Source organism: Cydia fagiglandana, chromosome 2 (genome assembly GCF_963556715.1).
Source record: "Cydia fagiglandana chromosome 2, ilCydFagi1.1, whole genome shotgun sequence".
NCBI classification, from domain to species: Eukaryota; Metazoa; Arthropoda; class Insecta; order Lepidoptera; family Tortricidae; genus Cydia; species Cydia fagiglandana.
This window is the reverse complement of record NC_085933.1, coordinates 27778198-27850286: the sequence shown is the minus strand read 5'-3', so window position 1 is coordinate 27850286 and position 72089 is coordinate 27778198. Positions and strand designations below refer to the sequence as shown.

Sequence of the window (72089 nt, the reverse complement as noted above, 5' to 3'; positions counted from 1 at the left end):
GGAAACTAGTAGCAAACAGGGAGATGCCCGAGGACAACAAAGAGGCCACAAATAACTTGGCCGTGGCAGACACCGACACCTTCCTGTTAAAACTGGAAGAGCAAACCAGGCTCATCAAAGAAAACAATAGTAAAATGGATGAGCTGAAGGCCTCGGTGAAGACTCAACAGGAGACCCTCGAAAGGATGGTGACAACGGCGACATATGCCGGCGTGACAGCGGGACCGCCCAGTGCGGTCCCTAAAGTCAGACCGGAAGTAAGAGGCACCTTACACACCGTTGTCATCACCTCCAAAAACGAAACTGAAACAGGTGAGGAGGTCCTGGACAGAGTAAGAAAAGCGGCTGACGCCAAGGAGGGATGGATAAAGGTGGAAAGGGTAAGAAAGGCGAAGGACAGAAAGGTACTTATGGGATTCGGGACCAAAGGAGAGAGGGACAAATTCCGAGAAAGGATGGAGAGCCAGGGAGTCGACCTCAACGTCGAGGAAGTGAAAAACAAAAACCCGCTTCTGATAATGAGAGACGTGCTACAGATAAATAGCGACGAAGACATAATAGCCTGATAAACCCATGGTGGAATACCTTGAACACCTCAAAAAAGTGCATAAGGAGATGGGTCAGGTAAAGATCATCGCTGGAGGCGATTTCAATGCCAAAAGTACCTGGTGGGGAAGCCAAATCGAAGATGAGAGAGGGAAAGAGCTGAGTGGACTGCTAGAGGAACTAGAACTCCAGATCCTGAATACAGGTACAACTCCAACATTTGATACAATAAGAGGTGGAAAAAGGTACAGCAGCTATGTGGACGTAACATTTTGCTCTGTTGATACGCTCGAATTAGTCGAAAACTGGCAAGTGAACGAAGGCCTTACAAGTTCAGACCACAACGGTATTACTTTTAAAATAAACCTAAAACCATCGAAAGGAACTAACATACACAGAACAACACGCATTTATAACACAAGAAAAGCAAACTGGGAGCAGTTTCATGGGAAACTGACCCAAGCTTTGCAAGACACTCTACTCACTACACAACACCTGGAAAATGTACACAACACAGAACAAATAGACGAAATATTAAACAATTACACACAAGCCATTACGAACACATGTAAAAGTACTATACCAAACAAAAAGAACGCAAACACACTCACCTTGCCATGGTGGTCCCAGGAACTTGCAGAGAAGAAAAGAAGCGTAGCCACCAAAAAGCGCAGAATTCGCAATGCCGCGCCCATCCGGAGAGCAATGGTGATCGACCTCTACCTGAAAGAAAAAGAAGAATATGAGAATGCTGTACGAATTGCACAGACGGAGAGTTGGAAGGAGTTTTGCTGTAAGCAGGATCGGGAGGGAGTGTGGGAGGGGATATATAGGGTGATGGGAAGAATTACTAAGCGAGAGGAAGACCAGCTGTTACAGAACGAGGGAAAAACGTTGGATGAACGAGGATCGGTGGAGTTACTAGCCAGAACCTTTTATCCCGATGACAGCGAAAAAGAGGATACGATGAACCATCGTCGCATCAGAGACTTAGCGCAAAAAGTAAACGTGAGGCATCATGATGAAAAACATGACCCCCCGTTTACGCAGAGCGAGCTTAATGCGACGATGAGGTCATTTAATCCAAAAAAGGCACCAGGATCCGACGGCTTCACCGCCGACATATGCGTCCAAGCCATAAAATGTAGTCCCGACTTCTTCCTGGCACTATTAAATAAGTGCCTTGAACACTATTACTTTCCAAAGATATGGAAAGAGGCCACAGTAGTAGTACTCAAAAAACCCGGTAAGGAGTCCTATACTTTGCCCAAATCTTACAGGCCGATTGGGCTTTTGCCTGTCTTGGGCAAGATATATGAGAAGATGTTGGTGGCCCGCCTCAAGCACCATATACTACCAAAAATCAGTCCTAAGCAGTACGGTTTTATGCCCCAAAGAAGCACCGAAGACTCCCTCTATGACCTGATGCAGCACATACAAGGTAAATTAAAAGCAAGAAAGCTGCTTACCATGATATCACTGGATATAGAGGGAGCCTTCGACAGCGCATGGTGGCCTGCCATAAAAACGAGACTGTCAGAAGAAGACTGCCCGATGAACTTGAGACGGACCATCGACAGCTATCTAGAAAATAGGAAAGTAACAGTGAGATACGCTGGACAAGAATATAACAAAGGCACAAACAAGGGGTGTGTCCAGGGATCCATAGGGGGACCCATTCTGTGGAATCTCCTCCTGGACCCTCTGCTGAGAAAACTGGAGCAGAACGGAGTCTTCTGCCAGGCGTTCGCGGATGATGTGGTGTTGATTTTCGATGGCGACACGGCCCTAGACATAGAAACGCAGGCAAATGCGACCCTCGAACATGTTCGGACGTGGGGCATCGACCACAAACTGAAATTTGCTCCACACAAAACATGCGCAATGGTAATTACCAGAAAACTAAAATTCGATGCACCACGCCTGAGCATGGGCGGGGTGAACATAGCCATGTCAAACGAAATAAAAATACTGGGCCTCACCATCGACCACAAGCTAACATTCAACCAGCATGTGGCGGGCGTCTGTAGGAAGGCTCTTAATATGTATAAAAAGTTGGCCCGGACGGCCCGTGTAAGCTGGGGGTTGCACCCGGAGGTCATCCGCACTATTTACACGGCGGCAGTGGAGCCGGTCGTTCTATATGCCGCAAGCGCGTGGGCACCCGCCGCCAAAAAACTGGGAGTGATAAAACAGCTTAACACCGTACAAAGAGGTTTTGCCCAAAAGATATGCAAGGCATATAGAACAGTCTCATTAAACTCAGCACTGCTGCTCGCTGGGATGCTCCCATTAGACCTCAGAGTTCAAGAGGCGGCTTCTTTGTACGAGGCAAAGAAAGGAGTGCCCCAGTCGGCACTGCTGGATCGGGAGGTAGAACGGATGTCTTCGGCCATGGAAGCACCCCACCCGGCTGAGCACAGCGACCTGGAAGTCATAAGTCTGGTAGACCAACAACAAGTAGACAGCTACAGTAATTACCAAGTTCGCATCTTTACGGATGGGAGCAAGATTGGGGGCAAGGTTGGGGCCGCGTTATCCATATGGAAAGGCGAAACTGAGATCAAAGCCCACAAACTTGCTCTCTCCGAACAATGCACAGTCTACCAGGCTGAGCTCTTGGCGCTGTGCAAAGCTACGAGAGAGATCACAGCGAGCAGGGAAAAGACATTTGGAATCTACAGTGACTCAATGGCGGCCCTCCAAACAATCCAAAATCGAAAATGTTTCCACCCTCTAGCAGTAGAAGCCAGGGATAACCTTCGAACCTCATCCCGGCAGGGCAAAATGGTAACCTTGCACTGGATAAAGGCTCACGCCGGACTGGAAGGGAACGAGAGAGCGGATGTGTTGGCAAAGGAGGCCGCCGTTGGGTCAAAGCGAAAACCAAATTACGACATGTGTCCGGTTTCATTCGTAAAGCGAGCCATTCGAACGGCAACGATTGAGGAATGGAACCGGAGATATGTCGAAAGCGACACCGCCTCTGGAACAAAATTATTTTTCCCGGACGCAGTAAATGCCTACAAAATGGTACGGAAAATACAGCCAACAGGTATAAGAACCCAACTGATGACGGGCCACGGCGGGTTCTCGGAATACCTACATCGATTTAAATGTAAAGAGAGCCCGTCGTGCATATGTGACCCCGCAGTCAGGGAGACGGTGCCGCATATCTTGCTGGAGTGTCCTGTCCATGACCAAATGCGGTTTGACCTGGAAATGAAATTAAACTTAAACTTAAAACTAGCAAATATGAAAGAGTTAATAACATCAGCTAACAGAGAGGAATTCTTAAACTATTGTGAAAAAATTTGTAAACAAGTAGCAAAACGAAACGAGAGCTCATAAATTATGTTTACATAATATAATGATTATATTAATGTTAAGCATAAAATTTTATATAATGCAATAAAAAAAATAGTACTAAGAACATGTAATAAATATAGTTTAAGGGAAATAGATGTAAGAAATGTGACAAAACTGAAAAACAATAAAAGATATGTGTTGAAATTGATTCACCCACCCATCCCGAATCTCATGAGAAATGAAAATAAATAAATAAATAGAATATATATAGTATAGATAGAGATAGAGATATAGGTGGGAATCCCACCCACAAAAAAGTACGAAAGATGATGAATGCAAGAAAGAATTGTATGTAGAATGAAAGTGCGAGAAGCAAATAAGCGAGAACTGGCATGAAAGAGAAACCAGAAAATACAGGCTCCGATCATGTTGGAGGTAGAAGCATAGGAAAAAAAAAAAAAAAAAAAAAACCTAACCTAACCTAACCTAACCTAACCTAACCTAACCTAACCTAACCTAACCTAACCTAACCTAACCTAACCTAACCTAACCTAACCTAACCTAACCTAACCTAACCTAACCTAACCTAACCTAACCTAACCTAACCTAACCTAACCTAACCTAACCTAACCTAACCTAACCTAACCTAACCTAACCTAACCTAACCTAACCTAACCTAACCTAACCTAACCTAACCTAACCTTAACTTGTAATGTAGTTTATAAAACTTTTTTATTTTTTTCTGTACTCATTTCCATTACTTTAGTAACCGACTAACCACCTGATAAAAATCAGCACAATTCGTACTTCATCGTCCTCCAGAGATGAGTAGAGAAATAAAAGCATAACCTATTAACCACTTAGCAAACAATATACACGACCAAAACCGCAATTGTTGTAACTTGTAATCTAGGTTATAAAACTTTTTTATTTTTTTCTTTACTGAAGTAGTATTTGTACTGTCGCTGGATCGAATGTTCGCTGGGTCGAAAAGCGTAGAATTTTTTTTAAAATGATTCAAAATAAATGTAATGTTTAGAAATGGGACCTTATGGCGGTATGACTTATCTGACAAAAAATAAGCTGTCAAACACATGTTGGGCCATGCCAGACGAGACGATGAGCTTTACAACAATACATACATACAATTCTAGATTACGATTTTTCGATTATGCATAATTCGGCCACAAGTATTTCGACCCAGCGAACATTCGATCCAGCGACAGTCGAATCAACGAACATTCGACAGCAGGATACTCCGAGAGTACGTGTCCGAAACTATGATATACACTCCATTAAATTTTACATGTCAAAATAAAATGCATTCACAAAATTCATAGAAAGTAACCGACTGGATACTATAGGTAGTGCCAACTATCGTTATTTAGGCTCGTTGTCTGACACTTGTTTGTTTTTCTACTCGTCGCTGGAGGGCGCTGTACGGGTCGTCGTGGGTTGTTTTAACCTCCACTTAACATAGTTCTGTCTATCATGACGATAATCTAACGAGTATTCCCCTCGTACTTGTCCGAACATACACGCGCGGGCGAGACGCTCGATAGCAAATAAATATCTTATTGACGTCAGTGCATGTTCGAACTTTCAGTTAATGTTTTGTTTTCTTTCGTAAATTTCTGTTTTGGAGAACGTGTCCAAGAACTTTCCCGCTATATTTTCTCGTTTGCGAACGGTCTCGAGAACGGTACATCAGATCTGTATATCTGTCTGCAGTACTTCTTACGCTATCTTTTGCTGTAACTCGTCTAAGTTAACTTATTAAAACCTAATATTATCAAAATTAAGGAAACACAATGCACGTTTAGACACCAAAAGACAAAAAAAAAAGAATCGAAAAAAAGGAGTTAAAAAAAGGGCCTTAAGTAAGTAAAAAATTAAGTCTTTTCAAGTCTTCGAAACCTCAACAAATCTAAATAAAAGTCTTTATTAGTTTAAAAGTTTAGTTTAGTGTGTAGGTATTAGTTTAGTTTTTAAGTGTTTTTTAGTATAATAGTCTTTGTTAAATTGGGTACTCTAATACGATAACAAAGTTACTTGTCAACAGATGGCACTAGTAGTACATTCTCTCTCTCCCTCTGCCTCTCTCTCTCTCTCTCTCTCTCCCCAACTTTAAGAGGTGACCCGATTTAGATCAAATTTGAGTTTTAGTGATAGTTTAAGAGCAGGATAAGGGCATAGGATAGGATTTTCATCGATCATAATCATCATTCCACGTACAGCCACGTACAGTTTCAAATCAATTTATCTAAGAGAACGGGACGACACTACAGTGTTGCCGCTTTTTAATTTCTATTCTGTTTTGCCAGGCTGTAAACGAAATCGCGGACACAAGCTAGGACACTATAAATCTCAACTCCTTGCAATCGAAAAGTCAGACAGGCTGTCATTATTTTGAAACATTTTTAGCATCGGGAGGATGGGAGGGTTACCGTGCGCCAACTGGCGACACCTTTCGGCATTAACAAACTGTTGTGCGAGTTGGTCTTTCTCCGCCGTCCATTGCGCGCTTTTTGTTAATCTGCCCGAATTACTACTAGATGTCGCATTTAGTTGATAACCCTACCCTGGCTGGCTACCAAAGGGAATAGAGTATAATAGAGTGTATATATCTGTGTAAAATTGTATCAGTTTTTAATATGATAGCCACCCAATAATGGCGCCAGCCATATCCACCAAGTTTCTTAGTTTTGCCTGAACTAGGTTTCCCTGTGTTTCAGGCGTGAAATATGGAAAACATTGTTCATGCAAATAAATTTTCGCTAACAAAATACACAGTATAAATTAGCAACTTAATACTAAATATACTACATTTATCGAAATAATTGTCTTATTTATCCTGTTGTAAATCCAACCATATTGCTTACAATTATTTTACAACTATTAAGTATGTACCTAGTAGATTTTCTGTGTCTTCGTACGTCATATTTTGAAGGGATTTTTCGGAGAGTTTTTGTACACTTTTTGTAGCTGAATGTATATAAATTTAAATCTGCGTTGAGCCTGTTGTATAGAAAAGGGCCCAAAACAATGAAAAATCTCATAGAAAAAATAAATTAATTAAAAAATTAAAAACACGACTGCTGATTTTTAAAGCGAACTGAAAAGCTAAAAATAATGTTAATATGTTAGTTACATAAGGGGTCATGCACATTTATGACCGTGACTGTAGGTACGCTGGGTTTTAAAAGTTTTAAAACATTGTTTTGTTAAACTGCTTAAAATAGATAATTGTCTAACAGTGAGTACTCCGAAGGACTTGTAAAATAAAAAATAAATATTTTTTCTAGACTCAGGTTGAACATAAGCAGAGCATGGATATTGTTTTTTTTTGTGTAACGTTTTTTGCAAGTGGAAAGCAATTTTTAACTGTCTTATTGCCTCTGATTATGTTCACTTGTCAAGTTATGGTTTTGAATTTTGAAGATCTCTTTGGTTATTTTTACATGTCTTTAAGAATAACATAAGTATTACGATAATTGTTTTACAAAATTGGTAATAGAAAATAACACAGCCATTATTTTCTTACAAATAATTCGTTAAACATGTAACTTTAGGTTCGGCTTCCCATTCTTCACAACACTCGTATGGAGTGGCGCGGCGCGGCAGACCACTCGCCGCAAATGTTGTTCATTGTGACATTAGAGGGCTCGAGTGGGTAAGTGGGCGATTTCCTTTAAATCGAACCGTTTACGGGAAATGGATGCGGGCTGTGAAACAATAAGGCGCATTAACCTCTCGGGCGGTAATGCACTGCTCCTCCCCCCCCTGCTCCAGAGGGCACAGCCCCACCCCCGCCCCCTCACGGATCAAACGCTCTCGAAGGCGCCACTCCAGTAATTGTTCGTCGATGGGAGCGCGATTGGCGGCACACCGAGAGCCGAATGAAGATTTCATATGCATGTTAATATTTACTGATTGAAATGAGTTGTATTGTAAGTTCTACAGCCGAATTTTTATGGTCTATCGCTTTGAAACAAAAACAAAATAACGCGAGACCGGGAATGATGCGTGAGTGGCGTGACATGATAGACAATAAAACTGACACGAAAGAAAAATCTTTCTTATTAGAAACATTAACCAGATATTAAAAAAAACCGGGCAAGTGCGAGTCGGACTCGCGCACGAAGGGTTCCGTACCATAATGCAAAAAAAACAAAAAAAGCAAAAAAAAAAAACGGTCACCCATCCAAGTACTGACCACTCCCGACGTTGCTTAACTTTGGTCAAAAATCACGTTTGTTGTATGGGAGCCCCATTTAAATCTTTATTTTATTCTGTTTTTAGTATTTGTTGTTATAGCGGCAACAGAAATACATCATCTGTGAAAATTTCAACTATCTAGCTATCACGGTTCGTGAGATACAGCCTGGTGACAGACGGACGGACGGACGGACGGACAGCGAAGTCTTAGTAATAGGGTCCCGTTTTACCCTTTGGGTACGGAACCCTAATAATAGGGTCCCGTTTTACCCTTTGGGTACGGAACCCTAAAAATAGAATTTTGCCAATTTATCCCGAACCAGTGGCAACTAGTGATCCAAAAGACTCGAGCCCTGTTAGCTCTTTTTTAGGGCTCGCCTCATTTCTTGACGCTTAAAGCCTATTTTACTAATTAAATAGAAAAGGCTAAAAGCCTATTTTACTAATTAAATAGAAAAGGCTTTTAGCCTTTTAGGCGTCAAGAGATGAGGCGAGCCCTAAAAAAAGAGCTCGACAGGGCTCGAATCTTTTGGATCACTAGTGGCAACTGGCAACCATAGGCCGAACGAGATCATCGACTATTAATTGTAGGGGATTATAGACAACCTACTTTTTCCAGGTTTAGAAACAACTCCTCTGTCGGAACTCAGTGTACTCTTTCTAGTTCTTTCGTATATTCGATAAGCAAAGATGTTAGCGGTGGGCTCTCGCAGTCGGTCGCGGGTACCGGGCGCAAGTCGCTAAGCGGATAACGCGCGGCGTAATGGCGACCCATTAGCGACGCGGCGCTTTCCGGCTACGACACTGTGCGGCCGCGACGCCGTCGTGTGAAGGTGACATTCGGATGGCAGCATGCAGCTGCAATACTGCTGCGGCCTTGACGCAGGCACTGAATCTGTCAATCTGTTTCCATGTTAAAATGAGTTACTAATTGCATATTGAATATCGACGCTGCTGACTACAGCAGGTACTAACCTAGTGTCGTAACAGAAGATGATGCAGCTGCGGTTGGCCTATTTCCCTAATACTAATTTCCTTATACATCACGGTCTCACTTGCTCAAAAGACGTTAATGCACCGTTAAAGAAGTAACGTGGCTCATTTAACGCATACTGTCAAAATCCAAACATTTAGGTACAAGTAGGCCTCACTAGTCACTATAGGCTCTTTCTGTTCACTGCATTAATGTCTTTTGAGCAAACCTTAACTTAAATATTCCATTGCTCTGAGCAACGCGCGACACAGTGCAGCCGAGCGGGGTCGGTAGGTATGACACGCTGCGACGCCACGCGACACGCACGACATATCGAGAGCGCGACACAAGAGAGTAATCTCTTCGGTGTTGGGACCACTCGAGACCTAAACAATACGGGGATCGATCAAGTATGGCGAAATCCTTTTTTTGCGCGTTGAGTTCCTGATATAAGGTTTTAATAGGTAGGTACAGTCACCTGCAATAGTATGTTACACAACGAACGCAGCAAAAATATCTGACACGATCTTATTTCTAGAGCCATAGGAGCGCGTCGCATATTTTTGCGGCCTACGAAGAGTAACATATTATTGCAGGTGACTGTACGAGTAGGGTGCAACGGAGTTCGTCTCAATACAAACCAGCCCAACCAGGGTGTTGCATCTCTTGCACTAGGTAGGTAAGGTACCTACAGAGTTTAGGCTAAATAGATGACATATTTTCGATTCTGGTTTTTTATACTTAATCAATTAATGTGTTTATGGGATCAAAATACATTTAAAGCGATAAAAAGTCTGACAATCGTACTCAGGAAGTTAAAACAGTCTTTAGGTGTTATCATTTTATAATTTCTTAATTCAGCATTAACTTGGAGAACTTGGCCTATCCATCAACAAGTCAAAAACCAAAGTCATGGTAATAGACAAAACAAAGCAGCTAGAACACAGTGGGACACTCGATCTTCAATATGTTGACAGCTTTGTACCTATACCTGGGCTCTACCATATCTGATTCGGTCAAGTTGTGTTCTAATGTATGGGGACGACAAACAAATTATAGCCAGCATTCAATGAATGTAGTATGATACCTTTGGGTATGGTGCTTTACGTACACTAGTGTCCCATGCCCGCCCCCTGACGCAACCTTCCCCTCTTCCCCCTTTTTTGCATGAAATATGTCCCGGTGACGGTTTTTTAAATTTTTTGGGGAAAGTATACAGAATAGGAAGTTTCAAAAAACACGATTTGACCGAATCAGAAAACGGATTGGTATGGAAAAAAGCGCAATGACTCGACTAAACTGGATTTGGTTAGACCGAGCCATCTCCAAAAAAACCAAGATTGGACTGTGTTAGTGCACAAAATAATTCGTGGAGACCACGACCCTCAGCAATGAGGAATACGACACAAGGAGGAGGAATTCAGCATTAAAATGTAGTAGCTATAGATAGTTGGAGTATATAAGTAGGTAGGTAAGTATGTTATAAAAGTGAACGCGTGCCATCATTCCTATTCCTTATCCGATTGTTTCAGTCGCCGCGTGGCTGGCTGGAGGAGGGAGGAGTGAGCCGCCGCTCAAAGCGTCGCTAACGGCCGCAAACAATTACGAGGGAGCGCCGAGAGAGCTCTAATTTGGCGGCTTCCTTCCTTCCGGGCCTCCCCGGAAGCGAGCTGATCTGATCGCGACTTTCCTGCGTCTGTACCGCTACAGCAAAGTTACTGTAATTAACCATTGAAATAGGGATACTTATGGAAGAAATCTAGTGACATTTGAACTGAGAAACCGACTTCTACTTACTGGGCTCGCCCCATAATAAGCATATTATGCTTCGTCGCTATTGAATAAGCTTCCTTTAACGACAACTCACGCTAAAACGGTCCGGGTCCAGGCCCCGAAGTTCGACACTTTATTTGAATAAAAAAAATATTTCATTAGCAAACGGTTTTGAAGAGTAAGCAGATAAGCGATTATTTACACTCTAAAAAATGAAGACCAACTAAGAGCAGTTTTCTCTTAGTTGCCGTTAAGTTAATTACAACAATAACGATCTTATATAAATCAAAGAAAGCTGATTACTTAAAACAATAAGTGTGTCTGTGATTGAAATAATAAAGTAGGTATGTTATTAATCCTAACAATGGTATACTTTGCATCTATTATTAACTTGTTGGCATAATTATGTAACGTAGGTTAATTCAATCCTTAACAAATTAATAAGAACAGATAAATATGTTAATAGTTATGAATATTTTAATAGTTCATTGGATTATTTTGTCTTTGTTGATTTACATAAGATTTGGTAGTTCAATCAACTAAACATATAATATTTAGAACAACGAAGATAAAACATTCAATCCTATTATGATCAAGTTATTGTATTAATTACGAAACTAATATTCCATTCTACTAAGAATTATTTGTTAAATTAATTTTCTTAATAATTAAATTAAATAATCCGTTAATCCGATCAATCAAGAGATAAGTAAGTACCCGCTCTTCGCCCCGCCCGCGCTCCTCTCAGGGCGCATGCGACCGTGCGACAGTCAGTCTCAGTAGCATGCAGTTGAGTTAAGCTCATTCAATTAATTGTTCCTCTGGAAAAACCTGGTGTATACAAAGTTGAGTGCAGTTGTGGTAGTTCGCACATTGGGCAGACTAAACGCACTATTGCCTGTAGAATTAAAGAACATATCGCTGCGGTCAAGAACAATAACGCAAGCCAGCTATTGCTCAGCGTCTCCTTGGGTCGGGTACACTGCTGGATCGAGTTGCATAGTCCCAAGGTCATTTCGACAGAACGCCACTATATACCAAGATTGGTAAGAGAAGCCATTAAAATTCACAAAAACAAAAAATTTAACTGTGAAGATGGGTTTTTAAACTGTAAAATGTGTGGAATACTGTGATTTGTTTGTCTAAAAAATAACCAGTGATATCTGAACCAAACTCGCGTAGTGATACTGTGAGTGTAGTGTGCTTGGATAGACCAACAAGTGTGAACGCGATTGGACCAACGAGTGTGAATGCGTCCAGTGGTAACGCTGAAAGGGAACTGTTTATATGAATAAATAACGTCTTATCTTATTGTAATATTTTTTTGTTTTATTCATTTACCCCCTTTTTATAAAACTTTACGGGCCTGATTTTGTTTAATTATGTTTTATCTCTTTCTTTGTTGTTATATTTTATTAACTACTTATTGAATTAAATGAGACAAAGTAAGTACAAATTGAACAAGAATGGTATTGTACTAAACAAGCTTCATAGTTGAAATGATTAAACAATTAAGATTCAAATTGAACAATATCTTAGTTCAGGCTACTAAGATGCATAAGTCGGTGTAATCATGTTCTTAGTTGAACTTATTTGGGTCAAATAGTTAATACAGTAATTCTTAATGTTAACATTTATTTACATCTTAGTTGAAATGATTAAACAATTAAGATTCAAATTGACCAATATATTAGTTCAGGCTAATAAGGTGCATAAGTCGGTGTAATCATGTTCTTAGTAGAACTTATTTGGGTCAAATAGTTAATACAGTAATTCTTCATGTTAACATTGATTTACATCTTAGTTAAAGTAACTTGTTTGTTTTAATTGGTACAGTTAAGTATCATGATAATAATTATCAAGCCCTTAGTTGATCTTGCTAAGATCAATTAGTTAGCATAATTATTTTTCGTGTAAATATTGAACAACATCTTAATTGGTTCAGTTACATAATAATAGTAATAGCAATCAGAATTACCTTGTTTGATGTATCTAAGTTCTTGTTAGGCTCGTATGGAATCAAGATGCTTGATTACGAACATCAAGATATTGATAGGGTCAACCAAATTTTTTTTAGAGTGTAGTAGGTATTTTACAGTTTTTGATGATATTTGTAATTCAGATGATTTTAGAGAAATCATTTTGAAATAAGAGCGGTCGAACTACATAGTTAGCGCCTAATATTATATGCGCCTAATATGCCTTATACCAACGAGTCGTTTTGTAAGAACCAGAACTTAGATTATAATCATTCCGCGTGCCAAGTAAAAGTAAGATGTAACCGGGGCCCTCGGCCAACAATTCCTCCAAGTGCGAGACGCTCGGTAATCGCACAGATAATGACCACTTTGATGTCAGTCGCGGGCGCGGGGGCGTCGTCGCACAACACGTCACTTCATTTCCGCCGATTAGGGAGCTCTGGGAGCAGAGGGGGGGGGGGGGGGGGGATAATGGCCGCTATTATTTTACGTTCCGGAGGGAGTTGCGGATACAATTGGCTTAATTCCCGCGAAGAGCGACAATGGAGCGCCGCGATCGAGTTAATTGGCTGGAAGAAGCGAGGCGGCAGCGGCCGTTGGCGCTGATCAACGAACAGATACCTACCTATCGATACTTTTTTCTGTGAAGTAAATATTAAAGTAAACTAACATGGTGCACCTAACTTTTTATTCAATTTACATACTTACTCATAATCGTGACCTTCATGGCTAAGTAAGCCGTGCTTAATAACATCTATTTATTTGGTGCCTGTTTACTATTAGTGTTAATTTGCAAATCTCTAAAGGCCATTTGCACCATTCACTAACCCGGGGTTAACCGGTTAATCCTGGGGTTACCTTAGTTACCAGTACAATTAGATTGTATAATGGCTTAGCACCTTAACCCCGGATTAGTGGAATGATGCAAGTGGCCCTAACTCTCTATCAAACTAGGGCTTAAATAGGTACTCGTAACGGTGCAATGAAGGTTATTATCTAATCACATATGCACATGTCGATATGTCGAAAATAAGCAATATCGGCAGGAGATTAACGAGCCAGCGAAAGAAAGATTTAGATAACTCCGCAAGCAAACAGCCTCATGATACACCTCTCAACTAAAAATGTTTAAACAACAAAAACCAAAATTGTTTTAATGCAATCATTAAATAAAGGAACAAAATCGTTTTGTTAGACAGATTTAGCACTACGAGTAGATCGAGGGGACTTAGATATTGCAAATCTTTAGTCAAACGTTAAACAATCACTTCTGGAACTTGTTTTAAAAGCTTCTTAACTTTTTTCCTGCACAATGGGTAAACCGGAATATGATTGTTTACGTTAGCGTCATGCGGCGTTATCATCTGATACCTTCCTACCTACTTCTATACATGGCTACCTCATTATAGGTACTGTTTCCAGAACTTAGTCGAACTACACCTATGATAAGGTTTATGCGGTAGGTGGTTCGAATCATCAGGCTGCCATTGACACAATGGTGCCTTAGTTTTATTTAGGTACGCAGGTGTAAATTACACACATTCTCATGCCTTAAGTAATTTCAAATGCATCGATTGATTTTAATGCATCGTAGTCAATCATAACTTCTAACATAACATCTTGAGCAGTAGGCCAGTACCTATAATGAAATTCGGGAAAGCTTGTTATTTTAACCCATCATAATGTACTATTTACCGGCTATATTTTTTATCAAAAATGCAAATGCATACATAAGTCATATTATAATTAATTATTAGTCCAATGACTTGATCAATAAATAGGCACAGTAAAGTAGGAAATGATCTCATAGGTAGGTTGGTATCTGGTGAGTGATAAGTATGTCTTCAAATGTAGTCATTCGCAAAATCCCTGTTGCTATAGGTAGGACTGTTAAGAGAGGAATGTCATAAAAAAACATAATAATGAGTTTAGAAAGTTTTGTTCAATAAAGAATCACTTATCATAGTCGTTTCAAGCGTTTTAACTTGAGTGGATACAATGGGCAGCTCGTAATGCAACGATCACAAAGGGATTAAACAGAGTTGTCAGGATTGTGAAGGATAAGAAGTGAGAGGTGGGAAACAATGGGATTGATGAAGGAGCAGGCACCGCTGGCGCGGGTTGGTAAGGTTCAACAATGTCGTAAGAATTAGTGAAGGATGAGTGAGTGAGTGGGACTTGGGAAGCCACGACGACCAGTGATCAGGCCCCTTGAGGGTACACTGGGGATGCCCGGATATGAGAGGCGGGCAGGGATCTATACAGTTCATATGGATAAATAGAAAAACATATTATGCATTATTTAAGTTCTTTCGACACTTTCAATTATTTAACATTTTTGCACGTATGTAGGTAGACCATTTCTGTAAGCAGAAGGTTGATAGAGCAGAAGGAGCGAAGCTCTTCTTTTCTAATTGTGTCTGAGCGACGTACCTGTACGTATTACCTGTCGTATTAACGATAATTTATGTATTAAGGTCAAGTGGAAAAGACCTATAACATTTTTGGATGGAATTGGAAAGACCGTCATACTGCAAGAACTTACGTATATTTGCAGGTAGGTATTAGTAATACCTACCTGACCAATATTTATTTGTCATTAAATTTTTTTTTGATGCAAAGACTTAAATCTTCAAATTATCAAGAGGGAAAAATATGTTTCGGTCAAATACCGGAAGCCTATACCTAATATAGTTCTATCTTGCTACGATAAAAGTGAATTGCACCAAAATCATACATCACGATGCCAGAAAAATATGAGTATATTTTTAGTATTTTTACACGGTTTCTTGTACACTTGCGAAACTAGTAGGTTAAGATTAGCAAATTAAGGATTGACCGATGGCCGACTTCAAAAAGTTTAGTAAGTTCAAAATAAGTTGTTTTTGCTAGTTTGCGAGCTGGCCGTAGGCTGTAACGGGTCTAGCGCGACAACGCGGCGGGGATAAGAATCCCTCGCTCCGCTCGCGCTCTCTAGCGCTCCAATCAAACGCTAGGGGCGGCGATAAGAGTAGGACAGGCAATGAGTGGCTTTAAGTGCGAGGGGGATGGGTGTGAAGGCGGGCGCGCTGTCACCACGCCGTCGTCATCAGTCAGTGACAGTTGTGTGGCGCGCGGCGTAGCCTGCGAGTGACGGTGAACGAATGGTTAAGTGTTGTCGCGAGTGAGTGAGTGTCGCCTTCGACATGTCGTCGCCGCGGCGGGCCGTCTACAGCATCGACCACATCCTGGGCCGGCGGCCGCGCGGTACCTATCGAGTGACATGACACACACCCTATACCACTTGACACTGTGGAGTGGATTATAGTAATGCCTAAGTCGTGACGAGTGGAGCCTTCAACACCAGGAGTCAATGTCACCTTAAGAGAAAAGGAGGCTAGGGATACTAACATTACACTTCTGTAATGTTCTGTAACTCTTCAGTTAGGAGCGTAAAATAGATTCCATTCAAACGAAGGGGCATACCTATTTATGATTATACATACAATCAAACGTGTAAACATATTTTCTATGGCATCAAGTCAATAGAGAAAAATGGGGATTACGTTTGTATGAAGAAGCGGTCGTCCCCTGTTAGGTATCTGAATGCTTGCAAGAAAGGCTTACCTATAATATACCCACCTGTTGGCCTTCGTGTGCCCATGATCTAGGCGTGTAAGTACCTAACGGTTTTTTATAGGTACCTAGCAGGAAGATTATGATGAGGTTGTTGAGCTTACTATGTCCAAATTTACTATCGACAGCTCATAAATAGCAGGTGTATTTCGTTATAGGTGCATACCTAAAAGGTACTGAACCTAAGTGTTTAGCATTCAAGCAATGATCTATTAAATTACATGTTATTCATAATGCATTCAGTTATTAACTGATAAAAACGTATTGTAGTGTAGGTAGGTAGGTAGTGGGGCGGAGGATGGATCAAGGAGTAGCTTCCAATATAAACGCCGCGTATACATTTTATTGTTATAAATAATGGCCTGGGTGTCGAAACCTCCAAGGCAACTGACTCTGTGCAATAATCTAATATCTTAAAACGAGCAATTCTTGTTGATTTATATATTTCGGGGATCTCGGAAACGGCTCTAACGATTTCGATGAAATTTGCTATATGGGGATAAATTGATCTACCTATGTCTGATCTCTGTGAAAATGCGCATTTTTGAGTTTTTATATGTTTTCTGAGCAAAGCTCTCCGAGATATTATTAATAAACTACTCACACGTACATACATACATACATAGGTACGAAGTCACAGGTACCTAATGAAAGGTATTGTTTTTTTAGTGGCTAGGTAATTGTCCGCTTTTTTTACACACATATAGAATTTAGTATAGAGGCGGATTGTCAAAGTACTTTTTGTAGCCACAGTAAATTTACTGTCATCTTCCGACACATGATTAAAACTTTTAGAACGCCATTTGACTTTGATCCTTGTTCTGTTTGTTCAATGTCAAAAAATGTCACCATCTACACAAGCATAGGCCAAAGTTATGGCTAAGGTACCCATATCTTTAAATGGCGCCAAGACAAATCCTGAACTCTAGTTACATCCCAAGTGAACTAGTCAGTCAATCAGTGCGGAATATTCCGATTTTTAGATGTTTGTGTCTTAATAACTGGTTGAGCTATTCACTATGTGCACTACCTAAATACTGTCATACCTATTAGATTTTTTCTCGAAATGAATTCCCAGCAAGCTTGAAATCGGTCTAAATTAGTGTAATCCGAGTTTGCTCCAGTTGTTGTGAAAGGAGTTGTGATAAAATTTTTGCTCTTTTTCAGTTTTTGTAATTCAAAAACGGTACGCACGACGGAAAACTCTCGTTGTTTCAAACATGATTAAAATTGATATCTGAGGATCCGAAAGGTACCTTAAATATGAATTCGTAGTCAAAGAGTGTAAAAAATGGCCACCACTTCGAATTTCTTTTATTTGGTTAAATCGTGTTAACGTCCGAATTTTTTTTTGTACTAGTGTCTGATCCACAACAACCTTGCTGGTAGTGACATTGATTTTTACTGTGTGTTCCTTCTACATCGCGTGGTTTTATCAATCCAAGGTAAAATGTATCTCCCAAGGCTCCCAAAATTTACCTTCTGGATCTGGAGCAAAGTCGAATTATACGCATTTAGGTCCAAATGAAGATATTAAAATGATTTCCATCTTGCTAGGAATTAATTCCTCAAAACGCTTTTTTTTATAAAATATTTTATTTACATACAATACAATACACCGTGAAATTTTAGTGGTTGTTTTCCCGCAACGAAATGATTCTGCTATCGATATACAGTCGATGTGTAATCTTTTTTTTAAATAATGTTAAGAAATGCCAGATTTATAAATGTGTCGAACGAAACTCGAAAGTGACCTTACACCAGTGGTAGCACTGCAGTAGTACCTACCTAATTCTTTTGAGTGAATGAAACAAAATAACCTAAAAAGTAGTTCCATTTATTTTTCCTTCACACATTTTACGTGCAGTTAGTTTGCAGATCCTTAAAAGTAAACATAACAAGTTAAGATCAAGCTTTTAATGATCAAAAACTTAAACAAACACTTAAACTTCCCGATACCGCAATAATTGTTCGAACTGCAATCCGCCACGTTCAACGTACGACGTACACAATTACCTCTGCCCTGTGCATGTGCTGGCGTTTGAAACTGCCCGTGGTTAAGCAGCCGCTGTGTTGCGGCGACAACTTTATTGTTCGTCCGTGTGGAACTTGGGGGTTTAAAATCCCCCGAAGACGCAGCGACTGTAAATGGTCCGGTTCCGCGTAAAGTCGCCGGGCGGCGTGGGAGTCGTAGTTAGCCCTAGCGTACAGCTGCACCATCGCGACGTACTCTAAATTAGAATATTCGTAATGTCGATCCATTTTACTACAAATAGCAGTGATGACATTGACAGGATCTGTTATCACATTAGTTTAATAAGCGAAGAGGATGTAATTATTCGATTTACCAAAGTTGACACAACGTAATGGCAATCATCAAACTAATAAAAAGGTTTTATTTCAACTGTTAATCGTGAAGGAAGAGTCTAAGTAAATTTTAATTTCAGTTGTCAAACAGTAAAGCACTCTAGCCTGTTACATAGTTTAAAAAAGTAACATGTGCTTGTTTATTTGTTTATCTGTTTACAATATCGGGAACTGTCGTCGACTTGCAGTTTTAGTGTGTTACTATTGTTTTTCGCTTGTTCGAGTTTAGGTTATTTTTTTGTATTTTTTTTTTTTGGAAAACAGTTTATTTATAAGTTTGTCTATCATAATTCGGAAGTACTACCGATAGCAAATCGCCCTGCCGCGGGAAAACAACCACTAAAATTTCACGGTGTATACAGTGGTACTACTAAACGAAATTAATAAACGCTTTTTTGGATCTAATTTGACTGGCCTATTACGCAACCTAGCATCCGCAAGGGGAAAACGTCAATTCATTACGTCTTATAAAACTACTCCAAAACTCAAAAACTACTAAACGGATATACACATGATTTTCATCTATCAATAGAGTCATTCTTGAGGAAGGTTTAGGTGTTATAACTTGTTAAGGTTTTGTTTAAATTGATTGTTATATAACGATGTTGTCGGTTAAATCACGCTGGGTAGGAGCTATAATCGAAAACGCTGCCGAATCCGTTTGAGCTATAGCAACACAATGTCTCTCTTTCATGGCTCTACAAAAAAGTCCGCGATGGTGAATGTCTATCTTTTAAACTTACTATAACCATTCTTAACTTCTAGAAAAACATCACATAATCTATGGGATATGCAAAGCTATTTATATACGGATACAGTATAAATAATTATCAAATTAAATATGTTAGTTGTATTTATTTAAGCATTTCATACAGATACAGATTACATGGTCCCTTAATATCTCAGGAGTAATCGTAAATTAAAGTTATATTTCGAGCCATATATATAACTTGTACGAAATGTTAAAGACGCTATCCTTCGTTAGTTCCCATTTTCACCACCGCAAGCTCTGCGATCGCTTTACTTACCCCCACCATTCACTTCAACGGTAGTCAATTTTATGTTTAATCGATTTTGAGTTACGTAGGGATCAAATGTGGCTCCAAATGGTTCGTGCAATAGAATAGTGTTCGCTGCATCGCCAGTTCTGTTCTTTTGTTTTGAACTTGGTTCGACACGCTGCCGTGCGTCTAGAATAGGCAGTTTTTCGTGACTTTGTCCACCTTGTTTCCAAACTTTGACCTTTTATTTTTTGTTACTTTTAAGGCCTAATTAATTTCCGGCATTTGCAGATTATAATACTACTTGTGTGCGAAAAGTCATCAAAATTTGTTTAAGTAATGTCATGCGTGATTATGTGACAAATACTTATTCAAATCTGTTTTATAATGACATAGTAATTAAGTATATTTAAATGAGAACTTACTGAATAAGCTTTACCTTGGCGCCCAACGCGGGGCCACGCGGCTACTTAGAGGTATTACATCGCTACAACAAGTGCCCATCATTGTAACTGTGAAACCAAATTACCTAATTGCATTCTGAGTGCTCTTGATATATTATTCAAGTTATGTCACACAAAGCGCTCTTTTAAAAACTTTCAAATTTGAACAACAGTAGTAGTCGTAGTAGTTTTGATTTACTCCGCATTTCCTGAGTTATTTATAAAATATGAATCAAATTACTGAAATGTTAAAGTACCTACTGGTATTTGGAACTATCCTTCATAGGTACTTACGCAAATATGCATTACAAAGCTACATCTAAAGCCTCCTGCTCAAAGCAAGTAGATCACAAGTCGTTAGGTATCATTATTTGAACGGATTGGATGCATTGAATCCATTATGATTGGGCAAATCCCCACTCGATAGCTCAATACAGAGCGCAGCGCAGCCCGAGCGGGGATCGCGGCGCGTGTGGACGTTACGGACATTTACGAGTACCCCATAGTCCTATGTCTTTCTTAGGCAAACTCACATGTTGACTAGATTTTTTTGTCTATACTGTATTTATGAGTATCAATTGTGAGATCAACTGTATAAAAAAAATCTAAAATCAGAAATAAGATTAAGGTTATGATGTCACTGGTTCTCCGTATAGCTAAATCAAAAAATAGCAGATTGATATTTATTTCGTGAAATATTGCTTACAACAATACTTGTCTACTCTGGGTGCATATTTTTTTGTGACTGACGAAAGTAGTTTTTATTGTTTAAGTTCAATACTTGCAAGGGTCTCGATCCTCGAATAATCCTACAACACAAGCCATGTTAGTTTCAGGTTTCTTATTCACTGGCAGGTCACGACGTAGCACCGGTACTAGCATCCCTACCAATGTCCAAGTTAAATGGCGATGGATAATAACACTAAGTAACAATATCGGCCATAATATAGATGCGCTGTGAGCCGCGAGCGACGACATCAAACGAACACCAGCGCGGCGAGCACAGCGAGCGGCGAGAATCTCATTACTTATTGTGTCGCCGCCAGGAGCGGAGCGCCGGCATCGTTACCGTACCGGCGCGGCGCGGCGGCGGCGCTCTAAACTAATTACAATAACGATTTATGATATTTCCCTTCGATATAAGTGCCAAAGAGAAAAACAAACACGACAGTACCAAAACATAGATAGGAATAAGATAGTGCCTACTATACCTAGACCACCGCAATCGATTCATTGATATCCTAAAATATAAATACTGCGTCGTTTCAGATAATTAAGAAAGCTTTCAAACTGGTGAACACATTGAAATTAATTATGACGGTAGCTAAGTGATTAATATTGCAGGTCCCTAACAAACACAGTAACATTATGAGCACCGATTAACGACCGTTGCTGCACAATAGTGCCCTTCGCTTTGTGCGTTAATCGCGCAACAATTACAAAGCCGCTGTAAAAATAGAATTACTACAAATAAATAGTGCTCTTACAGAGTGACGTGAAGAGATTTGTAAAAAGTGCGCTTAGGGGTGCCGCTCACATGCAACTGTGTACTCTAAAGCGTGGGGTTAGGGATGGTAATGAAGCGTACGGGGATGTAATTAGTCTGGTTGTAGTTCTCAGGGATGTAATTTGCTATTTATTCGGCGTAGCCGCCGTGATGCTCCCAGTTCAACTTCAATACTTTAATAATGCCTGATATTTTATTTCGATTACAATTATATTTTAATATCAGTTCAGTAGTTGCTAATTATATTGCTCGTTACATGACATTATTATCTTATTTTTTTCGTTGGTATTGGTTTTTGTGTCATTAGTTCGCTGTTTCTAAAGAGTTGTGGAGCCACTTTCATTGTCTTTAACTTTATCTTGTCTCTAAGGCTCATACATACCTACACCGTTTGTATTTTGTTTTTCTGATACCTATAATACAGAAACTTGCTAGCTATAGGGGAATACATGCCATCATATTCTCGTACCAGAGACCTGGGACTGAAGATACTTTTATAGGTATTTCAGTGTGTGTATGGCTGTATGGCCCAGATAACGTAAACCATGACCAAGCGACGTTTGACGTATCGTGTTGATCTCCCATTGATGTGGGAAAATTTATAAGTTAATAATCATAATCATTTATTCGATGCAATCCATGGTGTTTATAAAGGTGTTTAAGTTTCATTCAGTACAGCATGGACCCTACAAGGGCGTGGCAACATATTATACGTAAAAAAAGTAAGATATTTAAACATTCATACATTATATAACTATTTATAATTTGTCAAGCTATTTCCGTCAGTAGAGAAAAGCGGTAAATTTGGAAAAATGTAGGCGCGAGGAGTTCGCATCCCAAAAAAGGTTTAAATTTCTTGCCTTTTTCTACTGACAAACTTGTTTGACTGTCTATATTTATTATTTTAGGTAATTAAACTAATTAAATAGGTCACAATATGCTATAGTCCATGTTATTACACATGACTTACTTTACTATTTAATTGTCCATAAACTCTTGCAAAGTGTATGGGCATTTGGTTAAAAGGTAAGTCTTGAGCTTATTATATACTGAGGGATGTGGTTATATATTCGAATGGACATTGAGTAAGGGCCTTTGTTGAAGAAATGTAGGTTAGCGGGAACTGCTTGTACAAGTTTATTGCGGATACGTAAGTTATGTAGTTGTGGTATGGGATTTTGGGGTTTTACAAATAAGCTCTCGTGTTTTCGCACAAATTTGCAGGTTTCTATGATGTATAAGGATGTAAGGGTGAGAATATTTAATTTCGTAAAATGTGGTCTACAACTTTCCTCATTACTTATCTTGGTTAGAACTCGTATGCATCTTTTTTGTAGTAAAAATAGGTCTTTAGCGTTTACACTATTGCCCCACAAAATGATACCATATTGCAGCCATGACTGGGCAAAAGCATGATAAGCACATACAGCAGTTTTTAAGTTGGTATTTATTAATATTTGTTTGAGAGCATAAGCAAATCTGGATAATTTAACAGAGATTTTATCAACATGGGCTTTCCAGTTAAAGTTTTCGTCAATGCTCAAGCCAAGTAGTGGGCAAGTGCTGGTAAGTTCTAGATTTTGTGATAGGTATGAATAATTTATTTCTAGGGCCAATCTTTGGTAGGGTCTAAACTGTATTAAGTTCGTTTTCTGCAGATTTATAATTAGATTATGATCTTCAAGCCAAGGTAAAATTTAGCCAAGTTCTCGAATACACAAGTACAATGTCAAAATTTTACATTAGCAATCCATAGTTAGGTGACAACTAAACCAAATCGAACCACCCCGAATTCAGAGTTGAGTTTTGGCTGTACAGTGGCGTTCAAAAGTGCATGGACAGATGTCGACCGTAATGCCTTAATACTAGTATGTATGTAAACACTTTATTGTACATAAGACAGGTTAAATTACAATGGAACAAAAAATATATATAATGTACAAAGGCGAACTTATCCCTATAAGGGATCTCTTCCAGTCAACCTTTGAGCAATTGAGAGTAAATTAAAACAAACTAAACTAAACTAGAGTAAACTAGTTACGGTTGAAACATCTCCATGCACTTACCACACCATACCTACACACCACACCTTACTACACCTATTGTGGTATACTTACCTTGTACCACATGATATTATCGAATCGACACTTGATAGAATCAACATACAATAAAATCAACTGTTGATTTGACGTGGATGCGAAATCTGACAGTTGTACATGTCCAATTGGGCCCCGTGTACCTAGTCGTTCCGTTCGGGACGATCGAGAGCGGTGGGAAATCGTGCACGGAGCCGGGACTCGTCGGGACCGTGTTTACTCGATGTCGAACATTGTTTGCGCATTAAGCGGGCTTACATGTTAAGCCCAGATAGTTCACATTTAATTTAATACCGTTACTATTAAATTGTATTTATTGTAATTTATTTACATGGATTGTTCTCCCCTCAGTAAAAAGTGGAGAGGCGCTTAACGGCGAGTGTGTGCTCTTTTAAGTTGGCGATCAATACGCATTGTACGCGATCGTTGACTGCTTTTGTGTTGGGCGCATTTGTTGATCTTGTCAGTCATGATCACGGCGGCTCGGCACGGGGTCGGTGCTCGGGGGTCACATTCAAAACTAGACGCCCCTCATTCTAACTAACGAGGTCAAGAAAAATATACTTCCGTCTGTTACTTGAGCGATACCTTAATCCCTGAGCTGAGCATTCAAATCTGTTTCCTGACATAAAATGAATTAAGATCTATTTACTAATTTGGACATTAAATACTCTTTAAATACTCTAAAATTTCATCCCAGAGTTGCTCAGTAAGTTAACACTTTTGGGAAAATAATCATCTTTTTAGCCATAACAAACTTTTCTATTCTAAAATATGTAAGTACTTTTTTAAAGCACATAAACGCGGTTTCTGCTTTTGGATGTAACAGCACTAACAGCCTCGTAACTAACGGAGTCGTTCAAGTAGCAGTGTAGGTAGTATCGGGCTGGCTGGAGAATAAATCGAATTTTCTTTCTTCCAGCTTTCGGCCGGCGACTTTCAACAATAGTCTTTGAAAACTTCTATTGTCAATATCGCTTTCACAAATACTAACGTTTCCGTTATACCAACACTATTATTGTGTTCATTACAAAAATTGATTTTGAACTCCCTTTGTATTTGTGGTTGCTCGATTCTCAAATTATCTTGGCTCCACTCACGTCCACTACAATTCACACACGCACACTAACACACTTAGCTTTTTCTTGTATTACAAATTTAATATCACACTCCCAACTCAATCCCCTTCCATCCACAGAGCACGTGGAGCTAAAGACCGAGAGTCGAGCCCACACGCCGTCCGACTCGGAACTGGAGCTCGAGCACGAGCACGAGCACGAGCACGAGCGCGAGCACGAGCACGAGCGCGAGCACGAGCACGAGCACGAGCATGAACGGGAGCAAGACTCGGCTCGGGAGCCGCTGGATTTGGACTCATTAGATACCGGACGACCGAGAAAGGTAATTTGCTACCGACGCATGAGTACCTCTATTGCTGATCCAGATAGTATTATACCAGCATGTTTCATAATTATGCAGCTAGTATAAAAGTTTATATGTATATAAGAAAATTTACCATTGGTGCAGCAAATATAGAAAGTCAACTTAAACGAACAATGCCATATGATCCTGCTCCTGCATTTATGCTAGGGACCCACTGATTAACAGTCCGCTGGACGGTATCGGCCTATCAGTTAGAACAAAATTTTGATAGTTTCGAACCACTGACAGGCCGATACCGTCCGGCGGACTGTTAATCAGTGGGCCCCTTTAGGCAGTATTTTCTTAAATAACTCGATAATATCACATTATAAATTATTATGTACATATAAGTTATTCAGTAATAGTAAATTAAAATCATTACAATAAATTCAATAGTAATTAATCTAGTGCATTCGCGAAAAATTCATTAATTGTGTAGTACGGTCTATTAGTAAAATAGTCTTTAGCTTTTTTGTTAAATATTCTAAAATCTTTACAATTTTTTATGTCCTGAGTTAACTTGTTAAAAATTTTAATTACCCTGTTATTGAATGAATGAATGAATGAATGAAAAACATTTATTTTCAGGCAACTATTGGCCCATAGATAAATACCTTAAAACTAGCATACATATTAATACAAAATATATCTTAAAACTAAAAACAAAATTATGGCTGCGATGCAGTTCGCAACCCCGCAGTGTCAGGGAGCCGGCCGCGGAACCGCCGGAACTTGACACCCTTCGGCCAAAACTCCTCCTTGGTGAATGAATGAGAATGATCAGTGTTATAGTATAATACTTTATTTATATAGCATGTGAGTAATGTGTGTATTCTTAAGCAGGTGCGCCGCAGCCGGACCACGTTCACCACCTACCAGCTGCACGAGCTGGAGCGCGCCTTCGACGCCACACAGTACCCCGACGTGTTCACGAGAGAGGAGCTGGCTCTCAGGCTAGAGCTCAGCGAAGCGCGTGTTCAGGTACATTACACTCCTCCACTCAAGCAGGTGCGCCGCAGCCGGACCACGTTCACCACCTACCAGCTGCACGAGCTGGAGCGCGCCTTCGACGCCACACAGTACTCCGACGTGTTCACGAGAGAGGAGCTGGCTCTCAGGCTAGAGCTCAGCGAAGCGCGTGTTCAGGTACATTACACCCCTCCACTCAAGCAGGTGCGCCGCAGCCGGACCACGTTCACCACCTACCAGCTGCACGAGCTGGAGCGCGCCTTCGACGCCACACAGTACCCCGACGTGTTCACGAGAGAGGAGCTGGCTCTCAGGCTAGAGCTCAGCGAAGCGCGTGTTCAGGTACATTACACTCCTCCACTCAAGCAGGTGCGCCGCAGCCGGACCACGTTCACCACCTACCAGCTGCACGAGCTGGAGCGCGCCTTCGACGCCACACAGTACTCCGACGTGTTCACGAGAGAGGAGCTGGCTCTCAGGCTAGAGCTCAGCGAAGCGCGTGTTCAGGTACATTACACTCCTCCACTCAAGCAGGTGCGCCGCAGCCGGACCACGTTCACCACCTACCAGCTGCACGAGCTGGAGCGCGCCTTCGACGCCACACAGTACCCCGACGTGTTCACGAGAGAGGAGCTGGCTCTCAGGCTAGAGCTCAGCGAAGCGCGTGTTCAGGTAAAATAAGGGCACGTATTTAACCGGTCAACTAATTAATCGAATTTGGGTAATTTAAAATAATAGAAATGGGTACTACAATTAATAATTTGGCAACAAAAACGGAGCCTGAAAATATATCAAAATGAGGTGTATTTTAATGCCGTTACAGCTTTTTTTTATTTTTAGGCAGGTACCAAATATTTATTTGGCAACTGAATTATTATATGGGAGACTATTTATGAAGCACATTTTAAAAAGAAAACGGCTATCTATTAATTTAAAAATGAAGTTCTTTTAAAATATTTTGTTTGGTCACTACACGGTTAACCTAACACGCTCCTCCTCGCTTCGCTCGTAGTCGCACCTATCTTTTGACTCTGGGAGAACACAGTGATAACTATTGAAATTAATAGTTAAAAATGTAAAGACCTAATGGTATAATGGCCATTAGGTGTTTCATGATTAGGAATTTCGACTATAAGTATGGTAGGGTATTATTGTTAAATTAATTTGTGTTGTTTTGTGAATTAGGAAATTAGTCAATTTAAGGTACTAGGTATGGAAAATTATGTTTACATTGAAATTATTTAAAAATGGAGTATTTAAAGCGGATGTATATAGGTATCTTAGGTATTCTGTATATGTACAAAATATATAAACAACCAAATTTTATGATCGCTTTACAATATTAGTTGCCAACTTATTATTTTAAACGCCAACTTATCAATTCAAGTTCCCTATAATTTTTTCGGGTGGCGTGATTTTGCTGCCAGTTTTTTAATAATATGATGCTTAAATTTGAGGCTAATATAAATTTATTGGTGCTAAAATATTAATGCACCGCCAAATAATATTATTATATGCCCAGTGAAAGTTCCTATTTAATATTTTTTAATACAGTTCCTCAAAAAGTGCTACTTTACGTAGCTGTTTAGCGTGCGGAAAGTTGGTTATCTCGAACTAGTGCTTTTTACTTTTCCAATTTTTTTAAATTTATACTTGTTCCAATTCACGACTACTTATTGATGAGTGTTAATATTAGTTTCCTTTAAACGTCGTAATCAGCATAAAAACCTACCGTTAATGTAAGAATACGAAAAATATTACATATTTCATATTTAATTACTTACCTCTTCATCATTATAACACGTTTATTTTTTAATATTCAATATTGAAAATTCCGTTCTTAATAAGTTGACTGAATGGAACGGAATAGCTGCCAAACGCCCATAGATATAATATACTTAAAGACGACGTCTAACCGAGCTGTCACTGTTACCACTTTTGTTTAGTGTACGATTAACAATGTTTTTCTTATTTTTTCGCAACCGTATTAAAAAACGTCGTTCGATACACGTGCGGAAATGTCATTCTTCACTCGTCCCGAGTCTTGCCACTCGCCTGCGGCTCGTGGCAAGATATCTCGGTACTCGTGAAGTAATGACATACCTTCCGCACTAGCATCGAAATGTACTATTAACTGCCCGGTTAATAATAAGCCTAAAATAAGCCTCCTAACAATTGAGACAATCAAATGAAAATTCGGCAAATAAACCAATGTGCAAACATATTACGATGTTGCGACATGTTACGAGCTGGGTAGAAACCCAGCCTTGAATAATAAAATTAGATGTTATGTTTTAAGAATCCGTTTCAAATACCATGCATTAATAGGTACTTATACTCTCTTTCGTCTATTTTCCTTCTTTTTACAAGCTTTTGTTTACTTTCACCTGACCGTTGTCTGTCGGTCTGTAATCAAATCTTGCAAGTTAAATTTGATCCACTTCCTGGTCTCCGATTGAGCTGAAATTTTGCATACATACTTAAGTCAGGTGAAAATGCAATATTACGGTGTCATCGAGTTGATCTGATGATGGAGACAGGAGGTGGCCATAGGAACTATGTGATAAAACAACGAAACCTAATTGTGTTTGGGGTTTTCAGAATTGTCTCGATGAGCATTAGTTGCATGTGGAAAGAAAAGTACAGTCAGCGATAAAAGCTTGTACCAAAAATTAAATTTTTGCCAAAAACTTATTATTACAAGCTTTTATTTAGTTTCACCTGACCGTTGTCTGTCGGTCTGTAATCAAATCTTGCAAGTTAAATTTGATCCACTTCCCGGTTTCCATATGAGTTGCAATTTTGCATGCATGTATAAATTGGATGACAATGCAATATTATGGTACCATCGAGCTGATCTGGTGATGGAGACAGGAGTTGGCCATAGGCACTCTGTGATGAAACAACGCAACGTAATTGTGTTAGGGGTTTTTAGAATTGTCTCGATGAGTATTAGTTGTCTGTCGTAAGAAAAGTACAGTCAGCGATAAAAGCTTGTACCAAAAATGAATTTTTTGTCAAAAACTATTTTTTTTTTAATTTACGAAGATTTATACGATACGTAGTTAATAAAGATAGATTGAAAAGAGTAAGCAATGAATATGCCACGAAATTATCTCTTAACAAACAAATTAGGTATTGTAAACTTGGCTTTAGTATTTTTTCTTTGGTGGTGTGTCGACCACGAATATCTCTCACTACAGGCAAGCTAGGTAATTAGCATTAGCGCTATTCTCCGCGTACAATACGCGCCGATTGCGGCGCCTCGCGAAATGTGCTTCACTCTAGCAGGCAGTGTCACCTGGCAAATATTATTGCTACCGTGTCTGTCTAACCTGTCTAACAATTATTTACTAGCTTTTACTAGAAATTTTAGGTATTAAGGCTGACTCACGTTAGACCGGGCCGTGGCCGGGCCTGCGCTTTCGGAGCTCCGTTTTCTATGGAAAGCACGACGTGATCACCTATCAGCCGTCATAGAAAATGAGATGTCTAGCGTGAGTCATCCTGTAGTTGATATACCCAAGTATTTGCACCGGTCCCAAATTGAAAAGCATAGAATTTAGTGTTGCTAAAATATAGGCAGAATGTCATTGTTATGAAATGAAAAACATTTATTTTCAGGCAACTATTGGCCCATAGATAAATACCTTAAAACTAGCATACATATTAATACAAAATATATCTTAAAACTAAAAACAAAATTATGGCTGCGATGCAGTTCGCAACCCCGCAGTGTCAGGGAGCCGGCCGCGGAACCGCCGGAACTTGACACCCTTCGGCCAAAACTCCTCCTTGGTGAAGGTCGCTAGTTGTTCAGTCGGAACGCTCAGCACAAAAGAATTAAAATTCACATTGTGTCGAGATTCCAACTTCACGACCCTCAGGATGAATCCAGACTTGGCTCGTACATACTTCACGATCTCCTCGACCTTCGTAAGGTAGTGTAATCGGGACACATACAGCAGCGTCGTCGGTGTTGCAGGACGAAGCAAATGGTTAGGTCCAGTCGGTGCGGTACCACACTGATTCGGACGAGCTGACTTCTTTCTCCTCTCCACCTTCTTGAAGCCATCTCTGTCGCATCCGGACTCTTTTAGAGTCAGCTGTGACCGATCCTTGTGAACAGGTTCACGAAGGCTCTGCACCCCTTTCTTCGGCCGCTGCTTAGACTTGGACACAGCAGGCGGCTTAGCGGCAGTGGCAGCGTAGGAACGTTTTGGGGTCAACGTACTCTCGCGTGACGTGCGCGTCTCCGGTGACGTAGACGGGCGGGCGGCGGGGCGCGGGTCAGCAGTCGCCTGCTCAGCAATCGCCGACGCATCCAAATTTGCGGGCTCGAAACCGCCGATGGACGCATTCCGCGCAACGTGACACACGGCTATGCTAGAGTTATCTGACCTACATTCCGAACTAGCACTACGTATTAACGCTAATTCAGAACGTAATTCACTGATGGTATTGTTCGATACCTCACTCCAACTTAGCCTGCATTTCAGCCAGACTGTCCTTCAGGAAAATTATATCCTTTAGCAGCCTGGAAACGTCAACATGGTCCAACGAGACGACAGGTAGCCGATGTAGGTCCTTCGCCACGAAAGAGGGCATGTTTGATGAATCGGTCCCCTTGAACACCGAGATGATGTCCCGTAGACTCTTCACGCCTCCATCTCTTCGTCGTGATGGCATTTCGTCGGCTTTGCCGAGCGTCTGGTAGAGCAGCGCCTTGCCACTACATATGTCCTCCTCCTGGAAGCTGGACTTGCAGATCTGCACGATGCTGGTCTCATCCAAAGTCACGGTGGCATTTTGAATAAATGCCAACAACTCGTTGACTACGACTTGTGGTGAAGTCATAGCGGGTAAGCAGGCAGCGGCTATTGCCGCGCGGTTCGCGAATTTTAAAATTCGTGCAGTGCACTACGGCACGACCGCTTCCGGCCGCGCATTGCAACTGACTGATAACATGATACATACATTGGCCTACATATCTCTATCTGGAGTAGATGTCAAACAGGCTTTACTTGCAAAGGGCTACGGCGGAACAATGTTACAGTAGCGCACTATATAGTAAAACAGCATTTTAAGATTTGTGCTAACACTGCTAACAGAATGTCGGCGCTGAGTAAATTACTAATGCGGAATAAGATGCTCAATAGTCTCAATTAGGCAAACAAAGGGAAATCAAGTTGGACGTTACGCCATTAGTTTGGTTAGGTTACATTGTAAATGGAAATTTAGTAACAAGAGGCTAGTTTATGGTTGTGGCCATTAGGCCCGATTAAGGTTGCGGCTTGCGGCAGGTGCGGTGTTGCGGGCGAAGGCGTTGCCCGCGCTAATGCCGCTCGTTACTTGCCATTACGCACTCGCTCCACTCACCGCCTCGCTCCACTCGCTCATCAGCGCCATTCTGCGCCGGATTAACATTTAGCCGCGCATTGTGACGGTACGAGCACCCATTACTGCGAGAGGCGGTTACGTTTCAATTCAGCTTGTTAAACACTTCAGCTGCTTTCATTTAGTTTTAGTGACGCGGCCGGCAACGACGGAATATATAGTAACTTAGATACAGCTAGGTACGAGTACTATAGGTAGCCATTGCAAACGCCTAGGTTTTGCAGGTATAAAATATGTAACACCTTTTGCAAACTCACAATTGAATAAGTAAGTAATTACCATCTATAAATCGTAAACACAGATGTCAATCACAATGAAAACAGCGTTGAGTTAATTAATATGTACCTATATACATTTGTCACTTAAACCATGGCAATAAGGAGAAAAAATGTAATAGGGAAAGTCAAAATTATCGTCGGTAGGCCTTGCAACAAGCACTCTCAAATCGTCATTTACAGCTTCTTCTTAATACAAATTATTAACTAATGTAGAATGAAGTAGACTGTCCTATTCCTGCGCACACTCTCTAAAATGTTTAAAAACTATCTGCTTACTATAAGAGAGTTATATACTGCACAATCCGCACAATCAATGACGGCAAAACTGCACAAATTATGTTGTCAACTGGCATTTCCAAAAAATCTCCGTAAGTAGGAGGCTAGGAGGTACCTTTAATGATTCCCTCTTGGCATATGACATTCTATTTACACGTAGCATTTAATATCAGTGGAGTTTAAGCCACTCAGGCCATACAGAGCGACTTTAATCTGTAAATGATTAACCTCTCGAGTCGAGCGCGCGCGCACCACCCCCGAGTGGCGCCATCTGTCATCCTCCCCCACCACCCCCTCGTTAGCGCGCTTGTCTCAGCCTTAATCACGCCAATTATGAACCATTACGTCATATGCATCTTAAAGAACTGCAATTTAAAAAATTCAGCTGTAATTTTTTTTAAATTAACATCCTATGTTCCGAATGAAATCGATGCTACTCCAGGCCCTTCTCTCAATTAATTATGAGAATTGATCGCTCGATCATTTACACAATTTACATCATGGCTCGCAGCGGTACCCACAAATTGCTCTAATCCACTCGATGGAGAGCGCCTTTAAACACGGCTTTCAGTCTAAAAGGTACCTTAAGTACTTGTTATAAGGTGTAGTTTAGATCAGGGGTTGGTGAAGTGAAGATCTGGTGCTAGAGTCCTGAGAATGGGTGTGGAGTGGGCTGGAGTGGGCCGCGTGTCGCCGCGACTTTAATTGCGCGTCGAGAGCGATTTCATTGATTTCGGAAATGCGTCAGAATGCACCGATATGCAATACATATCACTTCGATCGAACAACCTGATAGTTCGTGGAACCTTCCTATTAAAAAATCTAAAATAACTTTTATCCTGCATGTTACTTACGAAAATCTTGGATGGATGGATTTGAAAATTGACTTTCTTGGCAAGTTAGTGTACCTACCTATACCATAATCAAGCTTGCAGTTCAATTTATAATACTATACAAAATGTGTACAAGATTATACTCGTACTTAACAATTAGAAAATTTAATAACCAGAGTCGCCTTTAACAGCTTACCCCTCTGCCGAAAACCTTGCACAATTGTGCAAACTTTTGTATGGACTGACGTTTATCTGACATGGCTATATTGTACGTTACGTACAAATCATGTACAAATAGCCATACAAAAATCGCTAGACTGTTTGGACAAAAAATGAGAGTCAAGACCTGTCAAGTTACTACATATATGCTCTAAGACTTACCCACTTAAAGTTTGCTCCAATCGAGTTGATTCATATATTTTGCTGAGATTTAAGATGTGTTTATAACTCAGTCCCTAGCCTGGCCTGGAGTGCCATGTAACTGTAGGTACCTACCTCCTTTAATTGAATTAAATACTGAGATCGTTAAAGCTTTCTTGAGTAAATTACTTAATACATTAACTGAAAGGAAATTGGGCAGCAAATTAAGTCACATTAAACACTTAGTCGCAAATGAATAGCGGCGCATTAGGTGCAAATGAACGCAATCAGCCGCAATTACACGAGTTATGAAATTACACCACTCTTTCTCACAATGTCTTTTATTAGCGCAATGCTCCGGACTAGCTCAATTTGTTTCTATTCTCTTTAATCCCGAGCGAAACTGCACCTTGCGCCGCGACTTTAAAGTTTTATTTAGATCGGAAGAGTGCCGGCGTGGAAACCACGTATGCGTAATTGCTTTTCATTACGGGTCTATTGTCGTGGCTGGTGAGGGGGTGTGGGGGGTGGTGGGAGGAGGCAATTGCCGACAGTTGCACAATAAAAGAATTAAAAAGTGAGCCGCAGCATTGTCCGAGATGCAGATCGCGCGGTTAAGGCCCAGTTCGCTTTTCCAACTTGATTGCTTCGGGATGTGGCTTGTAGGTACTCTGCGACCGGTACAAATGATTGTGTCAGGATATGTCTGAAATTTTCGGGTCTGACTGACTGACCAAATCACCGGGGACCTGGTCCTGGAAACCTGGGACTCACCAAAAAATTAAGGATACAGGATATCAAAAAGGGGAATCCAATATAAACCAAAGCAGGTTGTCAACATTTTTTCTAGTTATTATGCTGACTGCTATTACGTTTATTAGGTTATTATTAACTTTGTACGGAATCCTTGGTAGGCGAGTCCGATCCGCAATTGTCCGATTTTTTGGATACGCCTCACTAGCATGTATACACACTGCGCAGGCTGGCCAGCGACCATTGTCACTACTCAAACGCGTGACGCGCGCGCTACTACGCGTGAGTGTTGCGATTACAAAAAAACCCCTTCGTCTCCCTCACCACGCGTTCGAAAATTATTTGGTTTTGTAATTGGAAATCTGCTACCGGACACCCTGTATTTGTATTAAAGATGGCCAAAATGTCATGTGTTATAAAGGCACTGGGGCACCTAGTCAAGATGACAATCGTTTGCACTACGACAATGAAACGTTATCTGCATGTCTCTCTATAGTCTGTTGTACCAATAGGGAAGAGTGATAAGTAGAGAGATAGAAAGCTTTTCGTTGTCGCAGCACAAACGATTGTCATTTTAGCTAAGCCCCTGATGTGTTACGCTACTGGCGTTGTAATAAAGTATGTATGCTAGTGTCCGTTTAGTTGTTATGGATGAGCAGGATCTGATGTGTTGTTTGTTGCAGGTGTGGTTCCAGAACCGGCGAGCGAAGTGGCGCAAGCGGGAGAAGGCGCTGGGTCGCGAGCACGCTCCCTTCCTCCATCACGACCACGGTAAGTGGCGCAAGCGGGAGAAGGCGCTGGGCCGCGAGCATGCTCCCTTCCTCCATCACGACCACGGTAAGTGGCGCAATCGAGAGAAGGCGCTGGGTCGCGAGTATGCTCCCTTCATCCATCACGACCACGGTAAGTGGCGCAAGCGGGAGAAGGCGCTGGGTCGCGAGCACGCTCCCTTCCTCCATCACGACCACGGTAAGTGGCGCAAGCGGGAGAAGGCGCTGGGTCGCGAGCACGCTCCCTACCTCCATCACGACCACGTTAGATGGCGCAAGCGGGAGAAGGCGCTGGGTCGCGAGCACGCTCCCTTCCTCCACCACGACCACGGTAAGTGGCGCAATCGGGAGAGGGCGCTGGGTCGCGAGCACGCTCCCTTCCTCCATCACGACCACGGTAAGTGGCGCAAGCGGGAGAAGGCGCTGGGTCGCGAGCACGCTCCCTTCCTCCATCACGACCACGGTAAGTGGCGCAAGCGGGAGAAGGCGCTGGGTCGCGAGCACGCTCCCTTCCTCCATCACGACCACGGTAAGTGGCGCAAGCGGGAGAAGGCGCTGGGTCGCGAGCACGCTCCCTTCCCCCATCACGACCACGGTAAGTGGCCCAAGCGGGAGTAGGCGCTGGGTCGCGAGCACGCTCCCTTCCTCCATCACGACCACGGTAAGTGGAGCAAGCGGGAGAAGGCGCTGGGTCGCGAGCACGCTCCCTTCCTCCATCACGACCACGGTAAGTGGCGCAAGCGGGAGAAGGCGCTGGGTCGTGAGCACGCTCCCTTCCTCCATCACGACCACGGTAAGTGGCGCAAGCGGGAGAAGGCGCTGGGTCGCGAGCACGCTCCCTTCCTCCATCACGACCACGGTAAGTGGCGCAAGCGGGAGAAGGCGCTGGGTCGCGAGCACGCACCCTTCCTCCATCACGACCACGGTAAGTGGCGCAAGCGGGAGAAGGCGCTGGGTCGCGAGCACGCTCCCTTCCTCCATCACGACCACGGTAAGTAGACGCTAACCGCGACTCTAATGCAGAGTTTTCTTGATCTTACTCTAGCTAATCATAGTAGGTATATTAACGGCTATCATTATTTAGGTATAGTAGGTTAACTCGTACAACTAAAATACAAATAAATATGTAGTAGAGAGCTTACTAAATTGTTCCATGAATTTGAGAAAGCGTTTAATTTCGATTTTCGATTACGAAGTTATAACTTGCTTACAACAAAGGTAAAATAAGCTGAGGCACGTAATGCATCGACACAAAGGTGGTATTACTTAATTTTATCTTTAAGAAAGTTTAAAGGACTGTAAATTAAAATAGTCAACATTTAAATCAGTCATTAATATTTATTTGGAATCCCTCAAGGAATATCTTTAAGTTCACTGTTATTTCTAAGTTTCTAACTAATACACGTTAATAGGTACGCCGCCTTATTTATTTTTCTATTGGGGGCTTGGCCGCAAATACGTTGTTCACGAGTATTCACGATCTATTTATAAACATTTATTAATATAGTCTAATGAGCTTTATGACTTTAAAAAAAATTCAGGCCGTTGGGACATAAGATATGATTTACTAAATGACAACAAATAGATACCACCACGAATTTGAACAATATGAAATACAGCCACTGACGTTTAAATTTCCACCTGATTGCTTCTAATGACCCAAATACTTACCATTCCTACTTATTGTTGATTTGAATATATTATAACAGATTCTATGTGTCACCCTCATGTATCGTTAGTAAAATGACATGCTTTGTTTCCTGTACATGATACCATTTTACTAGTTAATGTTGTCAACTGAAACAAAACGAGGTAAAGTGTGCTAACTCACGTGTAATTAATATGACACTTACAACCTTTTATACCTATATCCGTTGAGGACAATTTCGTAGATACCTACTAATAGTGTCAGTGAGTCGTTAAAGTCGATACAACAACAATAGTAAACGGTTTATCTGTGCATTTATCATCGGTTAGCGCTCGTTAGACATCGCTTCCGAAGCCGCGATTAGCGACACGTAGCAGTGATTAAGCGGTGCGTTGGCGTAGGTAGCTATAAACGCACGTCCACCGCTCCGCCCCCGCCCCCGCCCCGTAGGTACTTACATGACAGTGTGCTCGATCATTACTGGGGCGGATTCAGACAGCTTGCCGGTTACTCAGGAGTCTCAGGACCAATATCAGTCTGTTTCCCCACCAGTTGCTGTGATTTAGGGGTCACATTACATCTTTTGCATCAGACATTGCATATTGTACTTAGGTATGTTCAAAATGTTTTGTAATTTGACCTTTGACATTTGTCAGTGTCAAAAGTGACGTTTTCGTTTGAAAAATATTTGACCGTTAGTGTAGGTATTATTGCTTTTAAATAGGTGCTGTACTTAAAATTATTGATTTTGATAGAAGGAAATAATGTAAAGTAAGATATTATGTAATTTTTAGAAGTATTAGAACAAATTAAATTATTAAAACCAAAATATTTAATTATTATTAATTAATTAATTAATTAATTGCATGTAAAAAATACGCAAGTAAGTATAACGGGTTAGCACTGATTGACTAGCACGTTATCTTTTACGCGGATTAGCAAAAGTAATATTTTGATTTTAATTAATATGGATTTCCGCAAAGTAACGCCTGATTCACTAAATTAAATTATTTTCAGAAAATATATTGATTTGTTTTTATTTCAAGTAAAAAGACTACTATATAAAAATGCCGCGATAGAAGACGAAAGATAGACAGACGATAGAAGGACTTTCAGTTTATAATTTTATGTATTTTTAGGGTTCCGTACCTCAAAAAGAAACACCGTACACAAAATAGGTCTTTACCTATAGATCACAGGAAAACCTATTAGAAATGTGCAGTCAAGCATGAGTCGGATTAAATTATGTACTTACATTTTTAATAGCGACAAGATATAGTCATAAATAAGTAGATATCTAATAATCTATTGACGTAATACATAGATTGTGCTTCTATATACATACATATAATCTTGTATGTATCGGAAACATTTTTGAAAAAGCTTTTTATTATTACTTATTTGTAATATTATCTTCGGGATGATGTTACAATTCATTATAAGTAATATTTTAATGTCCGTAATATTTTGCAGTTCGTCGAATATTAAATTGTTTTATTTGGTGTTTACAAACCAATAAAACCGGTAAATAAAGGTAATTGAATGAAATTCGCGTTAGACCCGTCTATAAATGTGAGTTAATTTGTTTTCAAAACGCGAAAGTTTTAAATGTTTGTGGAGACTGGTCTGTTTAAGCTAACACGAGCTATTATACTTAGTAACTTTATTTTCATTAATTAATTACAGTGAGACGCCTCATTCTGCTTTCGTATGTTTCTTTTCTCTTAATGAATGTATTAATTATACAGGATATTGACTCTTGGAGACCCTATACATCTCTAAGGATAACTTGATAAACTATATAATCTTATAGTTCTGACACCTAGAGACATTTGCACCTCTACATATTATAGATTTTTTTTGTGTTTTTTGTATCTGTATTTTGTATGTAATTCGACATTAAGAGACCATATACACCTCTTAGTAGGTAACTGTAATACGTTAGATTGAATTGTTAGTTTTATTTTATAAAATTGTTGATGTTATTATTTTTGCTTGTATGTAAATTCAACGTTGACGTGTAAAAGTGCCCTTGTGGCCTATTTGCTGAATAAATGTTGATGTTTAATGTTTGATACAATAAAACCGCGTTTCGATTTCAAAGTCCGCAAATAGGTAGTATATTTTATCAAGGTTTTGTCCCCGTCACCGTCACCCCGAATTAGAGCGATCCTATCGCCGACCCCCTCGTTGTTGTCGATACGCAAATGACAATTTATTATCACAAATACGTCATTATGGGCTCAATTATCGCTCGCCGCGTTGTACATTGCGTGTAGGGGAACACTTGCCATCGACACTGTTTGTGTATCATCTAATCATTACCCACAGGTCCCTTAGCTCTTACATGTACAGTCACCACACGGAAATGTTAAGCCATTTAGGGTCCTAGCTAAATCGGACATTCCACAGCACAAGAATTAAACAACCAATGTAGCTAGGACGTCTCAATCGCGGAGCCTGATGGATGGTACGAGGCTAATAGGTTTCTATACATTATTTAGTATAACATTGAGTTCAAAATCAAGAGACTTGAGGAATAGTATCTAAAGAGATTTCATAATTTTTACAATTTTCAGCTTATTAAATGTTTAAGAAGTTGACCGTAACAGAAGCTTTCTTGTAGTAATTAAATATTAGGCTTCAATAAGACCCAAAGAAACTCCACTCACAAAGGATTCGGAAACCTTTCAAGTTCTAAATAGTTCTACAGATTCACAGCCCGATTCGAACTTTAAGATACGTCACTTAACAGATCTAGAAACGATATGGATTAGATTGAGACTGTGTCAAAAGTGACGTTTTTGTTTGAAGAAATGTCACATTAATCCATATCGTTTATAAATCTATTAATTGACGAGCCTATCTTTAAGTTCGAATCGGGCCGTCACTCGCCAAAATACTCTTGTCAGTCGTAGTAAGGAAGCAGCAATGGACAGGGCGCCATGGCGCGGGGAAGGGTGCTAATGCCTGTATAATAGCCCGGCAACGACACGACACGCGACAATTTGCCCAGATTTATTTTGTCACCCGTCACTTTCCATGGAATTACACCCGATTACATTTTTTGAGCAGCTTTTAATAATGTTTGGAATCGTTTCGACTCGTTTCGTGATCGTTTAATGAAAATGTAATATCGAGTTATACGTATATATAATAAATAATATATTAATACACGAAAACAGATTAGGTACTTTTAACTTTACTGTTGATGTAAATTAAGTAGGTACCTATCATACACGGCTGGAATAACACATAATTGACCACGAAACAAAATTACAAGCAGCAGGTTGTGAATCTACCCGCCATGATTTTTTCTGAATTTTCTGGTAATAAAGTTCTCAGCAACCATGATGGCGTATGAAAACTTTGTGTCATTTGACATTGTAAAACCGTAAGTACTTTTATTTATCTGAATTACGTCGTAGTACAGACAATAAATACGGTGTTTAAATATTTAGAGTTTTATTTGACTAAGTTATTTTTTGTGACAATCGCCTCCATCGCAACGATGGATATAATAAATAATCTGTTCTATCAGATGTCAAATTGTTTGTTTCATGCCCTGGATACAAGACTTTTAAGACGTTTTGACGAAATAAAGTGAAGCCATATAAAAAAGTATAGCGTTAAGTAAATATAGATGGCGCTATTTTTTTCGAATAAAGGGACTATATTTTTTTACGACTGTCCCTCCCCTGGATTTAAGTCACCATAGAAATTAAAATAAACTGTATCTGTGCTAAGCCGAAATATTTCCTGTCAAATGTCAAATACCAATATTATGTTTATTTTATTTTATTTTTATCTTGCTAATTATTTCAAAATGGTAAATTTAAAAACGATATTATAAAAGCGTAAACCGAGCACTGTTATTTGATACTAAACTCGACCAATGTTTTTTGCAAATAAAATGACCAGAATAGCAAGACCTCTCACAAACAGCTTTTTGGCCTTCTAAGCTCTTCTATCTCAATAATCCCTCGATCGAGCCTGATCATAATTTAATGACTAAAATATAATGCCCTCGACTACACATTTACCCAATTTAATTTAAATTAGGATAAATTTACTTAAGTTCTTGAGTATCAAACTATCCTCTGACAGTTCAGCTTAAAAAAATCGAAATGCCGGGACGTGCCACTAGCCGTCCGCGTGTCCCAAGTCGAATATAAGAACTTCGCTTCGCTTTGCTCGCTCGTTCGATTAAAATTACACAAATGTAAAAATGCGTTTGCACCAGTTTCTTTTTTATTTTTTAAGCCCTTCATCAAATCACGCACCGTTTATCGATTTATCGGGGTAGATAAGTGTTATATTTGCCAGCGGGGAAAGCGACCCCTTCACGCAACGGTAACGAAGTGCACCGACAGGTGGCGCTGCCACCTGCGTGCCGCGATAAGTAAGCGGCTACCTAGTTTACCTATCCGTTAGCCCGTTACGCCATGAATGAGCTCACTATTAGTCAATGTTCTTTCCTATCAGGCTGGGAATATATGCAGCTTTCAGGCCAGCTGCGAACATTACAATGTTTTCATTGAAATTAGCTTTTATATGACAGATCATTGGGTGTTTCTATAAAATTGGTAATTTTGGTTACTGGTCTATAATCGTAGAGATACGTTATCTTGGGGATATTGCAGTGGCGATAGGTACTCGTCAAATATTTTTCGTCTTTTTCTTCTTTATGTGTGTCATCTCCGACCTATAGTTCGTTTTTTTAGCATTAGAAAGAACTTGAAAGAAGGTAAGCGATCTTGACATGTCTTTTAATTAAAAACCGGTCAAGTGCGAGTCGAACTCGCGTCTCAAGGGTTCCGGGTACAGCACTTATTTTAGAACAAGCGAATAAAGCGAAGTTCGTACATTCAACTTGGATCACACGGCTGGCTAGTTGCACGGCTAGGCATTTCCATGTTTTTAACTGAGCTATCAGAGGATAGTTAGTTATGCAATAACTTAAGTTTTGAAAAGGCCTACTTGGGTCGACCAAATGGACGCCGCCAAATCGGACGATAGAGTGGAGGCAGATCTCCGTGAGCTTGGAGTCGGCGAAAGCTGGCGGGATACCGCTCTTGACCGATCAAAGTGGCGTGCTCTTGTGTTGGAGGCCAAGACTCATTTTCGGTCATCGCGCCAACCAAGTAAGTAAGTAAACCAATTATTTATTCTATGTTTGAGTACTAAACTCCTACAACTCAACCTTCCACCTTACGTGGAGGCACACCTCTCTCGGATGCTTCAGGCCTACGACACCACGCAGAGCTTGGCCTTCGACCTTCGCACTAGCTGTCCACACCACGTTTCACGTATAAACAATTGCGATTGTGGCTCTGATATAGCCTACCCTCAATTTTTATTCTCAAGTCCGACTCACGCTTGACTGCAGACTTCTTATAGGTTTTCCAGTAATTTATAGGTAAAGAACTTTATTATGTGTTTTGGTTTTTCAAAATTTACGTCCAGTAATTTCAGATGATTGCACACTTAATACGATACGACCAGTTCTTTTAAACTATCCCGGAGGGGCGGATATGATTCAAGCTGGGTAGAAGAAAACCCAGACGCAGCTTTTTAGAACAAGTGGAAGAACATGTAGGGGTCGTGTCGAATCAAAAAGTCCAAGAGCTGGCAAGATAGGGAAAGCTGGAAGATACTCCACCGACAAAAGAAGATCTATTAAGTCAATAATGATGAGTTTCAGACACTTGTACTTATTTTGTTTCGTGTTTGAGCACTAACTAACCTCCCGCAACTCGGCCTTCGGCCGCGCGTTTCAAAAAGCCTCTGACGACGCTTCGGGCCTTCAGCCATATGCGTAGCTCGGCCTTTGGCCTTCGCAATAGCTGTCCACACCCCGTTTTACGTAAACCATTATATATTACATTATTATATTACGGCTGCGTCCCTAAAACAGCCCACCCACGTTTTTTTTTCTTAATTCCGACTCACGCTTGACTACACATTTTTAATAGTTTTTCCTGTCATCTATAGGCAAAGAACTATTTTAAAAATTTTTGATCCAGTACTTTCGGAGATAAAGGGGGGGGGGGAATGGTCATTTTTTACCTATTTTCTTGAATAACTTATAAAATGTTTATTCTAAAATTATAAAAAATATATATTTGAGATCCTCAAAATAAGCCCTTTCATTTAATATATAACACGATGTGGTTTGTAAAACTTTGTTTCTTAAGTTTCTCATTTTCCCCCCAATAGTGCCACCTATGTTCAAAATTCTTGTATTTTCATTACATGTCCATCTTTGGGTCAAAGACTTGCATATGTGTACCAAATTTCAACTTAATTGGTCCAGTAGTTTTGGAGCAAATAGGCTGTGACAGACGGACAGACAGGCGCACAAGTGATCCTATAAGGTTCCGTTTTTTCCTTTTGAGGTACGGAACCCTAAAAATGAATTTTAAAAATCAGTAACTATTACTTATGAAAGCAGAAAAATATAAATGATCGTATTAGATTCATAATTATTACATATTTACCGTAACTTATTTTTAAAATGTGTTTTTCAATTAAAAGACACATCAAGATTGTTTACCTTATTTCTAATGCTAAAAAAACGAAGTATAATAAGTTTTTAGATACGAGCGTCGGTTCTATATTTTGAGCAAGCGAAAGAAAGATTTTATAATAGAATCCAGTGGCGTAGCTAGGCGTAGGAGAAGTGGGCCGTCGCCCACGGCCTCGCGCTCTAAATGGGGGCCTCGCCCGAGGCCCCTTCGGGCACAGTGAAAGAACAGGGCCTCGCAGATGCGACTTTGCCCACGGTTAAAGATTAATTCACGCTACCCCACTGATAGAATCACTCGCTATGCTAGTGATTTTTACTTGTTTTGTTTTGTACATTTACCAACTTTTGATGTCATGAAAATAAGTTTTGATTTGATTGAAAATGAGACTGAGACGACAAAAAAGAATTGGCCGATAATTTGGTGAAAGAAGCAGAAAATACTTTTGATGGCAAATACGATGTTGCTGAAATGCTTCGCCGATTAGTTTTGCAATTCTTGAGGCATGGCCCTGGCCTCAACATCGCTATCTGTGTAGTAAGTAAGAAGGTAATATGTAATTGTTTGTTGCAGTGGTGAGCGAGTGGAGCGGCGCGGGCGCCGGCGGCGAGTGGTGGGCGCTGGGACTCGGCGCGCTCGGCGTGGCCCCACCTTTATGGCCCGCTGAACCTACTGCCTTCCGAGCCTTACTACACAGGTACTTACAGTGTTTCTTCACTTTACGCGTCTTTCTTCTCCGTTCTTTTTTCTCTTGCTTGTGCTGCTTTGCTTGCTCCCAGGGTTTTTACCATTTTTTTTCTTACTCGGCTTTATTATTTCCGCTTATTTCAAAATGGCAGAAATATGAGGGCTCACGAAGTCTACAGCTCACAGAGCCACTTTTACACTAATTTAGGATCTGATAGCAGTGACAGTCAACCTTCGAAACCTGGTTGAGTCGAGTTAAGACGAAACAGGAGCTGAGTTTTAAATATTTTAGGTAAATACATATACCCGTCTCGCTAACGGAAGCGGCACCTAAAAGTAGTGCGATAAGAACAAGGCGAAAAATCCTGCGTAAAAATCTCAAAAATCGAGGTTTCGTACTCCTCTGTTTCCTCCTCCAAAACTTAACCAATCATAACCAAATTTGGAAATCTAAATGATTATGAAATTATCTGTGTCGGATCGTTTTGCTTTTTTGGCTAATTGATATCAGTTTTGAATGCCACGCCTCTCATTGCGGCATAGTCAATTAGGCCATTTTGGCCATTTTTGAAGGGCTCTAGCGCCTTAAAAAACAAAAATATCAAAAAAAGCAAAACGGTCTGACAGAGATATTGACAATATTAATCTGTGTTGAAAAAATCATTGCTCTAGGTTCAAAAACCACGGAGGAAAACGAGGAGTACGTTTGTATGGAGAAATGACCACTCCTGTTGGCTCTTAAGTAACAGCGTCATTGTCCACAGGTACGTGTTGTCGCTGCCGCCGGCGCTGGGTCCGCTGGCGCCGCCGCCGCGCTCGCCGTCGCCCGGCGCGCGCGCCCCCCCCGCCGCGCCCGCCGACCTGCGCCTGCGCCTCGAGCTGCCCGACCGCGCGCTCGCGCTGCACGCCGGCAGCAAGATGCACACGTAGCACGACTGAGTGACACCTGCACTAACAGTTTAAGGCTCCTTTTACGTGGAGGTGATCCTTATTTCCATGACTTCTGTGACGATAAGCTTATTACCCGGGCTCATCATACTGGCGCCCAATGTGGGGCCTAGTCAGAATAATACTCCTATCCTGATTGTCTTTCGTTAAGTGTCTTCAACACGTTTATTAATTATTTAAGGTTCCGTTTAATGACAAGGAGACTATGTCGTTCTGATTGCTGTAACGACACGTTCAATCTCATCTGGGCTCAACGTACTGGCGCCCAACGGGAGCCACAATAATAGTCTTAGGTGCAGCCGTACCAAACAGCCTGTCACTGTTAAAATGTTCGCTAAATTTTATTGTATGGTAAGTTTTATAGTTCGCTGCTGCCGTTAATTGTGGTGAATGCAACTGGCCCTTTGTTTCCTCGCCATTATGGCGCCCAACGTAGAGCCCATTTATACATATTATTAGTTCTACTATGACTGTTAGTTCAGCAGCCAACCGTTGACATGTAACTAAGCAAGTCGCTGCATAAATGATATATATCAGCGCTGATCGTCGGGATTAGACTGAATACGACATCGGGGAGCTGAGAACAAACACCAAAATGAAATATTTAGTAATAAAATTATGTAACTTTAAATTTATTTACTCCATAGCCATTGTAAAAAATTCATTTGTAGTGATTACTATTACTACTTCTACTAACAATAATAGATTTCGTTTGGAACCTAATTATTGAATCTTTAAAATTAAGTCCGACTTTGATATACTGGTTGCTTTTAAAAAACAGAACCGTACTGAGTTGACCATATTTAGATCATATCTCATTGTAATAAGGTTTTAATTCACTATTTCAACGATGGTGAGAAGGTTGTTTTTTTTAACTTTTCTAGTTTTTAATAATTGTTGATCCAAGTAGAATATTTGGTTCTGAATATGGTCATGTAGGTACATTAAAAGACAGGGAGATATCAATGGAAGGATATCACAATTCTTACCGAAAAATCAGGAAATTGACTGGACTATACTTCTAAGTGATGTTACATATTTATAATAATAATTTTTAACCTACCGTTTAAGTACCTATAGGTATCTTAAGGTCTTTGATCTCGTCGCACCCGCGGTGCTCTAGTCGTGTGAAAGAGACATTTATAGCACTCCTTCCTTGTTATACCGGATGTAAATGTATTATACGTACGGTCGGGAATAGAATGGTCAAAACTACGACATACTGTCACTAGTAGGTACCGGCGGCATAATCGGCGTCTTAGGTACAGTCAGCAATAGAATTAAGTAGGTACCTAAGACGATGAGGCTTAGTTTTATTTTATTTATGTATTCGCCATAAATTGTATGTAATTTAAAATTGTAAATAATCTTCCCACAATCTTAAATTCTCTCTTATGAATAGTACCTACCTAAAGTTGTGCTGAGATAATTTAGCTTAACACTTTCTCCTGCTGACTGGTGCTTATGTTACGCCTGATCTGATATCGGTCAATCCCTGAGAGTGCTCACATAGTTTTGGCCATTTGGCGTGTATATATTAAGGACCTCAGCTGTGCAGTAGCCATAGATGTGTGTGACAAGCCGCGTGCCTTACATGTGTAATTTCACTCGGTTCTAAATAAAGCTACTTCGTTAAGTAATTACTTAGGTACGGCCCGATTCGAACTTTAAGATACGTCAGTTTTTTTAATAGATCTAGAAACGATATGGATTAGATATGTCAGTGTCAATTAATGTGACGTTTCTTCAAATAAAAACGTCACTTTTGACTTTGACACTGACACTGACGTATCTTAAAGCTCGAATCGGGCAGTGAGTGCTAAGAACGATACCATAGCTTATAGGTATAGATCCCCTAGCTCTGGCTTGGGGCACAAAGAATCATTCGTTTATTTCGATTGTACTACCCATATACCTATGGCAAAGAATTGAATATTAGCTTTATACATTTCTATTTTGTGAACCGTTATTATTGCTGTTGTGTTCCATAAACATTCCACAGCGCTAAGAACATTCCATGGGATCTCATCCTACATAGATAGATATAGCTGTAAATGTGAATAGCATAAGTAACATCTCCGTGCGTAGCCGTACGAGTAGCGTACAACATAATTGCGAAACGATACTATACTATTGGCGACGGACATTTTATTCGAAAAAGGCTTTTGGTACAATCAGCATCAAAAGTAACGTATCAGGTATCAGTATTAGGGTGGTTCACGTTTGTATGGGAAAAATTCAAACTCTAGCTAGAAGAAGCGGCACCCTCTCATTTTGTTACACTTGTTATGTTGACTAAAAATGCCAAGTTTTGTAATCTTATCTCAACTGCAAGTGGGTGCTTTGAAATTTTTCAAAGTTGTATAAAAACCAAAATAATCAAGTTATTATTTTTATGATTTTTATGTAAGTAGTCGTTTTCACATTATTTGAAAGTGTGATTTAAAAGTTATTAGGTAAAAAACCATTTTGATTTCTATTTTTTATGATATTTTAGGTGAAATTTTAAAAATCATACTTTTGGAAAATTATAAAAAATAGAAATAAAAATGTTTTTCTACTTAAAAACTTATAATTCACATATGCAAATAATGTTAAACAGATGCTTACTTAAATAAAAATCTTTCTTTTTGGTTTTCATACAACATACAAAAAATTGAGATAAAATTACGAAACTTGGTGTATTTTATCAGCATAATAAGTGTAACAAAATAAGGGGGTGCCCCGTCGGAAAAAAAATGTTTTTTGAACCACCCTAATCAGTATTTGTATGCGTCTAAAGTATGACTGACTACCATTCTCTAATAACTTAACAAAAATAAACATGTGTAAAAAATAGATTTTGGTAGTTACTTTTGAACTCAAACTGTAGACATATAAGGTGCTAACAAATTAATATATCTTTATTTGGAAAAGTATTCGAGGGTGGCGGATACTTTTGGTGCGTGCTTTTATCCGCTTACTTTTGATGCTGACTAGACAAAAAAATGGTAGAATCGATTTGCAATTTGGTTACGAGCACTGGACAAACATTATTAATAAAAGCTGTTTGTGTTTAGGTTATGTTTTATATTGGATTTGTTTGGTTAAGCAGAGATATAAGTGTAAATAGTAGCGATGTACATAGTGTAAAGGTACCTAGCAATAGCTTTAGTGTAGCGAGTTGCAATATGTCGGTTTGTGTAGTGCTCGGTATAATATATCACGTGAGGACCGCAGAGAGACTTTTATTTGTTTACCTAAAATTTTACTTAGGTGCCTATTTTCCTTTATGTCCTATATCTACTTTTCGCGGAATCTCATTGATACTAAATTTCTCATACTATACCTCACTGAACTGTCACCACCATATAAATGAGAATAACAGCGCCCTCTTGACAATGATCACATAATATATGTAAGTATACCTATATTGTTGGTCAGGCTTTACTTACTTGGCCAAGTTAAATACCATCCTATACCAACAAAATGTTGTGGGAGATTGTCTCATCACTCACTCACATTAAAAAAAAAAAAAAATCAAAATCTATCTACCAAATTATTTACTTACCACCCCAGTACTTTTTGAGGTGGGAAAAAAATTATAAACTCGATTCAGCGTAACGCGTAACGTAACGCTGACGCCATGTTTCACGGACAATGTTATTCACCAAAGAACTTTAGTCATAACGTATCATAATCAGGTCAATTATTTAAAACTGGACTTTTACATTAAGCAATAAAGCTCAATGTTCTAATATTGTACGGGCTGAAATACGAGGATCTCACAGTTACATTCTAACTTTATATCACTCAAATATAATTCAATAAAGCTACATCTTGATGAAATCGCAAATAAATATAGTACTGGTGAATAAAACTCAAAATATAATATTTAGATGCGAGGTCTGAAAGGTAACTTTACAATTTCTATTCGAATTTTAAACAATTAGCGCTCCAAATTTAAGCTCACTGGCCAGCAATTTCGGAACTAAAGTTTTTCAATAGAAAGGAGGATGGGTCAATTATTATACATAGTGCTGCAGACATTCTGGACTAGTCATTGAGTTTTCACTTCTGTCGGCACTCCCGGAGTGCAACCCGTTGTTTTTTTATATTATTCTTATCTCCTCCCAAATAGGATCATTTAGTGAACTGAAATTGGTTGGCCTCATATATTTTTCCAGAAAAGCATCTGAGTAGGTATACCTACATATGAACATATGAACCGGCTGTACGTTTTTTGCGTCGGCTCCAAATATGAAATCAATCGGCACTCCGGCGCGGCGCGGGCGCGGGCGCGGCGCCCCAACAAAGAGCCGAGTGTTTGAAGAAGGATTAATTTCGGAATTCGGGGCTGAGCTTAACTTGCCCGTAATTTAATAACGCCTGGAACTGTTTGGCCAAGTATTTTGCAATTAAGTTGTGAACCGAGCCAAGTTTAACGTGACTACTTATGTAGCACCAAGCTTTCAATTATTATGTTAAGTTTACATTAATATCATCGTATAGTATTGAGTAAACCGTATTTAAATATGTACTTCTTTTGGCACAATTATTCGACTATCGTACACAACTCAATACTTACTTACTAAATTTATAGTAGTAGTGGCTTATTTAGGCTACATAGAGAGTAATATCTTCAAAGTATACTTCTCAGAAATTTGGAAACGTAAGCTTGTTGATAGAGTCTTGTGCAGTCTTTGATTACTCTGATTTAATTCTAATTGGTAATGTTAATTACATCGCTCTGCTAACTAAGTGTTATGGAACCTAAGCTAAGCTAAGATAAGCGTAGCCAGCCGTAAGTCTGCCGGACCAAAAGACAGCCAACCCAAGATTCTACATAGCCACTTCTTGCCGTCGTTGACTGTACTCTATAATGTTAATCACATCGCTCTTCTTTTCTATCAGGACTAAGCTCGTTGGCTGACTAATGCGGCTTAGCGGGCGTAAGTCCGCCGGAACAAAAGCCGGTCATCTCGTTGGGGATTGCCGAGGACTTCGCAAACTTACTTAAGTCGAACCATTGATGAATTATAATACTTTAAACTCTCGCGTTTTGTATTGATGAATTTATCCTCGTTTCGGTTTTTTAAGAGGTAGGGGGTAGGTGGGTAGGTTTTGTAAGAGCTAGGTAAAAATACTACATATATATACTTCTTAAAAATAAAAAAATTCTGATGCATATGTCGCAGTCGGATCGTATAATCCGCCGTATTACATTACGGCTAGCCGTTTTCAAAAACAGGGGCGTTTTGAAATGCGGCGGTTTAACGATTAGCCGTATTGAATGCGGCTGAATGAGAATCCGCCGGAATGTATTCGGCGCCATACGTTCTTCAACACGGCTAGCCGTAATGTAATACAGCGAGTCATTAGCCGCCGCTTTGACAGTTTTTAGTTCCCATTTTTAACACTCGTGGCGCTGCCTGACAAACGCTGGGGTGTCCATCAAATCTGGAACTTGTCGGACTGTTTCTTTTCAAAAAAAAATTTCCTTCGCAACTTAACTAGACGGAGCCCCGCTTCGCGGGGCTCCTATTTCTGAGCGGTTTGCCCTTCGGGCATCTGAAGCTACCTAACGAACCTAACCTACCTACCTATTGATTAAGTGAGACGTCCGTGAAAACATTACACTTTGGGGAAAAAAGCGTAGGTAGGTAATTAGGTTAGGTTCGTTAGGTAACTTCAGATGCCCGAAGGGCAAACCGCCCAGAAATAGGAGCCCCGCTTGCGGGGCTCCGTCTATTTAAGTTGTGAAGGAAATGTTTTGGAAAAGAAACACATGTAGTGCGGTGGGACCATGGTAGAAATAAATTAAATTGCAAACATTGTCAAACTCCGGTTACGTAGGCGACCGAAAGAACTGGTCACTCTACAATGTACGAAGCGGCTAAACGTGGGCCGCCTTATTGAAGAACGTATCGCAGTGACAATCCGGCTAATCGTCGAACCGCCGCATTTCAAAACGCCCCTGTTTTTGAAAACGGCTAGCCGTAATGTAATACGGCGGATTATACGATCTGACTACGACACATACACACTATATACACATTTACACATATATAGTGTCATTTGCCTTTTCTGTTCTCGAAGGGTTAGAAGATTGGTTGTACAGATGCCCACAAATTTTATGCTCCAGATTTTTTTTAGAGGAGTCATTTTCCTGTCTGTGTTGCTACGAGTATAATGTACGTATCACGTATCTGTATGTTCGAGCATGCAGAAGTCTACTTACATTAGTATAAACATCCTAAATCACTCTAGTTCTTTATAAGAAATTAGTTGTCATTTTATGCCATAGTAATTTTATAGCCAGGCAAGGATCTTTTATTAGGTACTGTTTTCATAATGACACGGCATAGCGTGGTCAGACTCTAGCGTTTGTCGTGGCATTGTTGACATCTTGTCACCTTGCGTCACCTCGCTGTCACTATGTAGCCTTGAGTTGTATCTCTACTGGTGTCGTACGGCTTAGGGCCGCGACCAATTAGCGGCGGGGGCGTGGCGGCTCCGCCTCGCGCCTTGCCGAGTTCGTTCTATTTGATGGGTTCCACGATTAACACCTTCAGATTCAATTAAGTTATTGTTAGTAATATTACCTATAGTGACATCAAATGTCATTTTAATCCTTATCTTGGATTCCCAACGGGTTGCTTAATTAAAACGATGGAACACCATACAAGTTTTACAGAAATGCATGCCATGCAACTTAGCTCCGGCTTGCTTCGCGGCTATATTTGACGCACCGCCACCAACTATTACTATTACTTACGTCACTAAACTAATCACAACATAAGACGAGTCTGACAGCGAAATTTCCTTTCACGAAGTTTTCTACGTAGGTATTGAACTATCTTACCATACAGTTGCACACAGGGGGCCGATTTTTGAATTTCGACCATTCGATTTCGTGTATTTCGTTAAATGATATCTCCACTACTAGGCATTTAAATTCTACTAATAGAATTAAAATCGAGTGATCAATACCACTAGATTCCAAATTTCGATCGATCGTATTTCAAAAATTAGCATTTCGCCGTTTTCTGAGTGATTTTTGAGTGACGACATCGAGCGATCGAAATTCAAAAATCGGCCCCCAGGTCCGTAATCAACCACTGTTAAATGAAAAAGCGGCACAACTAATGCGAAATTTCATTTATAATATACTCAAACCGAATTGAATTTAAAAAACAGGTTTTCTGATGAGTGGGGATGAGATCAGGTCGTGTCAGCCGCAGGGCTCATTAGCGAGCAATTACCGCGGCCCGGCCAGAGACAATGCGCACGCACAATGCCTGTCGCGCGCACTCCACCTTCTTTATAATCATTATTCGTTGCCAGGATCGGGTAGCGTTGCAGACAGACGTTTGTATACCTACTACAATCAATGTAGGTATAGATAGGCGAATCCAGTGTAAATTTATCTCGACGTTTGTATCTAGGATTCATTTAACAATTGGTAATTACTTTGAGTGGAACTGGTTTTAATATTTACGACCTTGAAGATTGCTCACGCACCAATCAGGAGCATGCGAAATGGAGTGGAAGTCGAGCGTGCGATGCGCGCGCGCCTATCACTACGACGAACGTCAAGGTCGCGTCAAAACCCGTTCATAACCATAACCAATTGTTACATCTGAATCGGGCTCCAGGAGTCGAGAGTTTATTTCCGAGCAACTTGGTAATTAAGCAAAATGACTAACAAAGAGTACCTAATAGTTTCACTTTATATCGGTGAAGGAAAACATCGTGAGGAAACCGGACTAATCCCAATAAGGCCTAGTTTCCCGTCTGGGTTGGAAGTTCAGAAATATGGCAGTCGCTTTCATAAAAACTAGTGCTTACGTTATTTAAATGATGGGACTAATCCTTGTCAAGCGGACCCCAGGCTCCCATGAGCCGTGGCAAATGTCGGGATAGGATAACGCGAGGAAGAAGAAGAAAATGTCTGTACTAATTATAGTGCCCTTCCAGTTTGAAAAATATATAACTGACCTTCCCATCGTCGGTCGGTTAGTATTACTTAAGTAAATAATTACGTAACTGACTGACTGCCCCCACCCCTCCAGCAACCACCCCCGCACCCTCAGCCCCGGGGGGCGCGATATTGCGTTTATCCAGCGATTTGCGCCCTCGGCCCGGCCGTGATGGTTTAATCCGTGTCATTCCTTTATATTACAGCTAATAAAACTCGTAATAAAACATTTAGGTATTGAGTTCGGAGCGCGGCTCGAGGAGATATTAAGAGGGCAGGGGGGAGAGGACGGGGACAGAGGGGTGTGATGTGATGTCAAACGATGTCACCTACGCTGTATATGATACTGTGGTTGTTTGAGTGAAGTTTGAGACTCATTGGTTGGAGGCTATAATTACTTTCACTTACTTATATTCAGTTATATTTTAAATTAAGAAGAAGTCGCATATTGAGGTCTTAATCCCATATTAGACCTATTTTAACACCTTTACTATGCAAAGCTCGAATTGAGACTTCTGCGCTTCACTTGCATTTACTTGAGTGTGTTCAGATAAAAGAAACTGCGAAAGAAATACGTCAGATTACTCAGATAAAATATAAACAAAACAGGCAAATATCTTTAATTTGATTTGTTGGTCTACTTACGAATTATTAATAACTAGCTGTTGCCCGCGACTTCGTCCGCGTGGAATCTTATCTTCAACATTTTACATCTTTAGTACCTATAATTTTCATATCCAAGCAATGTTGAAATTAAGTACTTTTCTTTTTTAGCAAGTTGTATGAAGTTTTAAGTCAAGTGGATTTTGATGTTGGTTGCTGAAATTACTTTTCTTGTATTCTCATAATAGGTAGGTAACCTATGCCCTTATACAAAGATTCAAGTTCCGCATTCCGCACTCACAAAATATCTAATCTCCATACAAACTTTCAACCCCTTTCTCACCACCTTGGGGGATGATTTTCAAAAATGCTTGAATTAGTTTTCATGTTTTTAGGGTTCCGTACCCAGAGGGTAAAACGGGACCCTATTACTAAGACTTCGCTGTCCGTCCGTCCGTCCGTCCGTCCGTCCGTCTGTCACCAGATGATGTACTAAATCTACGCAACAATAAACAAAGGAGTTTATCGCCGCGGATAAAACATGGCCACTTCACGAAAACACCATTTTGTGACGGAGACCATGTTGTAACGCGTGATTTTTCCGTTTTCCTGTGTGCTTATGAGAAAATAATTTATTTGCAAACAAGATATATACATTGGTATTTCTAAAAGAAATTAATAACTAACTTTAAAATAGGCCCTTGAGTAGGGTTTGCAATCCGGATCCGAAATGTATGAAATTATCCGGATCTGGATCCGTGGATCTTCCCATACATCTCGGATCCGTCGTGCAAACCCTACCCTTGAGGCATTGTACCAAGGATGCTGGCGGCATTTCCTCACTGTATCGCAATGCTGACAATACGTTGTGCGAGGTAGCCGCCAGCTCTTCGACAACCAGCTACGTCAACCAGACGCTTCGCGATTTCTGCGAACAACTTATGCGTGCTGGGACCCCAAGGACCTAGAGTTTCAACTACAAATGGTACAAAATGTGTTTAGTTGAAATTTTCACAGATGATGTATTTCTGTTGCCGCTATAACAACAAATACTAAAAACAGAATAAAATAAAGATTTAAATGGGGCTCCCATACACCAAACGTGATTTTTGACCAAAGTTAAGCAACGTCGGGAGCGGTCAGTACTTGGATGGGTGACCGTTTTTTTTTGCTTTTTTTTTTTTTTTTTGCATTATGGTACGGAACCCTTCATGCGCGAGTCCGACTCGCACTTGCCCGGTTTTATTTTAATTTATTACCTTTTTTTCAAAAAGTTAAAGTTCCTAGCTTAAAATTAAATTTACACCCCAAGACGAATTTTCATCCCCTTTTTGGGAATGAAGGGATTGAATTTCCAAAAACGTTGCAATTACTTTTTTTTTGTAATCGGCTATTATGTCTTTCTAAGAAGTTTGAAAGCATTTGTAATGGATTCAAACTTTGAACCCCATTTTAACCCTGTTAGGGGATGAATTTTACAAATCGCTTAAATCACTTTTATTGTCTTCTAATAATATACCCAAATAACCCAAATACAAAGATTCAAATCCCGCGCTCGAAAAAATGCATGATATCCATACAAACATTCAACCCCGTTTTCACTACCATAGAGGATGAATTTTCAAAAACGCTGAAATTAGTTTTCTTGTATTTTAATATAATACCTTTTTACAAAGTTTCAAGTTCCTAGCTTCAAATAAAATTTGCACCTGAAGACGAACTTTCATCCCCTTTTTAACCCCCTTAGGGGTTGAATTTCCAAGAACGTTGCAATTACTTTTTTTTGTAATCGGCTATTATGCCTTTCTAAGAATTTTCAAAGCATTTGTAATGGATTTAAACTTTGAAACTCATTTTAACCCTGTTAGGGGATGAATTTTACAAAACGCTGAAATTACTTTTATTGTCTTCTAATAGTATCCCTAAATACAAAGATTCAAGTCCCGCGCTCGAAAAAATGTTTGATATCCATACAAACTTTCAACTCCTTTTTCACCACCTTAGGGGATGAATTTTCAAAAACGCTGAAATGAGTTTTCTTGTATTTTAATTTAAAACGTTTTTACAAAGTTTCAAGTTCCTTGCTTAAAATAAAATTTGCACCCGCAGACGAACTTCCATCCCCTTTTTAACCCCCTTAGGGGTTGAAATTCCACAAACGTTGCAATCACTTTTTTTTCTAATCGGCTATTATGCCTTTCTACGAAGTTTCAAAGCATTTGTAAGTAATGGATTAAAATTTTCAACCCCTTTTTAACCCTGTTAGGGGATGAATTTTACAAAACGCTGAAATTACTTTTCCTGTCTTCTAATAATATCCCTAAATACAAAGATTCAAGTCCCACACTCGAAAAAATGTTTGATATCCATACAAACTTTCAACCCCTTTTTCACCACTTTAGGGGTTGAATTTTCAAAAATGCTGAAATTAGTTTTCTTGTATTTTAATAATATATCTTTTAACGAAGTTTCAAATTCGTAGCTCAAAAGAAAACTTTAACCCCATACAAACTTTCATCCCCTTTTTAACCCTGTTAGGGGATGAATTTTACAAAACGCTGAAATTACTTTTATTGTCTTCTAATAATATCCCCAAATACAAAGATTCAAGTCCCGCGCTCGAAAAATTTTTTGATATCCATACAAACTTTCAACCCCTTTTTCACCACCTTGGGGGATGAATTTTCTAAAACGCTGAAATTAGTATTCTTGTCTTTGAATTTGATACTTTTTTACAAAGTTTCAAGTTCCTAACTTAAAATAAAATTTGCACCCGAAGACGAACTTTCATCCCCTTTTTAACCCCCTTAGGGGTTGAATTTCCAAAAATGTTGCAATCACTTTTTTTTGTAATCGGCTATTATGCCTTTCTACGAAGTTTCAAAGCATTTGTAATGGATTAAAATTTTCAACCCCTTTTTAACCCTGTTAGGGGATGAATTTTACAAAACGCTGAAATTACTTTTCCTGTCTTCTAATTATATCCCTAAATACAAAGATTCAAGTCCACCACTTGAATTTTTTTTTGATATCCATACAAACTTTCAACCCCTTTTTCACCACCTTTGGGGATGAATTTTCAAAAACGCTGAAATTAGTTTTCTTGTATTTTAATAATATATCTTTTTACGAAGTTTCAAATTTCTAGCTTAAAAGAAAACTTTAACCCCATACAAACTTTCATCCCCTTTTTAACCCCCTTAGGGGTTGAATTTCTCAAAATCGCTTCTTATCTCTTGTACACTTTATAAATGCCATCTGGTGTGCAAATTTCAACTTCCTGGCTTTTGTAGTTTCGGCTCTGCGTTGATGAATCAGTCAGTCAGTCAGTCAGTCAGTCAGGACACTTGCATTTATATATATAGATATGTACTTATAATATTATTACGTAACTATAACTAAATAAAAGCATATAAAATCAATTTGCTGAGCATGAATAAACCAAAGAAACAGACCAATTTACACGAATTGAAAATATTCCCACAAATTTGAATATACTCGTACTTAAATATGTACATACCAACTTGCTAATAAAGTCCTTTCTTCAAGTGCATCATCGTGCGCACGCTTCCACTCGATTATACACTGACTTTATCAACTAATCAACATTATTCAGGACAATATCGACTTTAATTCGATTATATAAGGGCTATATCCCCTTAGTAAAGTAGTGGTGTGGTTTCTCATGAAGGCATTCAAGTGTGAAGGCGAGCCAATAGCGTTGATTGAGTTTCGTGAAGTAATTTGCGTGAAGTGTGGGAATGTGCACGGGTTCGGTTGTTCGTGTCACTCGAGTGCTCGTATCATAATAAGTGAACGTGAATGAAGGTAAATTACTCGCAGTCCTAATTACGATTAACATGGTTGTTCTTATATTAATGTGGTAATAAAATACAGTGTGAAAGAGGGGAAACCGGTTGAATAAAAAATATATTGAAAATAAAAACATTGATTGGCGAAATGTATACAATCTAATTGTATTATTGTATAAAAAAGATATTAGTTAGGTACCTAACTACCTGCCTTCTTGTAAAAATTTTTGGTTACTTTGAGGAAAGTATAGCTTTCAAATACATGTACCTATTATTGACCACGAGCTGTAGTGGACGACTCACGCTAGACCGGGCCGTGGCCGGGCCGCCGGCCGGAGCTTCCGGAGCTTCGCTTTCTATTCGGGCAAACTCGACTCCGTTCGGTTCTGATCGGCTACCGCGAAAACCGAAAAAATCTTTCTCTTTTACTCCAACGAAGGCGTAATTAGAGTGACAGAGAAAAATCCCCGCAATTTGCGAACTTCGATTTTCGCGGTTATAGCCCAGTATTATTGCTCCGAGCAATTATGAGGGTTGGTTGTACCACCACCACTTGACGTCCTTTTGCGTACACGACCACGTATAACATAATGACTTGGATGGGATAGTATAAAAACTCGTCCCTGAATCGCTATCAAACTTCGGTTTTGTAGGAATTGTCCTTTCTGTACCTACAGTAGTACCTATTATACAGTCTGTGTCTTTCATAACGACATTGGTTTTAAGTAACGATAGTTTAAAGTGCTGTTAACAGTTTTATCAAAAGAATATAACGATTACCTTTTATTACAAAGAGTAATTAATTTAAAAAAAAATCTCGAGCAGCAATGTAATGCAAACATTTATTTGACGTTTCAGAGAGGAAGAGCTAGTTTCGTTTCCATTTAAATTGGATCAAAACATTAAAAGTAACTCGGAACTGTTACCGACGTTAACTTATTTACTGAATTATCCACTAGAAAACACTGCAATTTAAAACATACGCGATTTTGACTACACTAGCACAACAAATTTACATCAACAAATCTTTCTGTGTCTTAGCCACCACATTTATGAATCGCATTATTCACTGAACTAGACTGATATCAAAAATCACTGCACATACATTTATCACTTGTTAGAAATCACATTACCTAGTTCAAACATGCTTATTAAATTTATTAGGAATGTCTGTGTTGATCAACAAACTCGATGTTATCTTGACACTTCAACCCAATCAATGTGAAGTTGTCAATCGGTACTTAAACGAAACGATTATCTGGTTCCGCCTTCTTAGTTAACACAAAGTTACCTACTTACATCAATCTTTTGACTGCACTGGCTGGTATGACAGGATGCAGATAGGTTGACGTAAAATTTAGGTGATTTTTTTCATGAAATTGTCATGTCATAATTTTCTTGCCAAAATGCCACGACCATCGCCTTATACCTCGCAAGAATTAGCGGATATGATTCTAATGCATAGCGAAGCTATGCAAGATGCTAGACTAGCGTTAACATTGTATCGGGAGCGATTTCCAAATCGTCGAATTCCGCAAAACCCTAGTTTCGCGATAGCAGGGCGGTTAAGTCCTTTTCTTACGAACAAGGCCACTTGTTATGATTTTTGACGGTCTTCTCAATCAAAAGTGTCACCGACATGTACGATGTACGACAATGTAATAGGTGTCAGGATGTCACTAAGAGCGAAATTTCAATGAAATCACATGTCAATTGTTAAGCTTAATTTATTACTAATACATTGCGTGCCCAATTAATTTGTATGACATTTTTTTATTTTTAACTAAATATGCTAATTTCAGTTCATTAGGACTTATACTTTCAGCCCTTAAAATTAGCGTCGTTATGAAAGACACACACTGTATAAAGTTAGATATAAAGTAATTCTTATAATTAAACTTCGAACTGTTTGAAGCAAATAAGCTCATTAAAGGATTATCGAGGAACATTCAGCCAGATGTAATTAGAGTGGTGGTACTCCAGCTAGCTCGTCAATATATGTAAGTGATTAGGCAGCATTAGCGCGCTATCGAGCCTATCGGCCGTCAGCGAGCGCGCGCGCGTGCGGACACTCCGTCACAACAAAACATGTTCATTGCGCCGTCAATATTCATAATAGGGACGACTGTCATTTAAAATAAATTTTTCACACCATTCATTCTACGAAATAAAGCTCGATTGGAATTTCTATGTTTTTGATTTCATGGCTTCACGGATTTTTCTACCATAAAATCCACCATCTGCAGAAAGTATTCTAGGGTTGTGATGCTCAGTCCAGTAGTTAACCCTGACTCGTAAATGCTCAGCTACGGTAGACTTGTTCACCTGACGATTCTCGACTGCTGCTGCGAAGGTTTTATGATCTCATCTACATGGAACCCAGTCATTAGTAATATAAACCTAGGTTGAAAAATCGAACATCGTGAGTGTTGTGTGTCGATCCGGTGATATTCCTATATTTACATATAGTGCGCAATTCGTTGTTGATGTCAACTTTAGCCCGTCTTCCAAGACCACGGAAACAATGCCGTTCTCGAAACGTCGGACGTAAATTTGAAACTTAATTTTACGCGATTAAGTCCCGTCGTTGTCAATAATAATGGATAAAATCAAGCGCAATGGAAAATTTGGTAAGAGTGTACCAATACGTCTGGATATTGGGCAGTGGCGATAAGCAAAGTGGCCAATAAATTGATACAGCACATAATGGATAATGATCGACTGCCCGATGATAGCCGAGTAATGAGAGTGTTTTCGTGTACTGATAGCAGACTGTCAAAGTATAATCGACACTCGTTATCTGGAATTGGAACTATTATTTTTTCAGATGTTTTGGAGCTGGGAGGGAGCAAATTATGCCTTTGATATAACAATACAATACTGCCAAAGAACTTATAACAACTACTTTTTATTTTTACCTACCTTTCCAAAATACCGACCGTTTTAAAGATGGGCCGGAGCTTCCAGTGCCTCATTTACTATGGAAAACACCACGATAAATAGAATACATAAATAGAAAATGACACGACTCTCGGGCACGGCCCGGTCTAGTGTGAGTCATTCTTTAGTTGCTTGTTGGGACAAGGGCCAGCTAAAATCTCTAGTTATTTATTAGTTGTTTAGTTATATGTAGTAGAGTCAGACCAAGCTAAGTTAATTGGCAGCAATTGTGATAGCCCAGACCGTGCAAGTGTTATTTCAGACATCAAACTTCTATGAAATTATGACGTTTATTTAACACTTGCACCGTCTGGGCTATCAAAATCGCTGCCAACTTACCTTGGTCTGACTCTAATAGTGTTGCCTGCGAAGTGTAGCACCTGCACGGTGCTGGGAGAGGTAGGAGGGGGGGGGGGGGAGGGGGTAGAGGACACCTGAAACAATACACACGTGCCAGTATTTGCTGTTCGATAACTAATCTTTATTATCGTCTAATAATATATATTTTATGAAACAGATTATCAGATTCAGATATAAAAATGTTGTCGTGTTAGTGTTTAATAACTGTTAAACTCAATAGGATCTAACAAGGTCATACTGCTCATACTCGTGTCCCAACATTTCTTCATCATATAAGGTATGTGTGTTTGAACACTCATCGCAAATACCTACCTACAGTAAATCCTCGAGAGCACTCATCGTCCAATACACAACACTAGGTATTAGGTACAGTATACATGTACGTAGCCAATGAATACTTGTAGTTGAAAAAGTGCCAAGCTAAACGAGTGGAGTGACCCCTTCCGGTTTTGAATGGTAAAAGGAATTCCCAAGTTGGGGTCCATATTCGAGTTAGATGAAATTTCGCTGTGCCCTTCTCTTAGGGTTGCCAGATTGAAAGGCGCTAATATCGGGAAACAATATCAATTTTTCGGGATTTTGGGACTTAATTCGGGAAAAAGAAATACATTCATATTGAAGTGATTATATTAAAAACAACGATATTTTACATTATTGGCACTAAGTCAGCTCGCTTGCTCGGCGACAGTTCGGAACTTGAAATTATTGTTTTATAACGTGAAGCTGTTTTTCGGGACAAGTTTCACTTTGTCGGGAATCGGGAACACATGCTAAAAATCGGGAGAATCCCGCCAAATCCCGACCATCTGGCAACCCTACCTTCTCTTCTGTGCGTACTTACTTATTATTAGCCTCTTTGCCAGGATGAATCCTGTATTAACACAGTCCATTATTAATATCTCGCCCTTCGAGCAGCACCGGCTTCCGACACGTTAAGGATAAGAGGTGCCTAATACGAGCAGTAGTAACCCAATAACGTGGTTAATGGTGATCGATGGTGTGATAAGGAATGATAAAGTGCGAACTGTGACGTCATCACCACACCAGCTGTTTGAAAATTATATTATGAATTTAATCTGAACTTAATCTGACATCTAACCATCATGTCATTTAATCTGACGAAAAATTTGAACGCCAATTGAGACTATTTTTATTGGATAATCCATTATATTCTGTAAATGGATATATGGAAATGACATGTAATAATCCAAATTGAATGTAATAAATTTTTCTATTGACCTGTTTTTCATTTTATTTTATTTTAATTTGACGATCATTATGAGATATCTGTGCTTAGCTTAGCCATATTGACATTATTTTTTGCTTTATATTATTTGACATGTTAATAATTTAGTTAATTAATCGATTGCTTATAATGGTTTTTAAATTGTGTATTGCTTGACATTTGTATAATTATAATCAATTGTTATTTTCCTACTTAACGATCATAATATAAATTCGTATAGATAAGTGAAAAATAATTTATATTGTAACTTCATATTATGAAATAAATAAATCTAAATCTAAATCTGATGGTCAATCGTCTTTTTTGATATTATTCGCTTGTGTATAATAAACTCTGTGCGCTGCGCGTAGAGTCGCACCAAGAAAAGTCTGCGGCGGATTTGATAGCCCACGCAGCGTAAGTGTTATTTAAATACGTCATAATTTCATAGAAGTTTGACGTTTAAAATGACACTTGCACTGCGTGGGCTATCAGGATCGCTGCAGACTTTTCACGGTCTGACTCTATCTAATAACATATCAATATCAATATCGTATATAATATAACTTATACCTAATAAGCCTAAAAAATATTAATATTTTGAGAGGATTAATTGAATGTGAAAAATATATTGTATGGGTTAAACAGCGACTTTTTTGTAGTTTTCATGATATGAAGTGGAAGTTTCCAAAGCCCTATCTCACCTTATGCAGGACCAGGGCTTTAATCACGAAAATCTCAGCTTTAGATACAACTACTTATTTAATTAAGTATCTGTTACCCTTTATTCTTATCCTAACCTACTTTAGTTTAGGTTCCATAATAAGCAATTAAGTTGAACACACGCACGGGAATCACAGGATAAGCCAATCAGCGTGTAGGCGCATCAATTACTGACCCCCACTTCCCTTTGGCTTTGCGCTGTGCTGGATGTTTTGATCCCACTAACGAGACAAATTGAATGCGCATAAAAAAGGGATTACTTTAACGTGTTTTCTCACTGATTGGCCTGTGGATAAGCAATTAAAGGGATCGTTATTTTATTCGATAAGGATAAAGACTAATTGGGCAATCAAGTGTGGCAGCGAGATGCATTTCCCCGCTAGTGTTTGGTGCAGATGCAATGGCGCGTTTTTGGGTGGCTTGGACTATTTTGGTTGTGGTAGGGATGGCGGTGGCGTCTATGGACTGTGAGTATGGAGTGCGTATCTTAGTTTTTTATGTTTTTTTAAGCTCAGAAGTGTTACGTGTCGACACATTCTAAAATTAACTTTTCCCAAAGAATGTTTCTAAAATATTTTCACACACACACAAAAGGAATATGTATTTTGCCTCTGCACTGGATTCGCTAAAGTTTAAAGAATAAACTTTTTAGATTTTAAGTTAACTACTGAGACAAAGCCAAAATACTAGGGTCGTTCAAAAGAAACTGCACATTCGATAGAGAGTTCTTATTACCTACATATTAATATTTCGTAGCTTTTCAAAGAAGATTTCTTTAATTATTGGACTAGCTTGACTTTGTTTGTCAACGTTTTCAATTGTTTTATCAATGTGCAGCGGAGGGCAACGACCGGCTGGGCCACATCCGTAACGCCCCCATGCCCGGCACGCTCAGCAGCGTGGGCGACGTGGAGAGCTCCCCCCCCATCTACCGGCCCGGCAGCCAGGCCTACGTGGTCTCCCAGTTCGTGAAGCCCAAGCCTCCCCACCAGTACTGGGAGGAGGAGACGTCGCTGACCATGGTCCCGGAGAACAAGAACTGCCTGTTGTGTGAGACTGTAGACACGGGCGCGTGCCGGTCCATGCCCTCGTGTGTGTACTGTGAGCCGACTGTCACGGCGCTGTGCGAGCGGTCCACGCCATGTCTCCGCTGCACAGGTGACATCGCCACTTTTTCTACTTGCGAAGCGGTGTTTTCTTATCTGGTTGAACTATCCAAGCGGAATAAGTAGGTCATACAGAATGTCTTCATTTTAATAACAGAAACTAACATTTTGATGCGATGATGATGATTGCGAAAAAATATTTCTTACACGCTGCTTGAAGTGCTCAAGAACAGATAAAAAAGTAAATACGTCGTTATCGTAATAGGACCCATAGTAAAATTCAGACAGTATTTTTATACCCCGTATGTCTTAGCAAAATATATGTAAGTATGTTCAGACAAACCGGGTTCTAATGTGGTTCAAAACTATAGGTGGGTAACTTAGAGGAAGGGTGGCTAGAGAAACTCCCCCATCGTGTGCCTTTCATCATCAATAATGAGTTTTATACAATTAGGTACCTGTGTATAGGAATATTTATTTATTTAACTAAGATTATTTTTTTCTCGAAAATACGTCAACCTTACAATCTAAAACACAACGTATATGCACATAACTTAAACTTAACACTTCATTCAGACATTAAAAAAATACAAACAATGACACTAAAACTACCTTAAAAAACACACTTACAGTTAAATAAAAACTAAATTACAACTAACATTGTATGTATGTCTAGCCTGTGTATTGTATGTCTAGCTGTAAGTTTGGCCAACGGTCAGGATAAGAGGTTTGGATGAAGGTAAGGTAGGTATGACCGGTCAATGCAGAGTCGGTGATTTGTCGGTTGCAGTGCAATGATGCTGAAGTGTCTGGTGTTACAGTGATCAAGAACCCGTTCTTCAAGTGCATCCCGGGCGAGAAGTACATGGACGAGTGCGACTCGTGCCGCTGCATCGACGGCCACTCGGGCTGGTGCACCAACCAGTTCTGCGAGTTCAGGGCGCTGCACATCTACGCCGCGCGTCTGTCTGACGGCGAGTACTATTAATAACAATAAACTATTCTTTGTCTACATTTCACTGGATTTCTTTTATACTCGTACATGCCTCCAACGATTTATTGAATATTCCGTCGAAGTCAAGTCGAAGTCGAAGGGGAAAGTCTGAATTAGAAGCGTCGAGAACAAAGAAGGCGAGTGGTGGAGCCGGTCTCCAACCAATTGTCCAATCAATTGAAGGACTCAACTTCCTCTATAATTTGCACGCTTACTTATAAGAGACACAATGAACAAAAGCCTATAGATGCACTAGTACTTCTACTTATAGACTATCCGTGTCCTAATTTCCTGATGCTGATCCTGGTGATCTCGTTCAGGCTGTAAGAAGTTTACCGTGGCTTGTGTTGAATGTTCTCTTCATCAATCTTTGGTCATTTTCGTCGGTAAACTTTTTGACTTGAGGAATGGATTGCATGTAATATGGCTCTCTTCGCGGGAAATATACAGCCAAGATTTTGAAACTGCTGATTAACAGTTTTTACCTTCTGTCCCTTACCGTTAGACTGTTTAAGATAGACGTCAAGATCAAAACCCCTAGTAAAAATACATCTGGGTAATAAAATAAAGCCCCTCTGTATTCCATTATCGTCAGTACGAGTAATTTGCACTATCTGCAGTATCTGCACCCCAGAAGCCAGACTTCATTATAAAAACATTACCGCATTGTGCGACTATCAGCCTGCGATAATCTGCTACATCATAATAATCTACACTACTAAACTAAAAACCTACTTGTAACTAAAGTGAGTACAATTCTAGACTTGATTGTATAGTGTTAGGGTTTAAAGTAGCTAAGCGTGTAGGTGCAGTAAATGCAGTTTGTGACGAGGGTGCGCGTGGACACAAAGCACGCGCCCGAGCGAGAGGATTATTAATATTATATTTATTTGAACTAACAAAACCGTACAAGTTTTTTTGTGGCTTCCCTTAATTATAGTTTAGTCAGTTTGCCTTCGGATTCATTCGTGTGTTTTTATGTACTGTGTACTTAACTCAACAGTCACCAAGCTTAGACAATTTTAATCCACTTTTTTAATGTCGGTAAAATTGCGTCGTAGGATTCGCAGGTACAAAAGTGGTTCCAACAGAAATATTTGGGAAACACCAGAAATAATTACGAGTAGGTATAACCATCTTACGATTTCCGTGGACACCCGCTACAAAGTTGGTTCTTTGCAACGTAGATAAATCTAGCAATTCTTAGCATAACATTATTATAGCAATATTTAACACCTTCAGGTAATGCAAGATATTTACATCTCAGCAAAACTGCATTCAACTTTTAGTTTAATAGGATATTTCATGTCTGTTTTTATTATATTTATGCCTACTATCCTATAACAACCATAGATTATACTTATTAAATGAGGCGCAGCGCAGTAATACCTAATAATAAAAGCTTTCTGTGGGAAGTATTACCTACTATCCCTGTGGTCTATTTCATCTTTAACTCTAATACATTCAACAGCAAATTGAAAGCAATTCAATATCAGTGATTACTTGATGATATCATTGTCACGGTCCAGCGATTTAGTTCAGTGGCACATTCGGAAAGTTAACATGGAGTGAAACGATCCGTATGATGTCAACTTACAATAACTTTATGTAGTTTACGGAAGCCAAGCTTGACTTCACACTGACTTCCTTATAATAAACCACTCGCTCCGAGGAGAAACGGTTTAAGGAGCTATCGGGCACATGAGACCATAAGACGTTGTTTAAAATGAAATACTTAAGTATGGTGTGAGCTTATGGAGCCGACAAAGATGCCGCTCTGATCACGAAAAACCTATTTCACCTATTTACTCACTCGCATGTCCGGCTTCGCTAAAGGCTCTAAAAATACGCATTTATGAGTTTTGCATTTGAGTAACTTAAATTATCGCGTATTTTTTGCGATATTTTGAAAATTACCTTGCTAATTGAATGGGATAGTTTGCAATCCTTGCGACTTATAGATGGTTATTTGGTATTAGGATTATCTCTGTGGGTGGCCAGTAGGTAGCTGGAGTCGCTACCGGGTACTTGCGGATTACTCATTGTTTGAGTGTGGACTGCAGTGGTAATTAGGTACTCACTTTATAAGATGGTTACAATGACTAATTTGCGTGAACTGCAAAAAATGTCTTAAATCTACCTTTGTAATCGGTCTTACAATTGAGCAATACTTTATTTTACTCCCTAATAATATCTTCGTCGAAATGCACGAATATAAAAATATTATTAACCACTTCTAGTTAGACATAATTCCAAAAGCTAATATTTAATGGAGCAATCACAGAATATTTTTGAGGAGGAATAACACTAAAGATTAAAATAAAATAAATAAATATCTGTGGACATCTATTAATAAAACACTAACACTGATAATAAAAGGGTCTTAAAGTTAAATAATAACCGTAAAAAAGTTGTAAAAAATGACCAAATTCTTTTGTGCCGTATGTTATTTGATGCCAACGATAAATAGTTTCCGTTTCGCAATAGAAACACATTTGTTGACAAAAACATATCGAAATGGTATCCATTACGCATAATGGCAGTGAATGGGTGCGGTTTGCACATTGTCGCGAGTGAATGGAATGGTGAATGGGTGAGCGGAAGTGAGAAGTGTCATTCGACGCGAAGTGACGACTTTAGGGATTCAGGTAGGCAGTTTCAGTCAAGTATGGAATATGTAATTGGTCTTTATTATAAGCCATATATAGCATTCGAAGTCCTTAAATAATTTGAATTTGTATTGTGTTTTTGTGATTAATTCGCTTGGAACAGTTAGTTACTTATTGCAACTGGAATGCAACTGGAATGATGTATTTGTTACGATGTTTTAATTGTACAAAGTATGTATACAAGTATCTTATTATTATTATTATTGGGAGCCTATAATGTCCCACTGCTGGGCAAAGGCCTCCTCCCACTTTTTCCAGTCTTCCCGATCCTGTGCAGTCTCTGGCCATTCCTTTAAAAAGGAGTCTAACTCGTCTCGCCATCGCCGACGTGGTCTGCCAAATCCTCGTTTTGATCTGGGCTGCCACTCTGTGGCGATCTTGGCCCACAGCTCACTCGGCATTCGGCAGACATGACCAGCCCAGTCCCACTTTAGCTTGGCCGCTTTCCGAGCTACGTCGACTATTTGTGTTCTGGAGCGCAGCGTGGTGTTGCGGATACGATCCATTAATTTAACACCTAATATGCTGCGCTCCATAGCTCGCTGGCAAACCCCTAGTTTGGACCTCTGACACGCCGTCAAAGACCAAGTTTGTGCACCGTAGGTGAGAATTGGAAGTATGCACATGTCCATGAGTCTCCGCTTAAGTGACAAGGGGAGATCGCCCTTCATTAGATGTTTCATGGACCAATAGCTCCTCCAGGCGTTTTCAGTCCGTCTTTCGACTTCCTTCTCTTGTCGCGCCTGGAAGGAAACTAGTTGGCCCAAGTAAATGTACTCCTGGACATATGCAACCGATTCTCCGTTTATCTCAATCCTACGTGGGGTGCTATTTGTCATTAGCTTGGTCTTCGACATGTTCATCCGAAGTCCAACCTCGAGGCTTGCATTGCTGAGGTCTTGAAGCATCGATCGTAGCTCGGAAGCAGTCGAGGAGAATAGAACGATGTCGTCGGCAAATCGAAGATTAGTTAGTCTTCTATTTCCGACGACAAGGCCCCTATCACCCCAACTCGGGACGAGCTTCCGAAAGACTTGTTCTAGTGTGCTGGTAAACAGTTTCGGCGACAACAGATCTATTAAAGTTTAATTTTATTAAGTATTAATGTGTAAATATTACTCGTTCTTAGATGTATTAGTTAAAACGGTATGCCTTAAAACTTGTCTATATTAGCACTAAGCTTTTTATTGATAAAATTCCTACTCAATATTTCTCCACATATGTCCAAGTAACCATCAATAACGTTCGAAGTAACCATCGAACTCTTACAAAGTGTGTGTCTGGCTGTAATAACGACAGTATAGTGTGTGTGTGTGTGTGTGTGTGTGCTGGCGGCGCGCAGTCTGGACCGCCCGCTGCGCCATTGTGAACGCGCCTTTAGGCGGCACTACCATTGGACTTCTTTCTACTGTGTGTTCTAGACTAGAGCATCTTGCGAGATGTAGACGAGAATCGGGAGAGCTAGGTAGCAGATTGGGAAAACGTGCAGTTTCCAGGGGATTGTGTGCTCGTAACCTGGAGCCCGATTCAAATTTCATAACTCGTTACGGTTTTGATTATTTTACTATAAATGCTACCTTGATGATCACTCAGGCTGATTGGTACCTACTCGTACATCGATGATGCAAAATGAAGTGAAAGTAGTGCATGAGATGCGCACCAATCATCAAGATAACCGTCGAGGTCGTTTCAAAACTAAGACAAAACCTTAACAAATTACTAAATTATCGACCTACTAATAAACGTCTCTCGGAACTTTCACCTACATATATCGGAGCGGCCAAGATGGTAAAACATATCTGAACATGCACTTTAACGTCTTAACAATAGAGGCTTTGTTAAGATATAGTGAACACCTTGGCCGCTTGGATATAACTCATGGCGTCTGAACAAATTATCGCTTGATTCTTCATTGTTTATCACGAGATTTTCGACGACGGAAAACACCTTGAGGAAACCTAAATACTAATGGAATACGTTTACGAGGAAATTCAAAAGTATGTGTGGTGTTACTAGATAAATTAAATGTATGAAATTATAAGTAACTATGTGCGAAGGGTATGGTTAAGAAATTTGATTTATGTGAAGTGTATTACGATCCTGTAGTGTAGAGTGAGTTCACGACCCTTGGTAACGCACCGGCGCGTACGCACTCGTTATGAAATATCAATATTGCGGCTTTGTCCAAATATAATAACACCTATTACAACATAATAACCGCCTTACTCCCTTCTGTCAGCGCGGGACCCGCTAATGAGACCGCCATTGTTGGTAATCTTGCTTTCGTGTTTGTTCAGACGTTTTTGAGTGCTTTAGAGTGCTTTTACGGCTTTGTGATTTATTCAACTATAGTTAATGTTTCGTAACATCAGTTTTTTTGAGAAATCATTGTGGTTTTTAGAACCTATCGTGTGCAAAAAGGTGCCTACCTAACTAAAGTTAAAATTAATTGTGCACCGACTTCACGAGCGACAGATTGTGGAAACGTCAAAATAATGGTCAAATTCCTATGAATACATGACGTTTGTAGTAGTGCGGTCAAAAATCGCGTTGCTACAAGCCAGTGCAAAGTTAGCTTAGATGTACTCCGAACACAAAAAGTAACCTACAGGTGAAAAAGATTGTAAGAATATCGTTTAATATTAAATTTCTAGCATACGGAACCAAGCTTGCTCCATCGATGCTCATCGACGCCGAATTGTAACAGAATCATTTAATAACTCGTTTAAAAGCGCACCGTGCTTATTAAAACCGAACAATATCTCTTTATCAAGTTTTCTCTTTCAACTGCCACAATGCCTGTCTATTTAATAGCTATTCTGTCGTACTTAGCATTTGTACTATTTGTAGGACATTATTAGGAGGTTATAATGGAGTATAAAGGCGTGTCTACACGCTCGATTGCACACAGATGCGTGGAATCGCACAAATGGCCCAGAAACCGCATTCACACGACAAAAAAACGATTTTTGTCGCTGGCTGAGAAAAGCTACACCTCTGAAGACATATTTAGATTTTCCGTCGTATTGTATTGGAATATGGTGCAAATTATTTTGGAGTACGGTTGACATAAAAAACGTGATCTTAATATTGAATTGAGTTCTAGTCGATTGAGTTGTTTGGCTATTGTTAACGGATACAGGATGGTACCTATATATGTTACAAAATAAGACATTGTTAAGTTGTAACCCAAATTTTGGTGTTCTCTGAAACTCAGGAAAACAGAACTAGCTTTAAAGAATATGTCACGCCTGTGGAAAGTAGTTATAGCAGTACTAGTAGCTGTAGCTGGTGACACAATAGGACTACCCCGGTTTAATCAGAAAATTATGTTTCATAGCCCTTAATTTTGGGTATGCCCACAGTAGAGACTTGGTCCCTTTCAGACCTTTCAGATTTTATTTTCTTGGTATGAAACTGTCGTTGATATGATCTGTCAGCTGTCAGTAGTGATATTCCTTCCTGGTCTAATAGAATTGATCACGGAAAAAGAATGAGCGCGCCGCGTGTGGAATTGATAGATCATGTCATATTCTATCCATAACAGTTTCATAAAAAAAATCTGGATGAATCCTTTGAACCTAATTGATGAGTATGACCGTAACTGCAATTTATTTAAGAACTGCCCCTATTCTTAAAATTTGCGATATGCGTCGCTGAAATATTTGAGTGACATCTCGCTCACACCTGTCTCTGGCCGTCACTCGCCGTCTAATTGCGAAGTATTTCGGAAGTTGGCAGCGGCGCGGCGGCTTGCATTCATTAGCTACCGATGACAATTAAATGTATGTATCGTATCGTCGTCCACAATGGTTATTTGTAAGCCTTGCTCCTTGTTATTCAAATATCTAAGGAAAAAATGTAGGTAACTAAATTTTGACAGCTAAACATGATGATAACGCTGTAGGTATGGCGCTAATATGTTTCGAAAGCGGTGGCGTGAGCCGTAATACGTATAATAGCTTAGGAGCTGGGAGTCGGATTCAGATTCAACAACATGTTTACGGTTTTAATATTATTTTGATGCGTCCTTGACAATTGGTCACGCTGATTAGTGCATGCGAAATGAAGTGAAAATCCTGCGTGAGATGCGCGCCGACCAAGACGATCGTCAAGGTCGTGTCAAAACCAGTTCAAAACTATAACTCTCTTACTCTGTAGTGTTGTGTTTCTGATGGTAAGTAAGGTTCCCAGAGCTCCAAAACCCTTAAAGACCGGTAACGCAGAACTACTCTGACATTGCAGGTGTCCATGGGCGCCGGTAATCGCTTCCATCAGGCGATTCGTCTGCTTGTTCGGATACTATATCTAAAACTGAATCGAGTTCCGGAACAACGCTAGGATACCTGCAAAACGTAGTTCAAGACCAAATAAGTTTTTGGCAAAAATTTCATTTTTGGTACAAGCTTTTACCGCTGACTGTACTTTTCTTAGGACAGAAAACTAATACTCATCGAGACAATTCTAAAAACCCCTAACACAATTAGGTTGCGTTGTTTCATCACAGAGTTCCTATGGCCACCTCCTGTCTCCATCATCAGATCAGCTCGATGGTACCATAATATTGCATTGTCATCCGATTTATAGATGCATGCAAAATTTCACCTCAATCGGAAACCGGGAAGTGGATCAAATTTTGCAAGATTTGATTACAGACGGACAAAGGTCAGGTGAAACTAAATAAAAGCTTATAAAAAAGTAAGAAAATGTTGCCACTTTTTACTGGCGCGTCTTGTATTTATGTACAAATAAGTAAATAAAAGTACTTTTTTAAATTGTAGGAGTAAAATTACTAATAAATAAATTATCTTAGCGTGATTATTTATCAAAAGGATTTTACTGTTTTACAAACAAATTATTGCAACGTGGCAACATTGTCTAACTTTTTTTGGTCTTGAATTACGTTTTGCAGTATATAATATATGTTTTTAACATGAAGGCAACAAAAAATTACTGTCAACAATGTCACTGTTTTAATAAATAATACTAATTAATACAAAAC

The 72089-nt window shown here is 39.7% G+C and overlaps 1 protein-coding gene across 1 annotated transcript; it reads left to right on the top strand.

Annotated features, from left to right (window-relative positions):
• Window positions 1–62624: 62624 nt before the first annotated feature.
• LOC134679717 (uncharacterized) lies at window positions 62625–64438 on the top strand. Its single transcript, XM_063538660.1, has 3 exons — window positions 62625–62785; window positions 63156–63476; window positions 64246–64438. The coding sequence occupies exons 1-3, from the start codon at window positions 62719–62721 to the stop codon at window positions 64410–64412; spliced, it is 555 nt and encodes a 184-aa protein (XP_063394730.1). The 5' UTR covers window positions 62625–62718; the 3' UTR covers window positions 64413–64438.
• The last annotated feature ends 7651 nt before the right edge of the window (window positions 64439–72089 follow it).

Bases quoted from the DNA above. Each gene is read 5' to 3' on its own strand.
- LOC134679717 (XM_063538660.1), top strand. From the start codon at position 62,719: ATGGCGCGTTTTTGGGTGGCTTGGACTATTTTGGTTGTGGTAGGGATG. The intron at 62,786-63,155 runs GTGAGTATGGAG...ATCAATGTGCAG, and splicing joins GGCGGTGGCGTCTATGGACT to CGGAGGGCAACGACCGGCTG. The intron at 63,477-64,245 runs GTGACATCGCCA...CTGGTGTTACAG, and splicing joins GCCATGTCTCCGCTGCACAG to TGATCAAGAACCCGTTCTTC.